Here is a 72089-nt window from a genome sequence, read left to right on the forward strand (position 1 = left end):
TAGCCATGTTATTTCTTAACTTAAAATATAATTCTCTAAATATGTATCATGTATAAATCATGTTGCAGATTCAAATTATGTTGCTTCACTGTTGAAATTCAGACATATACATTGGAAATATAACTACAGAAGATGTTGAATATTAAAAATATTTTGTGTTGGGATTGATTTTAAATACACATACCAGCTTGAAAATCTAGAAAATCTCACTAAAAACATATGCATACAAACTCTACACAATTATACAAACTACATATACATGCGCGTGCCTGTGTGTGTGTGTGTGTGTGCATTTTCCCATGATATTTGGTTGTTGATTAGAAAATATTTGACTAAGTGGCAGGAGGTCCAAATTTAAATCCTCTTTACTTCACTTTCTAAACCCAGATAAATCACTTTATCCTTCTGCTGTCAGAATTTTAGTTATAAAATGAGAGGATTCCAAAAAATAATTTCTAATATCCTTTCTAGCTCTGTCATATTTCTGATTCTATTCTATAATTTCTTAGGCTAGAGACTCAAATAATTATCTAAGGGAATTTTAAATAAGTTGAACTGGTATAGTTCTCAGGTTGGATGTAAAATTCAAATGAAATGGAAAGTCCTCCTTTCACTTATTTTTAAGAACCCAAATGTGTCTTATTAATAAAGATGACATGACAATGAAGTATGAGCCACTAAATTTATTCATATCATACATTTAAAGGCAAAGAGGTGGCTTTTGTCTAAAATGATCTACTATTAAAAACAGGGCTAAAATATGGCAGGTAATGAGTCCCATTTATTGGTATCTGTGGTGTGCTAGATACTGCATGGCCCACCTTATAAATATCTCAATCAATCATCCAATCGGCTTTAAGAGATAGGTGTTATTTTTCCCATCATCAAAATTATTTTATACAAGAGAAACTTAGGTTCAAATTGTATATAACTTAAATTCATAAAGCTAGTAATAAGTCATGGAATTAGGAGTCTAGCTCTTTCTAACTCCAATTTCCAAATTTTTATCCATTTTATAAAGTTGATTTCAACAATACCAATTCTGTCCCAGTGTCACTTTGTTGGAAGTTCTTCCCTCATGTCCAAGACCTCATCCTCATGGATAGACCTTGAATTTGTGCCCCAACCCTACTCTCCATGTATACCAACTGGGGCCCTGCCTTATGAACAAGAGGGCTGCTAGCTTATTTTCAGCTAGCACCTTTGAGAGCAAAGCAAACTGGAACTTCTCTCCAAACTCCACCATTCATAAACTGACTCTTCCAAGAGAAGATGCTACTTTTTAGATCTCTAGCTTTGTCTGTTATTATGATGTTTTCGACAGACTCTAGTAACTTTTATTCTTCTATTCATCCCGTCCTTCCCAGGTCGATTCCAGATAATATTCAGAACTATGCTGAAAGTGAAAGAAATTGATGAGTGGAGAATGCTGAATTTGTGTGTAGCGAGTAAGATAATGATTTAGTTCAAAATATCCAAGTTATTTTTCTTTATCTTGCTTAGGAAGATTCCCAATATTAGAAACATCTGCTTCAGTTACTTACAGTATCAATAAAAAAGGAGAACATTTTCAAATTTAATTGCATCTCACATGATATTAATATATTTATATATGTTCTACTTTGATTTGTTTTGTTCCAGAAATTCTGTCTCTGTCTGAAAATTTAAATTAGTCAGGGGATTTAACATACATAGGTGTGGGTATCTGAATATCTTTCCCTTTGTTCTCATTTCTTAGATGGTTGTTTCCAATTGTAATGTACAAATCTTTAAGGACCTTTTTCCCTTAATAATAAGTCATAGTTCTGTTGAATCTAACTGGTGATAACAAGCTTTTGTTATGTCTATATTTTACCATTAATTTAAGTTGCATAAGTCACTTGGTAGAAGATAATTAAATTATACAATACAACTGCTCCTTTCTACTCCAAAAATAGAATTATGTCTGTAATTTTAAATCCCTTTAATGATTGTGAACTCGCAGTTTTATTGAGAGAATATTACCCTGCTTGTACTTCAGAAATGTATTTGCAGCTTTCTTTTGCACTTTGAAATGTTAAGTGTAAGTCGTTGAACTCTGGAGGTTCTAACATGACCATATATGAAAATTAGACATTCCAAAAGAAAGATAGTAAGTTTCATTGCTGGAAGTCAAGGCGATGGGGATGTATCTACCAAGGTAGGCTTTTCCATGTATGTTATAGATAGAGTAACATTATACAGTGCTTCATTTTCTCCATCTCAAGTTCAAGACGTTTAACAACATGAGATTAAAAATCAATGAGTAAATGGCGACATAAAAATGTAGAGCAAATCAGAACTTACATAAGCTATTAGTATAATGCTCAATGCACTTTTTGTTCAAAGAAACGGCTTGAGTTTTTAACCTGTAAATGTTTGGACATGATCCTTGGGTGGCTCACTTTTGAAAAAGTAATATTTCACTATTTATGCACATGTACAAGTTTTTAAAGTTATTATTTTCTATTCTTTTAGTATACTGTTTTCTTTCACATGATTGAGAATTAAATTGATTAATAATTCATCTCATTTTTTTCAAGTACAGCTATGCCAACCAGCTATATCCAAGTAAACTTTATTAGTTTCTAAACACAAATATACAAAACCCTATTGGTTATTTAACAGATGAGAGATTGTTATTCAGTGATTCATGCAACTGCTTTATTGGAAATGGAGGAAACAGCATCTCTTATGAATCTGACTACATTCAATAAATAATTGCAACCTTAAAGTAATCTGTTAAATTGAATCGTCTAAAAATACCTTAAAATGTTTATTACATTTTGAATCTGCACAGTAGTGCTTTGCATTCACCTAAATAATTCATCACATCAAACTCTGGAAAGTAGTGAGAAGGGGGATATTTCTATAAAAGTTATTTTGTTTAGGTTCTGAAATAGTCTTTGATTTAGGCTGAAAAATCTGGAGATTTAGGGATTTTATGCAGTAGAATGTCACTTGAAGAATTAATGCTATTTATTTTCACACAAAGTAAAAGCGAAAAGTCTTTGGGCTGAGGATTAATTGTTCTGTTAGAAGTAGATACAATCAATAGTTCTTTCTACCAATATCCTTGATTTGAATCAATTGGAAACATCCATTCTATGAACCCAGGCACATGTTTATCAACTTCGCAGGTTTCATTGATTACTATAATTTTGTAGAAACTATGAAAGGTAAAATAATGAAGTCGAAAATGAACCTCCATGCATAGGAACGCAAGACTTAATTGGGGACCTCAATTACATTTCTTGTCAGTGAAGACAAAGGTACAATGTGAACAATCCTGTAAGATATGATACACAGAAAGATATATGACGGAAAGACAACCAGGTGACTTTTTTTTTGAGGTCTTATTACTTTGACTTTGAGAACATGAATAGATATTCTGTATCATTTTCTTCAAAAACAAGTGAAGGCCGTAGACAGTATAAGATTATATTCTATAGTTTTACAAACATTCCTTATTAAAAAAAAAGTCTTGGGCATATTTCAGAATTTATATTTGTATCCCACACAGTTGCATTTGCATTAAAATTTATTATTGCCTTCCTGATTCAATATTTATTTTGGTAAGTTAACTGGATTTTTAGAGTGCCAATTTCATTAGACTCAAGATTAGTTTTAAAAATTCAATTCTTACATATATCTGCCTGTGACACTTTCAAATAAGATTAGATATGTATGTATATAAACAGATTTTCTCTGACATTGATCAACAGTTATGTGATACATTTCAACAGAATATGGGATTTAGACATTCGCTTTCATCATATGTTGAAAAGGAACTCACAGACTTACAAAATAAGGTGGATTGTTATCTTGGTAATATATAGTCAAGAAAAAATATATATTTGTTTTAAGAAAAGATGCATTACCAAGGCTCTTGATGACATAGAGGATAATATTGTTTGAAGGTATATGTCCTTGACAAGTCTGAGAAGAAAATTAACGGTTCTATAATTAATTTTTGATGACTCAGTGTTGATAAAGTACTTCTAATTATTTTTATCTCAGTTTGCCTTTGCCTACCTGTTTTTCCCACATTTTTGATCAATAATATCTTCAAAATCACATGAGGAAAAGCTAGAACGTTATATGTAGTGAAGATCTAACGTATTAAAAAAAAAAAGTTGCGCAAAAGCTTTTGTGAAAGTTTGTTGAGAAGAAAACAAGATAAAGTAACTTGTGAAGAAAAACTGGACATTATATAGATATAATTATTTATAGATTTAAATTCCAAATTCTATGTTTTTATGACTAAAATAAAAATTTAAAAATGCATTTAAGCCAACATTAATTATATAATTTACCCTGCACTAATTTGCCTTAAACTACTTATAATCTAACATCATGAAAGCAAAACTTGTTATGAGTTATTAGGTCTTTTAACCACGCATTATAGCATTGTATGCCAAATCCTATTTGATTATTTTATACAGTAATGTTTTGGTCTAGATCATTAAATTACTATCCATATAAAAATTTACTTTTTTGATTAATCCCCCAAATAAACACTGATTCCCTAATCAGTTAATTAAGGGATGAATTATGTTATGAATTATTAATCAGCTATGTATTAATTAGGTAAGGTTATTATTAATAATTGTGTAAAGTTAGATAATTTTCTAATTTCTCCACCTCATTTTTCTCATCTCTAAAATGAGAAACATGATTGGACCTACTTCTGTCATCTTTTGTAAGAGTTCAATATATTAATCCAGTTAGCATGTGTGTTGTAGGTTCTGATCCACAGTAACCATCTCATTTTTTTCCTGCAGGGATAAAGGTATATAAACACACATACTTTTCTTTAGATATAAAATACACAGTATTTTTTCCTGAAGCTCAGCTTGGTATTAATTTATATTGAGCTATAATTTTACAACCATACTTTGACTATAATTAATAATGACTTACATGGTTTTGGTAGCCATTGAGGGCTTATTCTTTAAAATAAGTTTGTAGAACATATTATACCCTCACTTTGCATAGATTGTAACCCAAACAGGAAATTTCTCTCAGCTAATAATTTAGAACAAACAGGGAAAAGCAAATAGATATCGTGATGTTAATATTATAATATTCTCTGTCCCTATTCAATTATTTTCCTGTGACAGAAACCTTTTCTAAGTACATAGACAGAACTTTAACCAAGTTCTAAATTCCTTTAATTCAACCAAAATGGGAGTTAGTAACACCTCTTCAGAAGGTGATCTTTAAAGAAATAAATTATAAAATACACATATGTCATTCATCTTGATTTTTGAATTTATAAATAGATACGTTAAACTGGTATGTTGATATAGCGCTATTTAGTGTGTCATGAGGTTTAGTGGAAAATGCCCAGCAAAATCGAAGAGAGTTGAAGCCAGAAAGATGATGATTTGTCCAAGATGTTAAATAAGTAGTTGAATTAGGAAATAAAACCCGGGGAGCTGTTTTCAGTCAACAGTCAGCTGCCCCAAACGTCAATTAATTTTTGCCCTAAGAAACCACTTTCCTTTTATTCATCTGTCATTCATTTATTCACTCATTTATCAAACATTTACAGGAAACACAACGGTGAACAAAACATTTGCAACATCTTCCTCTGGAGTTTAAATAGTAGCAGAGAACAAAGAAAATGAATAAGGATGAAGGTCCTATGAGAACCAGACGATGACATGGGGACACATAACAGGGAGACCTGATGGAATCTGTGGGGCCAGGAAAAAGGCCCCCACTTTTTCTGAACCTCGGTTTGCTAATCTGAATCTGAGACAGGTGATTCTTTGAGATAATTATTTATAAAATCATTAGTAACCTTGGTAACTATTAAAATATGAAAAAAATCATGAAATATTTTAGTTCTGAGATTTAGAAACATGTAGGAATTTGGATGTTCCTAATATGGTTTCAGATTCTAATCTCTTTTTTCTATTATCATAATTTATTCAAAGGATTCTTATTCCATGTCAGGGTTTATTGAATTAAAGTGTATTAGAGTTTATTTATTAAAGTTTAGATACTGGACTCCCCCCTACCTCAGTACTTCTGGCGTTTCTCTTCAATCCATTTTTTTTTTAGAAAAGTGTTTCTCAACTAGGGTGATTTTGCCCCCCACCCAGGGGATATTGCAGTGTCTGGAGATATTTTTGATTGTCACAACTTGGAGAGGGATGTTATTAACATCTAGAGGGTACAGAGCAGTGATGCTGTTAAACATCCTATAATGCAAAGTATAAGATCCCAAAGCGAAAAAATTATCTGCCCTCAAATGTCAAAAGTGCTGAGGTTGAGAAAACCTGCTTTGGAAAAAATAATAATCTTTTCCCCCTTACTTCACTTCCTACATTTTCACACTCTTGAATGAAATACATAGTGTACAGATTTATTTTTAATATATTAATTATTGAATTTATTAATCTATTTCCCTACACAGGTTACACAATTGTGTAACACTGACAAATTTATTTGTTTATCTACACATTTTTTATAAATTCAACAAACATTCTTCGAAGGTTTACTATATGTTAGGCATTCTGCTCTTAATACAAGGATGAAAGAAATCTCAGCCTTCTGTTATAATAGAGAAAATTTATTTAAATGCTTAGCAATAGGTTATATTTAAACTGTTTCTGAATTGAATATTTCAAAGCCTAGAGTGATGGCATTGAGTAAATTTTAGTATATATACGTCAACATAAGTAACTAGGAAATAAGTTATCTCAACTTTACACCTAATTTTATTTATTATCTTAAAAACTTATTTTAAATTCCTTTTCCATTTTTTATTATCATTGTATATTATGCAACCTACCATACTACAAGTAACTTAAAAGGGTCAATTAAGCTTTAGAAAGTATGCCAGAAGCGCAATTGCTAATCCCTGTGGAACTTTCCTCCTAATTGATTTTAAACTACCAATTTTCTTTAGTTCTTCTTAGCCCAGAAAACTTACTTAATGTGCCAAGACTAATATAATACCATAGCTATCATCAAATTAAATAGAATTTAATTTCTATTAAAATATAGCAAAGGAACTATGTCCAAAATTATTCATTAAAATATGTGTAGCTATATTGATAGTACAAGTATAAAGCAGATGTGGAACAATCTGCTTTTAAAATAATTTCATGCATTTTTACATACGCATGTGACATTTTTATACTCATTTTGATTCTCCTATTCTCCAGGTACATGATTAATTTCATTGATTTTTGTTACCTCAATTTCCATGAAAGGTCTACAGAGACCTGAAATTTACTATCTCATAGCTATTGTTTTCTGAATGCGTGGATGAATGGAGTCATGTGCCAAGTCTAGAGAAGAGTGGATAAAATATACTTCCAGGTCTATCATCTATGGAATAATCTTTTTTCTCTTAAAATATGGCCATTTCCTGGCTAATTCACAATGATATCCAGGTCCAAATTATTACTGTCATCTCTACCAGGAATCACTGCCAGTGTGGATAATATATTATCTTAATTTTGTATTCCTGATATATGTTACATACAGTCCTACTATAGCAGGAATGCATGTACACAGGGAAAGATGAAGAATGGAATTAAAAAACTGCAACAAAGTAAAAACTATAAAAGCTTTTATTATTTTTTGCTTTCCCCTCAATTCTTTATCCAAATGTGTAAATTGTGTAAACTCATTCAGCATAGAGCATGAAAATATGAAATGATACGGGATCATATACCAGATAACAAATGGTCAAGAACATTTTTTGAAATTGTTTTTAAAACATCAAGTTTAAACATTAAGACAAATGCTACCATAAATATTTTCTAGCAAATCCTGTTGAAATGGAAATTATAAAGACATAATCCCTTCATAAAAAAATGCAAAGAGAAATATTTTACCCTTTGTTGGAATACCATGTGACCTCATTAATATAACTTATTATTGGACCCTGGACATCTCCAACAGGACCTGCTGAGAAAAGACTGGAAAACAAAGTTAGTGGAGTAGGTTGTCAGAGGCAAGAAAGTGATGCAGACACTTAGGTGCCAAGTCATTGGCATTCTGGAAAATTTTCTTCAGGTGAAAAGAGAAAATGGGGAGCCCACAGAGAAGAAAATTTAAGGAGTAAGTAGAATTCTGGTGAACATTTTAGTGATTTGAGGCAGAGAGCAGAACATCGGATATCATGGAAAAGAAAGAGAGCAGACATGACTGTATTTGTTTGAAAGCACAGGGGCTAGGTAGTTGAGTTAAGATGAGAGATAGTTGAGAGAGAGATCTGAAATTTAGAGATTCTTATTCAGTCACTGACACAGCAAAACAGTGTTTAGACTGAAGTTATGCTTTCTGAGACCCATGAAGATGTGAGCAAGTGTCTCTTATTTTGTTGTGGTTCACAAGCAGCAATTCTCCAATGGCTAGCAGTATTTTCTTTCTTTGGGTATCCTTCAAATCCAAAGAGTAGTCAGGTAATTTTATACACATGCTACACTTGCTTCTAATGGCTAAAATTGCCCAACTAGAATTTATCTTTTTGCAGATGCACAATGCCCTGGTAAAATGCTAGTAGCCTAGAGAGAAGTCACATATTGACCCATTTTCCGAAAATAATATCTGCTATGAACTAATAAAAAAAATAATTTCAAGTGTGACATTCTTGAGAGAAAATTTCCTAGAAACTGTTGGTGGAGTGTGAAGATGGGAGGAGAGAAGGGAGGATGGGTGAAAAGGTGAGAAAAGAAATAGAGGGAATTTGGAAAGAACTAAGTCCTTGTATTACGATATTGGGTAAATAACAGGATATTGGGTAAGTAACGGGTAATATTAAGGCACTTCTGATGATTTGTTGTGGAGAGAAAAGAAAAACAGCAATAGAAAGAAAGATAGAAGTTCATTTAAGATAATCATGGTCTAGGTCAAAATTTTAATTAAGGCTCAGCTTATGTTCAAATTATTCAATATCTGTTACGCACTAAGCTAAAATTTAGTGACCAACTTTATACGAACTTAAGACTTACTAGATTTATCATGATAATTACCTCTATTCTGTACTTCATTATTATATTTCCTTTCTAAATGCAGATAGTAAATATCCTAGACAATTTTATGAAAAGAAATTTCAATAACCACTTTGTGCATGTGAAAAAACATTATTTTATGATCAGTTCTAAAATGAGATGTCCTTTTAGCTGGATGCAGTCACAGAATTGACCGATGTTGTCAGTCCCATTATATGAAATTAATTAAGTGGTTATTAATGTGGATGATACCACCTCAAAGAATATTTGAAAATGTATGAAGGCATTTTTGTGGTCACAGTGTCAGAAAGGATCTACCAGAATAGAATGGGTGTGAAGCAATGGATGGGAAGTTTTGTATAACCAAGATTTTCCTATTTGGGGAAATTTTTCTCCTATTGAGTTATGCTTGGTTTGTGACAGATAACCATTAAGGTGATATAAATAATTAGAAAGTGGCAGACATCATTAACTCACTGATCTAATCTTTTCCCACAATTTCCTTTTCCCTAAGCACATTCCACGTAGGGCAGGAATGTGTGACATAGCTCCTACTAAGGAAACAAGATTGGAAATCTGTTGTGTGAGGCTTCTGGAAGTGTTTCAATTTCTTTATAAAAACGAGACACATAGGTAAGGCATAGGTTGTTGACTCTTATCCTTCCACCATCTTCACATCTTGAATGTGGATGCGTGGCATTCATCTTAGAAAAATTAAATCAAGAGCATAAGGAAAAAAACATGCTATGAATGGCAAAAGACGAAGATAGAACAAGATGAGATGCCTAATAGCATCGCGAAACTCCTTCCTGGCCCTGGATCTCTCAATTTCAAACTTCTATTTTAAGAAGAGTAAAAGAAATATCTATATATTTAAACCACTATCTCCATGCTTTCTATACTTCAGTAGTCTCTCCATGTGTGTGCGTATGCAGTTTAGATTAATTTGTGGTTATAATTTGTTAAAAATTACCGACAATTTTCTGGTAGTACTAAGATATTTTTCGTAAACAATCTTATACTGTTACCCTTTGAGAAAGATTCATATGAATTATTATATGAGCAGTCATATTCCTGTTAGTTACTGAAATCCACTTATAGAATATTGAAACTAGAAACACAACAGCAAAAAAGGTATAAAATTCCTAAAATATATGAATTGTCTTAATAAAACTCACTGATAATTTTACTGACAAATAAAGAAAAGACACGATAGCAAATATAAAGTCAATGTTTTACTAGTAATTTAAATCAACAATTATTGTTGACTTGAATACAGCATTTATGTTACTTCAGTTTACCATACCAACTCTTTAGAAAGACCAAGTTAAGAAATATCTTTCTGGTACAGGTAAAGGTTTTGTAGGAAAAATTTCAAAATAATCTAAGAATTAATTGTCACATTTTTGTGTGCATTATATTCCTGCATTAAAATTTCAGAGGTTTCCTGAAAACTCTTACCACCTAGCTATTTTATACATTAATCATTCTGTATGCAAAATACTTGAAGGGCCTCTTCTCATGGACTCATTTCCTTGTGTTTGGCAACTCAAAATTCTAAACACAGTTTAGGCCTCTGTCCCTTATAGAGATTCTGTCTTTTCTATAGAAATTTCAGATGCGCTTTCGAAATGTCCAGGAAACTTGGCTTGAGAAACATGAAAGTATCAGACTCACTGAAAAATTATGGAGTCTTTCAGAGGTGTCTTAGGGTCTCTAATGGACATATCCAGCTACTCATCGTTGTCAACATGGAACCTGGGAGAACGATGAGTTTTCTAGGGGATAGTAATCAAAAGGATGAGCTGAAGACTAAATAAAATTATAGAAATCAAATATTCAAAATCATTTTTCCTACCTCTTAAAAGTTGGATATTTGAATTTGGAAGCCTTAAAATAGAAGCTTAGAAAATTGTGGAAGATAATTCTACATGTCAGTCATTTGTAATTATTTAAAAATCCTTCTGCTTAAAAAGTTACCTTGAATAGGATTTTTAGAAATCAATCAACATAAATATAAAACTGATTCTGTTATAGGAATGTTTATGAAATAAATATTACAGGGGCTGACCCCGTGGCATAGTGGTGAAGTGCACGCTCTCCGCTGCTGGTAGCCCAGGTTCAGATCCTGGGCGTGCACTGCCACACTGCTTGTCAGGCCATGCTGTGGTGGCGTCCCACATAAAGTGGAGGAAGACGGGCACAGATGTTAGCCCAGGGCCAGTCTTCCTCAGCAAAAAGAGGAGGATTGGTGTGGATGTTAGCTTAGGGCTGACGTTCCTCACAAGAAAAAATAAAAAAAAGAAATATTACATAACTTCTGTTTAAAGCATGTTTCATTTTTAATAGATTTTACAGTAAACAATATGCCGTGGCACTTTGATAGCTCAAAGAAAAGTGGCAAATTCTGTTAAACCACTTCTACATAACTCTGCAATATGTTGGCTTCCTTCAACCCTCACCAAACCAAAAGGCCCTCATGCCTTTCTCTGGCTTTTCAAAGTTGCTCTCTAACTATCTGTAAAGCCCGTTGCTGTGGCAGCTTTTTCTAGCCAGTACTTTTTCTAGCCAGTAGCTTAAACTCCAAGAATACTATTCTTTCTTCCTCAATTCCAGCCAAGATTCTTACCTTCTCAATGTAACTGTTCTCTCTTTAATGTTAAGGATAAAGCCATGCGCTTAGCTTATTCAAGTCATTCATTCTGAGGTATGATTTACTAATAATCCTAGCTGAATAACGGCAATTTGCGCATACTACTGTATCTAATGTGTTGTTAAGTTGTATTGCAATTTATTTTCTTGTTTATTATCTGTCTTCCCCACTGGAATAGAAACTCCACGGGAACAGGTATCTCTGTTATCGTGATTCCTCTGTAGTGTCTAGTTCAGACTCAGCTGTATTCATTCATGTTTCTTAAAGAGTAGTAAACTTTGAAAGTTCAAAAGGGAGGCTCCTAGACATTGCTGCCTCACCGTCTGTATACAGAGATCCTACACACACAGTTAGATGTCTGACGTGGGAGCAGTGCACAAGATTCTATGAGTGCTTATTTCATCTGGGGGCTAAGGCAGGAAATGGGAAATGGGGTAGAGCTTGGGAACGTGGACTGAATTTGGAACAGGCAGGTCACTCGTGAGGGTAGTACAGTGATGTCCTGGCTGAGAGCAGGTGAAGATGGGGAGTTTATGCTGGGAAGCCCAAAGAAATCAGTTGGATAAATCCTTCTTCCCCACATGTGGTCAATGTCAGTGTCAAATTTACTAATATACAACAGGAATGGATATTAATAGCTTATATAATAACAATTATACACCTACACTTATTAAATCTTTTTTTGTTTGTTTTTCATAACATAGTCTATTAAAGGAAATGTTACCTCCTTTGAAGTGTATTTCAACATTCTCAAGGAAGCTCAGTTTGCTGGACAATATTTCAAAGGAGGGATGTTACAAGTTTAGGGTTACAATAGTTATTATTCTTCTGTAGTCACTATTTTAATAGATTAATTTATTGGTCCCATTTTATCATACTTAGTGGCTATCTAATTTATTAGATAAAAGCAATAGTCATGCCACATTAAAGTAATAGAATACTGGGCATGTTGCATAGACAATTTTCCATTATCACACAGAATGAAATCTCAACACTACAATCCAATTAATCAGAATATGCATGAGTAGGAGACCATGTTTATTGAACCAATTTCTTGAGAGAAATTTTCTCTAAGTATTTCAATGCACTTTTTTTTCCTTAGTCCAGAGTAAAATTATTTCTTATACCCTGAGATGTCGGTCATCCAAAACCACTTCAAGATAGATAAAAGTCACTTATCAAAAGCCTTGAATATCCACTTATATTTTAAAATTCTTTTTTAAAACATTGCCAGAGAACAGAAAGTATAAAACACGAAATTTTAAAACAAATCTTGCATTAGCACAACATGACATGATGATTTACAGAATGGTTACATTTGGAAGATTTTATTTTACTCTATTCTTTGTCCTTTTCCATTTATATCTGCAACCCTAATTTCTTGGTTTGAATTGGGTTCCAGGTTGCTCAAAACAAACATTTGCTAAAATATACATAAGATATATAACTTAAACTCAAAGAATTTTTGTTAAGAAAAGCAATATCAAACCAGGGTAATTCTGAAAAAATAGTTTCACCATAAAAATTTTCAGAAAATGCCTTGTAAAAGAAGACAGTGAACAGATTCTTCTCACAATATCCATAACCACAAAGCAGAAAGTAAAATACTTTCTTTCATCTTTATGCTTCCAAGAAATGAGGCATGAGAATAAAACACCTTTCCTTATTTACTCTCTGTTTACTCTAACTGGATTTTCCCTTTAGAATTTAATGGAGACGTGACCTTGACTACAGTACACTGGCCTCTAATTAGATGTATGTCAGACACATCAAAGAAGTGATGGACCTGCACCCAAACTAGGTTATTTACATGATAATCCCAAATTAAATAAAATTATTTTTAATATTACATACAGGTTAACTGACTTGGATTTAGCATGTACTAAGCACGATTTGTCAAAAGAAAAGATATAGCTAAGGGAAGTACAGGGAATTGAAGGTCAATAGAAAAATCTTCACAACAATCATGTCAATCCCCTGAAATATTTTAGGGCTGTGCACTACGAAAGAAGTATAATGTGAGATTTAAACGTGGGTCACATATGTCATTTAAAATTTTCTAATAAAAATTAAAGATAAAATTAATTTTAATGTTAAATATATCCAAAATATAATTTCCATAAGTAATCAATATAAAAATATTAATGAGATACCTTGTAGTCTTTTTTTTTTTAATTTTTTGTTTATTGCAGTAACATTGGTTTACAACATTGTAAAAATTTAAGGTGTACATCACTACACCTCCACTTCTGCACAGATTACATCATGTTCACCACCAAAACACCAACTACAACCCATCACCACACACATGTACCGAACCATCGCCTTCACCCCCCTCCCTCCCCCCTCCCCCCCATCTATGGACAGCTAATCTTTGACAAAGGAGCCAAGAACATACAATGGAGAAAAGAAAGTCTCTTCAACAAATGGTGTTGGGAAAACTGGATAGCCACATGCAAAAAGATGAAAGTAGACCCTTACCTTACACCATACACAAAAATTAACTCCAAATGGATTAAAGACTTGAATGTAAGACCTGAAACTGTGAAACTTCTAGAAGAAAACATAGGCAGTACGCTCTTCGACATCGGTCTTAGCAACATCTTTTCAAACACCGTGTCTGACCGGGCAAGAGAAACAATAGAAAAAATAAACAAATGGGACTACATCAAACTAAAAAGCTTCTGCACAGCAAAGGAAACCATCAACAACACGAAAAGACAACCTAACAATTGGGAGAAGATATTTGTAGTCTTTTTTTGATGCTAAGTCTTTGAAATCTGGGGTGTATTTTGCACTTACTGCACCTCTTAATTTGGACTAACCACATTTCAAATGCTTGTTAGCCACATGTGGCTAATGGAGACCATTTTGGACAGTGGAGTCCTAGTGTATTTCAATATACCAATCCAGCTTTCAAAATTTTTCATCTTCACAAATTACTCTTACAACCATCTCGATTCTGCTATTTCCTATGTCCTTTCTACTTTGTCTAAGCAAAACAATATGAAACTTTTATAGTGGTAATGCCCCTGGTCTTTGTTGAACCAGCTATAGGAAACAATTTGGTTTTCATTAAACAATCAATTTCAAAAAATCAATTCATATTAGACTATTAGAAGTAGAAGCTAATCAGCCTACATATATGCATATATAATATATTATGTATTATATATATATATTTATAAATATTTTATAAACAGTGGTCCTGTAAATATGATTTAGGCTGGTCTGTAATTTGAATTATATATTAAATGTATAATATTATATTTATAACATATTATATTATGTTATATATATTATATGTAATCATATTACAGACCAAGTTTAATCATATGTACGTGGGGAACGTTTGCATGAGCAACTAATAAGAGTGCAATATATTCAATATATTCAACATCCTAAAATAATTATTTTATTCTAAAAAGTACATAAATAATTCTAAAGAAATTCTAAGATAATCTATTTCTGATAACAAAGTATTTTACAAAATAGATTCATGGGGTACAATATTCCATTCTACACTATATAGGTTTGTTTAATGAATTCATTTTTATTTTTGCCTTTGTTGTATTTGTTTTCCAGTATTCACATCTGTGACATTTACCTAGCTTGTATTGTTACAATTATTTAATTTCCACAAAATAAAAATCTGCTGAATAGACTTTAAAGTTGTTTTCTTTAGGGTGCAGAATACAAAAGAGCTAAAATATTCAACATTATGTAAATGTTAATCACAAAAATATAAAGTCTAAAATCCAGATGCCATTCTGATAACATCCAGACCTTACTTAATTCAGTACAGATGCTTAAAATCAGCAGAAAGGGTAAGTTTCCAGTTGGCAAAATTCCTTCTTAGGTTTCTCAGTTTTATTCTCTCTTTGTAAGACATCTGAACTTTATTTTTAAGAGTACAACTCCTTGTCAAAGCCTCAGCTTATAACACACAGTGTGAGAGCTGAGGGAGCCTACCGAGGAAAAGATTGATGGGCAGAGAAAGCTGACTAATTAGAAGCTGCAGGATTTATGGGAAAACCAAGGCTTAAATCCAGGGATTTCTGGCAGGCTAACGACCTGGGAGGTTTTTGAGAAAGACCAGACCAAGTTGCTGACCTGGAATCAACGAACATGTAACATTGCAACACAATCACAGATATCACAGATATCAGCATGTGATTTAAAAGTTGTGCAGACAGTCCATACAGTGACTATGCTGCACCAGGATGGTTGAGAGTGTGTAACGTATGCTCCACGTTGTGCCGTTTATGCTTATATGCAGAGACAGCTTGTGTTGCTGCAAATGACTGAGATTAAACACTGTTAACGGCAAGGACCCATTTTTCCTTATTTAAATTATGTCAATATGTAAAGAAAAGGAGAATTAGTAGCAGTTATATCCATTGTTATTTCTTGATAAAATTCAAGCTGAAAGAAATACAATTTAAAGCATATACATTTGAAATATTGCAGATGTTAGGGTAAATGAAATTATTCCCAAGACAAAGGTAGAGGAATCAGTTTAAGTACTGTCCTAATATTTTCAGTTAAATATAACTACATATCTCCAGTCACAGACAGAACTATTAGAGGCATATCTACAGAATAACGTGCAACAGTGTAATTATATAAATATATATTTAAAACTTGAGAAAAATAAAGGTAAAAAAAGAAAAAATAATACATATGTTACCTGAATAATCTGTATATTTCAGGTCAAAGCATTTCTTTTCTTCCTATCAAGTTAGAGCTTATCTAAGATTTCAAAGACTGGCTCTAAGAAGCTTTAGATGCCCTACCTTTCTTTCAAGGGGAAAGCTATTTCCTTTGTTACATTCTGATCCATTAGAAGAGAATGGAATTTTTGCCAAGTTTCTTTGTATTTTTTTGTCCTCACATTCAAGGCTTTCCCATAAAAAGTTTCACATCAAGGCAGTTTGTGGAGGAAAGAGCAAAAATCATATAGAGTTTACTAAGATAGTTTCTATAACTTGGGCTAAAATACTCAGTATTAACATAGAAGAGAAGTATTATAGATGACATTCAAAAATATTAGGGAAGAGGCATAAAAAGCTAACTTTATCATAGGAATTTCACAAAGTTTCTATAAAAATAGAAGTCAGTCTGTTTTTTGAGTTCTGAATATAGAGATTTTAGTGTAATAACTCCTATTATGACACGTTCATATTTTGTGAAAATATAGGTTCAGCAAAATAGAATAGCTCTTTAAATAGGGACAAAATTAAACAGAAAGAATACAAAATGCAGGAGAAGAAAAGCCATGAATCCGTGACTTGATTTCCCTCTCTGAATAAAACAACATGTACGTTCTGAGTATATATGTATATTAGAACATTTAGTTTACTGGCATATTACTAAAATCAGTCTTTTAGATTGACCCCCGAGGGAGATTGAAAGTAAGCTACCCCTTGAAAGGTGAAAAGCTGATACTTTAAAGCAGATGAAATTTCATCAAATTATGAAAGTAGTTAATAGATCAGTAGTACCACACACAGAAATTTTTCTTTGACTTGGCAGGAGTGATAATTCCTGTAAAGAGTCTGATTTCCCTCATAATTAATATTTCTGCATGATTCAAATATAACTAGGTTTCATATAGGATCCTTTAGTTTCTGGCTTTAAATTCAAAAAGTTCAGTTTAATGAGCAGATTAAAACCAGTTAAAGTGGTTTTTAAACTGACAAATAAATACATGAAAAAATAAACATTTTGTATACTGTTGGTAAATGTGGAAAAAATAGTGTTACAAAGAAAAATTTTATATCAGAAATTGTAGCTTCCCTTTAAGGGAATCTGACTTAATTAAAAGGAAACTGTGAGAAATATCTTTTTTTTTTTTATTCACACAAGGTATTGTAAATCTCTTCCCTTTTGCAGATAAGAGAAATTAGGGGATACAGAATATTTATGACCCTAGGAGTAAAAGAAAATACATATTTGCTGACAAATTAGGCTTAGCAAAGGCCTGAAGCGTGATTCAATTAGCCATTCTCTCTCTTTGATCTTAAACAACATTTCCCACCATTCAGTGTAAGTAGATACAGGGATTCCCTTGATGTAGAACTGCTGTATTATTCACCTAAAATGGAACTGTTCATGTTTGTTAAGAAATATGAAGTGTACCAAATAGCTATGCAGAATCATAAAGCCTGTTTAAGATAGAAAAACTAATCATTCAAAATTACACTTGCTGTTAATCTCAGCAGATAAATCTGAAAAGTCAGTGAAGTCGCTGAAGTTTCTTACCTAAAGCAAAGCTTAGTCTTGCTCTCCAAAAAGGAAAAAACACAACAATAATTGAGACATCTCGGGTTTTCTGAGAGAATTCTTTGACTCCTTTGTGGAGTATACAACAAGCTAGAATAATAATAAAAGTGATTATTTCTAAATCTCTTCATAAAGCAGAAATGTCATAATTGGCTTACTTTATGCATATGTAAGGATGACTTCACGGTTAATTCAGTTATTAATGCAACTAATGTGTCTCTAAATTATCTTAAGAGGTTAATATAAAATAATCTTTTATTTTCAATTACAATTTCAATTCAATTACACTTTTTCTTTTTCATAATTTAAATTTTCATTTTTATAAAAATTATATTATTTTCCAAATTTATATTTATCGCTTAAGAAAATGATCTCACACTTTAAACTTTAGTAATGGAAGACCCTAATCATAAAGAAACTGAATAAATAATCTGTATGATTATATAAATTGATAAACAATAAATATTTCAATGACTAAGTATTGATGACTATACCCCTTTGTGTCTGTGGCTCTCCTACTCAGAACTCTGTGTTGATGAGACTATTTTTAGAGCATGTTCATCACTTTAGTCTTCAGTTAGTTTTTCTATCTATTAGTACTTTAAATGCTCTTTTTACTGTTAACGTAAATAAATGTTTGACAAGTATTTTAAATAATTCAGGATTTTATGCAAAAGGGCATATCATTATTCCTTAAAACATGTCTCTTTCCCTTGAAGTATACCTAGTATTTGAAATCCGTGCTTAAAATACAAGGGAGAGGTCATTCTTGCTCAAAACAAAAATATTTACCTAATAAACAATGAACATCATATTGCATTTCAAATATAAAATCGTATAGGATTTTATATAAACTATAATTCACTTTTTCATAAATGCATCTACTATTATGTAAAGCATGACACAAGTATAACTACCAAGTAAAGTTATTTTATATCCCAAACCGTTGGTTCTAAGCAGACACTCATGAAACCTATTGTTGATTAAAATAATTAGTACTTTATTTCTCACTCAGATAATTGTCAATTTTCCAGAATTTCAGAGGAGGATATATTTATAAATACTTTTTTGATTAAAAGCCCTTATGTATTTGAGCTTTGGAAATCAAGTGATTCCATTCTATCTCAGAAACTCCAAACATCAATTAAGCTATTTAACCTCCAAATGACTTCTGTTCATCACATTAAATGTAGTTACTGATTATGCCCCTGTTTTTAATTTGAATGTGTTCTTTCATTTCTGCCCTTTAATTGTATGAATGTCAGTTATGTGCCTAATCTGGTCACAAGTTTCCTTTGAGCAGGAAGCACGCATCATACTAATCATTTCCTGCTCTCCAGAAATTAGTTCATATCTGAATGCAAGTTTACTTCCACTAAAAAATTGAAGAATTGCTATTTTAAAAATATACTAACTGGCAAACCATCTATGAAAACTTGATGTGTAGTGGAAACCTAGCAAACATTCATGCTGTCTTTTATCACTTATTTGTTCTATAGTTTTCCTGTGAATATGGAAAGCATGTTTATTACTCTAAATACAACTTTTTTTTTAAGTTCTAGGGAAAAACCTCCATTGTTCAAGTCATGTACCAGGCATTTTATTTAATCCTTAGACTAATCCTGAGATATGACCTTTTCCATTTTGTAGACCAGGATATTGAGGTTTGGTAACATCAAAAAAAACCCCACTTTGGGCCAGATCTTGCATTTGGACATGCTTCTCTCTGACAACATCTTCTAATCAATCATGACACCACTTCTGTCTATAAAACCAAAGTTCAAAAGATCTGGTGTAAAAAAAGGAATATGCAAAATCAGATGAACTGAGCATAGTTTTCTTTTCCAATGGCTATTAAAAATAAGAAAATATTACATGATATTAATTGTATACTAAAGAACATTATTTATATAATAAAATAATCTATATCTACTTTTTAAATGTAATTATAAGCTATGAAGGGACACAGTGCCTCTATTTTACTTAACATCATGAATCTAGATGCATAGTAGACATCACAACATAAATGCATGCTCATGTTCTAAAAAATGATTTTAGATTCCAAATATTTTAAGATGAATGACATTGAAGGATTCTCTTATATATATGCTCATCAAAGTCAAAATGAGTGATCAGAGCTTCAAAGCAACTTCAGATCAGACTGCCTAATTGATAAGCTTTTAGATTCTTATGTTTCCCATTCTAGAAGTGGGGCCCTTACCAGGCATATTTGACTATATTCTGTTCTAGCCAAACTAATTTGTCACTTAAAATTAACAACAAAAAAATGAAATCAGTTTATTTCATGTACTCCATTTAAGATTTCCAACCACATTTCCAAATAATGAGGAATAAACAGGTCCTGTCCTTCCACACATGTACTCTACTGTACAATAGCTCAACTACACAGGGTACCTGGAGATACCATTAATGTTTATGTTGGATTCTGGTTCAATGCACTGAAGGGGATGCATACTATCCCTAGTTTCAGGAGGGGTGATGCTAATATCCTTGGAATCTTAGAGTGTGCGTGAAAGTTCCCTTAGAGAAATCATTCTTTCTTATAGCTAACTAAAAATATCTTCAGCTTTTTTTTTTTTGAAAAGGCTTTTTATTAGCAATTTATGCCATTTCCTTTAAATGTTTACGTTGAATTTATGTAAATCCTTTCCAAGGTATTCATTCCCCAAATATTGTGGCAAGCAAAAGATAGCTACCCATGATTTTAAAAAATATAGCCTTTGTGGAAAGAATACATCATGCATCTTAATTTACTACTCTGAACATTTTTAAATTTTCTTGGTAGAAATCACTTTGGGAATACATTGTTTTAATAACTAAAACCAGATGGCCAAAAATGCACTTTAAAAGCATCTAGGTTCATTACAAAATTTTCTTAAAAGAATCTAAGATTTCCATCTGAGAACTTCCACCAGAATCCATCTTGAAATGAAAAATCTTCAGAATCTTGAGTTTTACAGTCCTTAACAATAAACTCAGGTATTAATGACTAACAAAGACTATAGACTGGAAACAAGAAATATGAAATAGACACCATCTATGCCTCTTGAATTGGGACTTTCTGACTGTGCTTAATTCTAGGCAGCAGAAGATAAGAAAAAAAAAAAAAAAAAGACTTAAAAGGCCAGTAGATTTACATTTAAAAATATATTGAATGATGCAGTATTTATTCTTAAGTTAGGATTTTGAGGAAGCCCTCATGTAATCCAATTTGTGAGAAATTATAAGAGTTAAAAATTATAATCCTTTTCTTATGAGATTCATTTGAGTTTAGTAAAGCTTAATAAAATGCCATAGAGAATAAATTACTGTTGCTAACTGCTCTCCCCACAGCTATTTATAATAATTTCCTCCAGTATCTGGAGAAAGAAAATGCATGTTAAGCCCACAAAAATGCAGAAAGGTGCTAACACCTGCTTAATGACAAAAGCAAGTTTCCACAATCTGTTCATTAGCAAATTCCAAAGCCTGTTTCTGTAATCCCTTTTCTAACGATTAAAAGCTTTGAGTGTTGTTTGTCTCTCGCGAAAACCACAGAGCAGGGTTTTTTTCTCCATAAAGCACTGGAATCTGTTAATATGCTTTATAGTCAATTGAGTAGGCCATCACATATAGTGAGTCAAGACCCATTTGTATTACACAAATTTTTAAGGTGTCTGGAATAATTTTCTAACAGAATCATAAAACTTTTGAATTATTTTAGATTGCCAATTTTTGAGACGGGGATCTATTCCGTGAGAAATTTTTGCACTTTCAGAATACAATGTATGTTCCATTAAATACTAGCATTGATGTAAAACCAATAAGGTTAACGTTCATTAGTTCAATTTATAGATAAATTGAGGAAATCTTGAAGAAAAATGTTTTATAGCCTCTTCACCAAAAAAAAAAAAAAAAGAAAGAAAGTTCCAGTACGTTTTGGAATAAGAAATATGTAATCTCTGTGAGGGAATTTGTTTCTCTCTGTATCCCCAGCACCTAGAATAGTGTTGGAGCACAGTAAATATTTAATAAATAATTATAGAGTGAAAATTTTAATGTTATTCCATTATTTGTTTATTGTTTATTTTTACATTCAGTCTTTTTTATGTTAATAGCTGTGTCTTTTATTAGTATTATTTTTTTATTTTATTGAGGTCACATTGGTTTATAACATTATGTAAATTTCAGGTGTACACCATTGTGTTTTGGCTTAGAAGTCAAAATATAGACTGCATCATGTTCACCATCAAAAGTCTAGTTTCCATCCATTACCATACATATGTGTCTCTTTACTCCTTTCACCTTCTCCCTTCCCCCCTTCCCCAGTGGTAACCACCAATCTAATCTCTATATCTATATGTTTGTTTGCTGTCATCGTTTTTTATCTTCCACATATGAGTGAAATCATGTGGTATTTGGCTTTCTCCATCTGACTTATTTCGCTTAGCATAATACCCTCAAGGTCTATCCATGTTGTTGCAAATGGCAAGATTTCACATTTTTATGGCTGAGTAGTATTCCATTGTATATATATATATATATATATATATATATATATATATACACACACAACATCTTCTTTATCCATTCATCCGTTGATGGGCACTCAGGTGGTTTCCAAGTCTTGGCTATTGCGAATAATGCTACAATGAACATAGAGGTGCATATATCTTTTCAATTTAGTGATTTAGTATTTTCATTTTATTTGGATAAATACCTAGAAGTGGAATAGCTGGATCATAAGGAATTTCTATTTTTAATTTTTATGTAATCTCCATACTGTTTTCCGTAGTGGCTGCACCAGTTTACAATCCTACCAGCAGTGTATGAGAGTTTCCTTTTCTCCACATCCTCTCTCACACTTGTTATTTCTTGTCTTTTTAATACGAGCCATTCTGACAGGCGTGAGGTGATATTTTACTGTAGTTTTGATTTGCATTTCCCTAATAATTAATGATGCTGAATATCTTTTCATTAATGATGTTGAATGCCTGTTGGCCATTTGTATATCTTCTTTGTAAAAATGTCTGTTCATATCCTCTGCCCATCTTTTGATTGGGGTGTTCATTTCTTTGTTCTTGGGTTGTATGAGTTCTTTATATAGTTTGGAAATTAACCCTTTATCAGATATATGATTTGCAAATATTTTCGCCCAGTTGGTGGGTTGTCTTTTCATTTTGTTGATAGTTTCCTTTGCAATGTAGAAGCTTTTTAGTTTGGTGTAGTCTCATTTGTTTATTTTTTCTTTTGTTTCCCTTGCCTGAGGAAACATGATATTCAAAAAGATACTGATAAGACTGATGGCAAAGAGCATAGTGTCTATGTTTTCTTCTAGATGTCTTATGGTTTCAGGTCTTACAATCAAATCTTTAATCCACTTTAATTTGTTTGTAAGATGTAACACAATGATCTACTTTCATTCTTTTGCTTGTGGCTGTCTAGTTTTCCCAACACCATTTATTGAAGAAACTCTCGTGTCTCCATTGTATGTTCTTGGCTCCTTTGTCGAAAATTAGCTGTCCATAGATGCATGGGTTTATTTCTGAGCTCTCAATTGTTTGTTTTAAACAAAGCAAAACTAGTATTTCTTAGAGTATAGCTGTGTGTGAGCATAAATGTTATATATTAGGAAAAGAGAGAAGTTCTATAATCTCACAGTTGCTCTGACAGGGATTCTAGTCATGAAAGTCATAACTTTTCCTCAACACAACCCTTAAAATTTCAACAAATGATGCTTAATTCTTGTCCTACTTCTGTGTGGAAGAATGGAAGCTATGCTCTAAAAGAAATGGAAACCAAACACTAAAAATTAATTTTATTAGCACCCAGTATTTCCTACCTTCAAAAATAAATTAAAGAAAGTATAAAAGAGGATAAAACCAAACAAGAAAAAGGAAAAAAATACTTTGAAATACTTCACATACGACACTTTTGTATAAAAAGGATCAATACACCGAGGACGTATTTTCCAGCTAACTGAGCCTGAAACAAAAGGAAACAATTTTAAATTTCAGAAAGTGGATTGTATGTTTCAAGTGGTAAAGAGAAGTTTGGTAACTTCTTTTTCCTTGTCATGAGGACTTCTTTAAGTAACCACAATATTTGAAAATAACCCTAAATTAAATCCATGTTGCTTTAGTATTACTTATGAGACATCCTCTGGCTTCTCATCATATTTAGGATAAATCATATTTATTTCATCATATTTAGGCAAAATTCTTCCTGTGGTCTACAATGGTCCCATATTTGTGATACAGACTTGAGCTATTTCTCCAGTCTTACCTCCTTCCTCCCTACCTCTGCATGCACTCCTCCTTCCAGGCTAGCTGCTTGCTCACATCTGCCTAGAACATAGTCCTGTGTGATTCACTCTACTTCATTCAAGTTTCTGTTCAAATGTCACCTTTGCAAAGCGTCCTTCTTTTATCACCCTTTCTAAGGTGGTGTCCCACTCACATAGGATTCTTCTACTTTAGTTTTTAATTGCAATCACATCCTAACACACACACGTGTGCAAAAGCCTCTCCCATTAAAATGTAAACTGCAGGAGTTCCAGAGTTTACTGTTCACCGATGAGTCCTCAGCATCTAAAATAGTTTCTGGCACAAAGTATTCTAAAAATGTTTGTTGAATTAAATAAATGGTATGGGTGTTTGAATAGAGATTGTGAAGTAGTAGGTAATGTGTATTAGTTTGCATATATATGTGCACAATACATGTCCATAGTTCACCTCTGCATTTCAAAGAGGATAAGTAACTCACCCAAGATAGTGCAGTCATTAAGAGATGGAGTCACTATGTTGTACTGTCTCCTAAGATCATGGCAAAGGAACATTCAATAAACCTGTTTATTAGTTGACTGAAAAGAATAAATATAGAGGAAATTATCTTCACAATTAAGTGAGAATCATTGATCAAGGCTTAGAGAAAGGGAAGCTGCTGTCTTCATTTTACTTAAAGGATATTTGTGGATTAGGAAAAAATGCTACAAAGGAACACTTAAGAAACTTGATAACTTTAATAAATTTTTAATAAAATTCAATATAATTAATTGCTGAAGAGCACTAATTCTTAGCAAACTTTGTTGAATTTATTTTTAGTGTCTCAAAAAAATAGAATAAGTCTTAGGTGGTTTAATTGAGTAACACATACAGATGTAATGATAACTAAAAAATGTCTGAAAACGACTAACTCTATAATTTGATATGATTATAAGAAAACATAGTAACAAAGTATTTCATTCATTCATATTAAGTGATCCAGAAATTTCAGTGATCCACCTAGTTTGGTACACTGTTTCTGAGACTTGCAGCCTCACAAGAGCAAGATGATTCATGATGTCTTACGCTACAGTGAGCTAATACAACTCCCCAAAACCACAATAATGCTGGGAAAGTAGAAGGCAGCAGGAAAAGAGAAAGGCCAAATATGAGATGGCTTGACACCATAAAGGAAGCCATAGGCATGAGTCTACAGAAGCTGAGTAGGGCTGTTGAGGAAAGGACACTGTGGACATCAATCATTCATAGGGATAGCTAGGAGTTGGAGCCAACTTGATGACACATAACAACAAATGATTGCAGAAGGTTGGAGCATTGACACTTATACGGCATAACCAACTAAATTCTTACAAAGGAGTTTGAATTTAGATTGTGCTTTGAAAGTGGCATACGACAGAAAGAAGGGGCATCCTTTGAGGGGGCATAAATTAAACTAAGTATAGTATTTAGAAGAATAGAATGGACGTTTAACATAGTGAGTGAACTAATTTGTCTGTAAAGACTTCTTATGTAGACAAATATTTAGAGATAAGGCTACAAAAAGAAAGATTAATGTATTTGCACTTGGTCTTATGGACTGTTTTCAAACTTTTTATTATATACTCTTAGTAATAAAAGTTGCACAATATCATGTTAAATATTAGTGAATTTTAATTTCTTTTAATAAATATAAATTTAAAATATTATTGGAATTATTATTTTTTTTGCAGTTTTTTTTTTTTAATTTTTTTTGTGAAGAAGATCAGCCCTAAGCTAACACCCGTGCCAATCCTCCTCTTTTTGCTGAGGAAGATCGGCTCTGAGCTAACATCTATTGCCAATCCTCCTCCTTTTTTTTTTTCCCCCAAAGCTCTAGTAGACAGTTGCATGTCATAGTTGCACATCCTTCTAGTTGCTGTATGTGGGACGTGGCCTCAGCATGGCTGGAGAGCGGTGCGTTGGTGCGCGCCCGAGATCCGAACCCAGGCTGCCAGTAGCAGAGCACGCACACTCAACCGCTAAGCCACGGGCCGGCCCTATTGGAATTACTTTTATGCCTTCAATGGGTGAGCTTTCACACATCCTGAAGGATGCCCCTCCTATTTTAAGAGCTTATTGCGCTATGCAATGATGCACATGGCACAGGGACTGATGGTTTTTAAACATGACAACGACAAGATCAAAGCAGAATTTTAGAAGGTTAAGCATCTAGGGAATGCAGAAACAGATGGAACGAGTGAGATGGGGACAGTGAGACACATGAAAAGGCTATCTCCATGGTCCGTACATAAAATGATAAGAAAGAGATCTAGGGAGGAGAGACAGTCTATGAAACGATTTCTGATCAAGACAGCACACAGTGATTGCTATATACCCTAGCTCATTAGTATTAAAAAAAGACATCGACCCTCCCACATCGAGTAGTCTAAGCTTTTAAGTAAATGGAGTAATATCTTTTATGCCAACTTTGCCTTTGAGAATGTCTCTGGTCTAATAGAGAAAATAAATTATGTTCATAATAATGATTTTAATATCCTAGAACAAGTTAAATTATGTTTCACATGGAATGTAGTGAAATATGTTGAACATGATTTCAAATTATTTTGACAAATAAACCTATAAATGTTTCTTCTGAAATTTGTCCTACAGAAATTCCTCACAGCAATTAAATATCTTCTGTAGGCTGTGATATAGTATACACCGTATTTATATTAAAATCTAAAATGTCCAGGCATGAGTAGTTTTGGGCACTGAGATGGTCTCTATCATTTTTAAAAATTTACTGACTTTTTTGTATCCATCTTTGAAACTGGAAACTATAAATATTTTAATCCTTCTGTGAATTGAATTTCTGTAGAACTCTCATGAAATATTCTTCTTTATTTTTTATATTTTATAAACAAATCAACTACATAAATTAATGTAATATATGCACTGCATTTATTTGTCTGGCATAAAATAATATGCATGAATATGATTCTCAATAATTTTAAATATTAAAAAATATGTTGCATACAATCTACTTTGTTTTATAGCCAGAAATTCCATATTGAGAGTAGACAGAATTCTACATGATTTTGCCTCTTGGTTTTGGAGAATGTGGAGAAGTTTCCAGCAGACAAGTAATTTCTATTCAAAACTGACATATTACTCAGTTTCTCTTAGCCTACCTCGGTGTACAATTTGATCTGCAGAGGTTAAGTTCGTTAGGATTTCAGTTAGAGATAACATTCTAATTTAACTATAGTTCTTTATATGAGAAAAAGGAAAACGACGCAAGAAATTTATGGTTTGAAATCTTTCATGCAATGACCTTTCATTAGACGTAAATCACAGCACATATTTTTCAATCTAATACTTAAATATTTTTAACATTTAATATTAATAATTTAAGTAATATTTAAATATTTTTCTCAAAACATTTCCATGAGTATTTTCCAAGTTATATATTCACTTATCCAAGATAGTCTTCCTTATACAAAAAAATGCTATATATCATCAATGAGCACAGCCAGTACCAAAATAGATGAACTTTCTTCCAATTTCTAAAAATTAATATATTTTAGGGGGTCAGCCCCGTGGCGTAGTGGTTAAGTGCATGCTCTCCGCTGCTGGTGGCCCGAGTTAGGATCCCAGGTGTGCACCGAGGCACCGCTTGTCAAGCCATGCTGTGGCAGTGTCCCATATAAAGTGGAGGAAGACAGGCACAGATGTTAGCCCAGGGCCAGTCTTCCTCAACAAAAAAAGGGGAGGACTGGCATGGATGTTAGCTCAGGGCTGATCTTCCTCACAAAAAAAAAAAATAATATATTTTAGAGAACTTTTGGAAACACCTATTTCGTAGGATAACAAAGAAAACTATTTATACACTGTCTAAACTTAGGAACAGCCATTTGCAAAGGCACAGAGGCCAGAGTTAGTAAGGTAACTCTAGAAACTGGCATGAATGTAGGCTTGGCCAGGAGGATCCAGAATATCACCTTAAAGAAAATTGTAGTAACTCATTGAAAGTATGTGTAAGATAGAAGATATTATCAAAACTAACCTACATACATGTTCCAACAATCAAATTTTTGTTGTGATACAAATACACATTCACAATCACACTCAAATGTTTGTGTGTTTACATACACAAAAATGTTTACATTCTTTGTAATTCAAAAATTGGGTGGATTCAGTTTAGGTAAAAATTCTGTGATTGTATAATATGAATTACACGGAATTTAAAATAAAAAAAAAACCTTACCACAGTTTTTCTTCACCTTCTTCTCTAAGGTCTCTTTTAATCTACTGTATTACCAGATTTCATCCATCCAAATCAAGTAGTAGCTGTTAGATCTGTGACAGGCGTCTGATTAAATTACTTTATTATAATCAAACCATAGGAAGCATCTGTTCATATGAGGAATGCGTGATATTTTAAAGTGTTCCTGGTAGATTCCTACATAGCTAACCTGAATCACCTCCAACCTTCCAAAAAAAGAAATGGCTTGTTTCATTTAATAACCCCCAAAACTCAAAGGTGTTAAACAACAACAAATTTATTACATGTTAAGCTTCTCTGAATCAGGAATTCAGGCAGGGCTTGATAAGGGGACCCCTTCAGTTCCACATGGCACCACTAGAGGTCACTCTTTAGATTCACTTGGCGGATGGGCTGGTCTGGATGATCCAAGACAGGTTTATTCTCAGGTTTGCACTGTGGTTGAATGCTGGCCCGCTGGACTCAGTTGACACTCTCATGGTAATTGGGATTCATAGAAAGTGTTTTAAGAGAGCCAGGCCCAAGCTGCAATGTCCTTTCTGGCTCAGCCTTGCAATTCCCCAAAGGTCGGTTCCACTACATTCTTTTGGTAAAACAATTCGCTAAAGTCTGCCCAGATTCAAGGGGAGGAGAACTTGATTCGACCTCTCACCTGGAGGAGTAGCAAAGCATTTACAGACACCTCTACTCCACCACACAGCTGACACCAGAAGACTTTTTAAAAAACACTTCTTTGACTTGAATGTATTTTGCTTCATATTATGTAGGATGCAAAAACGTGTTTAAAGTTCTCTCAAATCCTATCCTTAAGATTACCCTACTAGGTGTAAAAAGTAAATAGTTACCAGACGTAGAATCAATTATAGCAGAGTAGCCTTCTTTTATTCATGTTTCAACACCTTAAATTTTAACAGGGTAAGGGCACAATCAGAGTAATAAGACAAGTTGTTAAATCACAGGTAAAATATGGTTCCCTCTAGAAATAAGATATTATTCTAATTTCTATTATAAAAAGGGCTTTGTTTTTAATTTTCTTTGTATGTTAAAAAAATCACATAATTCATTCTGTACGTGCAGACTCTCATTTAATTATTTTTATCTTAACTAAAGGTGGATTGGTAGTAAAACAAACATATAGTAATTCAATGAATTGAACCTCAATATCGAAGTGTTATGGATTTATTACAATATCGTTTATATCCCTGGAACTTGAGAAGATATCTGGCATTGTCACCTATTTCTTTCATCTCTCAGGAAAAATTGCATTTTTGGCTCTTACCTCTGGACAGAAATGAATACAGGTGCAGTGAACTCAGTGGGGAAAAATGTACATAAGACAATTTGATGTCTTGTATCATGAATTGTTACCATGTAACTATTAAATTTAATTTATCTCATATAATAATGAAGTATAATTAATAGGTAATATACAATGACTATCTTGTTACAAATGACATTCTAAATGTAATTAAATGTGCTATGTAATCGGTGCTTATTTTGTTAAATTGAATATGGCATGCCTATGATTGCCTTTCTTTTATTAATCGAAATTAAGAAGCATAATATCTTTGAAATGTTGAAAATAAGTGGACAGGTTTCTGCTTAAACTGAAACGTAAAAGTGTTTCTGAACATTAAAAAGAGGGACGTGATCTTCCAAATTTCTTAGGCTTGATGATATTATATTAGAAAGCTTGGTTTCAAATTATGAATGGTTGGGTTCTTTTCTACGCTTTCATAGTAATGTTAAAGAGTATGTGTTGGGTTCAAAGGCAAAAAGTTTGCTCTTACAGATTTTTGTAAGATTATAGGTGATTTTATTTCTTTTTCTTGATTTCTATTCTGCTTTATTGATAAACTTTTAAGTCAGTTGTAAAGCAAACAAATAAACGAAAACACAAAATATAGTTTCAGGATAAAAGTAACCTAAGTATTTGTAATGTTGAATATTTTATTTTCCACAATAGCTAGCTTTCCATGGCCTGCTTATATGGAGTTACCAATAGTTTTATTATTAAGATAAATGTGTCACTAATTAAAGTACCCATCAGATCACCTAATGGCCCAGGTTTAAACTAGCAAGGAATAAGCATATTAGATAAGTTCAGTTTTTATCAGTGTCATTATGTGCAATTATAACTAGAATTTCCTCTAATCTTCATACTAAAAGCAGATAAGAAATTTCCATGTCTCAACTGTTAAGATATAATGACACTAATTTGTAAGAACAATAACTGAATCAGAAGAGAAGGCTAAAGTTTAAATAAGAATATTTTAAAATTATGATCATGGTTCCATATTCTGAATGCATATTCAGTCTGGTACCCCAAAATAATTTCAAGCATTAAGCATTACAATATTAAATTTAAAGTACGCAAAGATTTTTAATTCTTTCCCAGAAAAAAAAAATCCATATACTTTTACATCCAATGAAATTATGGATAATAATTATGGTCTTTTCTATTCATATGTAAACTCATTTTTTACTAGCATTTTGCCATAACTCATAGGAGGATTTTTTTTTTAATTTTGATATTAATCCACTTAAAATTATTTAAATTATAATGACATTATTTACTTCAAAGTGAAAAAAATCACAAGTAAAAGAGAGAAAAGGGATTAAGATGAATATTTGATCAAATAAAAACCAAACTTAGGAAAAAAGTATTTTTAAAAGAATATTTTTGTTCTTAAATGAATAATTAGGAAAAGTGGGTTAAGTTCTCAATTACTTAGTGTTGACTTGGAATCATGAATAGATTTAGAGGTGAAAATTGGATCAGGCTTCTGACTAAGGTATATTAAGAAATGCTAAAGGAATCTGGATTAGTCAAAAATGAATTTACTAGACTTAACACTAGCATATAAGCGATATTTAAATGAAATTCATCACTTTAGAGAGAAAAAGAAGGTTTTATTTAAATAAAACATTCATGCATAGTTTAGAGACAAAGAAGAAATTTCTAGAGGTGGAGATTTTAAAAAGAAAAACCTTGAAATCTATCAAATGGATACATGAGGATTTTTGAGAACTGGTTTTTAAATCATAAGAAAAAGAAAGAAGTTTATTTTGACTCAATAATGATTTTCTTAAAATTCTATTCATGTTAGAATAAAGCTTTTTATTTCTGCCCTTTGTAATTTGAAAATAATAAAATTTCTGAACACTTAACTCCCAGCCTCAGATAAGACTTAAATGCCTCTCACCATAAACACCTTTCTTTACAGAAATAGTTCTGATTCTTGGCCAAAAATCTGACACTTGTCAGGAAGACTCATTCTGTAGTGCTTAAAACAAATAATTTATACACAAAAATCTCAACACACTAACTCCTAATAACACAGTTAAAACAAAGTGACTATCAAAGGATCGAGAGACTGAAGGTGAAAAATGATGCTTAACTTCCCTTTAGAGCTTCCTGCTTTAAGTAGTTGCCTAAATGGGAAACTTGTTTCAGTACTAAGATTTATTTTATAGAAAGACATACTAGAAATAAAATTGGAAAAAAAAAAACCCTCCAAAAGTAAGAAATAAAAGAAAAATCCTGTTGATGGCTGAAAATGAAACCAAATATCAAACTGGAACTATTATTTATTTATTTTTTTTTTGTAAGGGAAATTGGCCATGAGCTAACATCTGTTGCCAATCTTCCTCTTTTTGGTGAGGAAGATTAGCCCTGAGCTAACAGCTGTGCCCATCTTCTCCTATTTTGTATGTGGGACACCTGCCACGGCATGGCTTGATGAGTGGTGCATAGGTCCGCGCCTGGGATCCGAACCTGCGAACCCCAGGCCACCAAAGTGGAGCACACGAACTTAACCACTACACCACCGGCCCAGCCCCAAACTTGAACTATTCTTCATCACTTTGTCACAGGAGCTGCTTTAATCTTTGCCATTGCATTTAATAAATTATGGGAATTTTTTTTGATTATACCCATAGTAATGGAAATGTTATATGAGTCACCAAGCTCAGTTTCAACAATATTAGGAAACACAATGATAATTCTGTTAGAGAAAATAGAAAAGCTTAAATAGAAAGTAGAAAAACAAAATAGTTGTTGTTTTATTTGTTAAGTCAATGAATTCATAGCAGAAACCACTGATTTAATTATTTTCCACATATATTTGCACACTTAGCCTCTGGTAAGTTTAGAAAAGTAAAAAGTTCTGGGATTTTTATACAAGTTTCTCAAAATTATTTTGTAAAACAAGATCTTTTAACCTGTCTACAGGGGAAATCCTACATAATTTGTGGGTGTGCTTTGGTTAGATATTTATACCAGAAAAATCAAACAAGCTAAATGAACCAATGTTTAAAACTCTAAAGCAAAAAACTAGTGTATCTGTGATTAAAACCAATTTCTTTTTAAGAAAGTGAAAAATGATTATTCTAGCTAAATTTTATGGAAACACATTTTAAATATCTCTTTCAGTTTGTCCAATTATTTCATTTCCCACATGGCTAAGGTCAATTGTAAATAAAACTCGCATATAATTACATACCGGGGTGGTGGTTAATTTTATGTGTCATCTTGACTGGGCCATGGAGTGTCCAGATGTTTGGTCAAATATTACTCTGGGTGTTTCCATGAGGGTGTTTTTGGATGACTTTAACTTTTAAATCAATAGACTGAGTCAAGCAGATCACCCTCCCTAACGTGGGAGGGCCTCATCCAGCCAGTTGAAGGACTGACTAGAACAAAAAGATTGATCTTCCCCTAAATGCAAGAGAATTCCTCCTGCCTGACTACCTTCAAGCTGGGGTAATTGTTTTTTTTCCCTGGTTTCCGACTCACACTAAAACATTGGCTTTTCCTGGGTCTTGAGCCTGCTGGCCTTCCGACTAGAAGGACCCCATGGCTGTCCTGGTTCTCGGGCGTTCAAACTCAGACTGGAAGTACATCATCAGCACGTCTGGGTCTCCAACTTGCTGACTGCCGATCTTGGGACTTGTCAGCTTCCATAATTGTGTGAGGCAATTCCTTAAATAAATTGCTCTCTCTTTCTCCATAGAGACATGCATGTCCCCTATTGGTTCTGTTTCTTGGAGAATTCTAATACACCAGCATTATATATTGCCTTGATATTTTTTGTCTATTACTTTTCACTTTTGTATTAAATGAAGGTGAGGGTGGACTTAGTATCTCTGTCGACTATATGGACACATAAAGCAGGGGCTGTCTGTTAAACATCTTTGCATCTCTAATCACTCAGCGCAAAACCCAATTTCTAAGTCAATGAAGACAGACATAGTTCTGACCTAGCATGACTTTCTTAATTCTTTCAAATATGGTTTTAAAATAGTAACATCTACAAAGTATAGACTTTAGTGTATTTAATGTGAAAACATTTATATGCAGGAATGAATAAAAATTATTCCAATGTTCTGGTGCATCATCTATGGGTTGGACATGCCTAAGTTTTGAAACACAAACTACATTAGAATGCTTGGATGTGAAGAGGCTCCAAAATCCTGCGGCTGCGACCCACTAATTTTATGTATAAGGAAACTGAGATCCCAGGGAAGAAAATGACTTATCTTAAGGTGGCATGACTAACTAAATTAATGCCATAGGAAGGAATAGAATCAAGTGGCTTACCATGTAGGAGGTTGGGCCACCTTGACAGGAAAGAGTAATTTACCACAGACCTTGTTTAAAATTGATAGTGCAAAGTGAAGATAAAAAGAAAAATAATTTCTCATCAGTTTTGTTATTTTTTAGCTTCTCTGCACACAAGTGCCTTCTCACTGCACGGATCCAGGACAACTGCTTCCAAGACCACCCCTCCCTGGATCCATCCATCAGATCCTATTCTCATTCTGTTCTGGTAAAATCAAGAACGTTCCTCATTTCTCATGACCTTCTTCTTTCTAAGTATTTACACTAAAGATTGGCATTATATATCAAATAACTTGAAAAATATTTCCAAAACACAAGAGGAAAAATATAGCATAAGTAGTAAATTTTGTAAAATGCAGGAATTTCACAAGAAAAGGTAGTTGAAAGAACCCACAAGACTTCAGGGGAATACTCAGGTATAACTTTATTAAAGATAAAGGACATGCCACAGCAGGACAAAGAAAGCACATGCAAATATCAGAGATTCAAGACTTCCAGCTAAAGCTTCCAGGGTCTGTTCTCAGTTGCAGAGGATGTGTTTCATCTTAGGGTTGTGAACCACCAAGATATGCTCTAGATCCGTTGGTCTCAAGGGAGCCAAGTCACAGCTTACTGAGGGGGTTTTTTACTCCCATATATACACACACATATATATATATATATATTTTTTTTTATTATACCTGAAACTAGGCTGTGTAACCCTATTAATCAGGTATGACCCATTTGTCTACACATATTTAACGACATATGTGGCAAACATGTATGCTTCCAGAGGACTTTTGGATATTAATCAGTGTATTTTAAATCACCAACAAGAAAATTTCATCCCTCTTTGTCCGTAGTCAATATCATAGTTCCAGGCATCCCTGGTGATAAGCCTAAAACCACCACCAAAAAGCTGGAGGGTAACTCTGTTCTTAGTCAGCCTGCTGTCTTTGATTGAGCTTTCTTAATGACACCTGCCTCAACATCATCATTCTTCATTTTGTGTCTCTTAATACACGTGTAAAATAGAAAAAGCAGAAATATAAGCACCAGAACACTAGTCATTTGCATCATCCAATGAGATCTAGGTATCGCTTTTTAAAGAGGCATTTTAGTTTACGAAATATATCAGTACAAATGTGTGTGTCATGAACAAGCTTAATAACTTTTCAGTAATGAAATTTGAAATTTATGAAAAGTTTCAAGAGATGGATTTAATGTAACAATTAATTATTAGAGAAATCTATGTTTCCTCTGGCCAATCATTTTCCACTGGAAGAGAATTCGTCAAGTTATCAAATCAATCTCCCAATATATTTGGTCATCAATACCAGTGTTTTCATAGATGTTGTTAAATCATTCAAAGGGCCAACTCTCAGTTAATTCTAGATTCCAAGTTTCATATTTCCCATTTCATATTGCAAGTTCACACTAATGTGAGTTCTCAATAAGACTTTTCTTTAAACAATCCCCATCTTATCCCTCTGATAAAAGTTCTAGATAAGTTTAAAAGGTGTCAGTGCTGGGCCGGCCCAGTGGCTTAGCGGTTAAGTGCACACGCCCTGCTACTGGCGGCCCGGGTTTGGATCCCAGGCGCGCACCGACACACTGCTTCTCTGGCCATGCTAAGGCCGCATCCCACATACAGCAACTAGAAGCATGTGCAACTATGACATACAACTATCTACTGGGGTTTTGGGGAAAAAAATGAGGAGGATTGGCAATAGATGTTAGCTCAGAGCCGGTCTTCCTCAGCAAAAAGAGGGGGATTAGCACAGATGTTAGCTCAGATCTTCCTCACAAAAAAATAAAATAAAAAAAGACATTTAAAAGGTGTCAGTGCTGATTAATTGCACTATTGGATAAGTTTGCTTTTTTTCTTCATTTATGGTACCTTGGCAGTTAAGGAACACTTATACAAAATACAGTCTCCATTAATGTATTCCCATAGGCTAGTGGGATCGAAAGTTCCCTACAATTTCATTCGTTTGCTTTCTTCTGCCAAGGTCTCAGACTATTTCCTTGAGCTATTGCCATTTCCATCTAGAGGAGCATATATAAATAGTCCTTCTTGGGTCAGTTTGTATGCTATTTCCCCACTCCATCCCCTAGAATGCTGTTTAACAACCTGTTGAGTTTTTTCAATCCATTTTTCTGAAAGAATATCCTCTATACAGGCCACTTGTCATCCTTTACCTTTTTCCTAAAGTAACGCCCATTCTAAATGGTAACATAGGCCCATAAGTCTCTTTCCTCAGGATATCTATCCTTACTAGAGACAAATTTGGTTTATCCTATGACTCCTAGCTTGAGACAATTTCACCCAAGCCTCTCTTAGAAAGTTTCAGGCAATTTTTTCTTATCCACCAAACATGTTGTTGCCAATAAGTTTATTGACTGAGTACAGTTTAAGAATATATCTTGGACCCAGAAATGTTGACCTCCTCAGCAGAATATTATATGGCTAGTTGTCATTCCCAAATATAGTTTACTTGGAGTAATCCAAAGAATTTCCCATAAGTATACTCACAGAGCACTGGGACTAATTGTGAGCTCACCAAGTCATCCTTCAACTAACACTGATTTTCCTTTGCCAGGCATTCTTTGTCTTGATTGCAGTCTCCACCCTCAAAAAACTTGGGACAGAGAATACGACAATCAGTTGGGCACAGAAGATATTTTAAGTGCATTGTATTTAGGCACTTTTCTCAAGATATTATCGTTTAGGTAAATAATTACATAATGATCCATGCCTCTACTGCTGAACAAAATCCTTTGTAGGTGTTTGAGAGGTAAGTTTCCATATGTTATCTCCAAAAAGCTGTCTGATGTGATTAGCATAACCTGTAAAATGGAAAAGAAAAATCAACTTTAAAGCTATTCCAAATGTTCATCCACACAGTGTTATTAAAATCATTGAGATGCATCATCACATAGATAATTCGAGAATGAATGCCTACTAAATTCACCAGGACCCATTCTGGATCTTCACTTTCAACAAAGGAAGAGTTTCTGACGGGAAATAGTTTCATCCTAATGGGCGTCTGTGAATAGAGAAAACACAGAGTATGATTCTCTTGCTCTCAAATCACCAAAGTAATATTAACTTTTCCTTTTTGCATTACCAATTTATTGCTCCTGTTTAATCAGCAATTGTTTCCACTTCTTTCCATTTATTATTAATTTTTACCCAGAGCCTCCCCCTGGGGTAGAACTGGCAGGTTCTAACTCATAGAGCTGGCAGCAATATGAGACTGGCCAATGACTTCCGCTTCATCCATTTCCAGTTTATATGGTGTATGGTTGGAAAAGTACAAGCTTATGAAACTGCTCATCCACTAGGCAGTAAAGCGACAGAACCATTAATCTCAGTTTAGACAGACGACGGAAAGGAACAACCGTTCCATCATTCTTTAAGAACTCAAACACTTAATATTTAGAATTGTCATCATGTTGTATTTAGAAGCTGATTTTCCTCCTGAACTCATAAGTGCAATGTAAGTCCCAGAACTGCTGGACTGGATAGAGAAAAAAGAAAAAAAGAATCGGGGAATAAACTTATGTTTAGTCCATTCTTACATCAGACTCCACCTCTTATTCTCTATCTTCTCCTCGGTATCTCACCAATCCATCAATGGTAAATTCCCTTCACCTTCACACATATTAAGTTTAGACTCACAAATTATTCTATCTTGCAAGCCACGCCTTCAGTCTCTATGACCACTGAATTTAGTAAGCAGATCTTTCAATAGCCGGCTCCAATTTTCAAACAGTCCATTACTTTGTGAGTTGTCAAGTTTATGAAAAGTCCATTAGTATGTGATGCTTCTTAGCTCATTGCTGCACTCCACCTGCTGTAAATGGGTTTCTTGTTCAGATGATATAAATGATTGCATGTTAAAAAATGTTCATGTTTTGTTGCGGGCATCTAACATTGTTGGAAGTGTTTGCTTCAGTTACTGAGTATACAATTCCTAATTCGGAATGGATATTTATCCCAGTTCAAGATCCACACTTAAGGCTATGGGTGACTTGCCAATATCACATATTTGTCAGCTACCTGTCAGCCCAGATCCCCTCAGGGTGCTTGCAGGTCATTTTAGTTTCTGAGAGTCCTGTTGAACAAAGAGCATTGTTAGTCACATTTTTGAGTTTCTGAGGCCAAAGGGGTATCTTTTTTCTGCCATTTTTCCCATGTCTCAACAGCTCCATGACCACTCACCTCATGTACTCAAGTGATCACTTCCAAAGAAAAAAAAGAACATCCACTTCTGGGGTCCAGTTCCATTCTGAAGTGTGTGTGTATCACACACACATATATACACACTTCATTATATACAACTTTAATTTTTCCTCTTCAAAACCATAATTTTTTTCATACCATAGTGCCCCATTCTGGGACTTCTTTTATCTTCTAATTATTTAAGGCTTATTTTCTGAACCATATTGTCAACTCATTGGCTACTGCCTAAGAAATGGTACAAAACTCTCTTGTTTTATCATTTTTATCTAGTTCCTATGATGCCACAAGGAACAGTGGTCCTAATTCTGCTTACTTAATGGATTTATTTTTTACCTCTTGCAGATTTCAGCCATTGACCAGATACAGTCCAGCTGCATTTCAGATTAGAGGATCCTGTGAAGTACCATAGGTAAACATTGCTGCATGTTCAGCATTCTCTATTAACTGATTTTAGGGACACACCCATTCAGCTGGAGGGTTAGGTAACTCCTCAAGAGGATCTAATATGTACCCAAAGGTATGACAACCACCTGTTCATGTATGAGATGGGTACTGCTGTAACATATTTTTCAATCTATCATTTCAACTCCTTTGTGTGTTTCTCTCTCTACTGGAATGTTGTTTTGACATATTCTGTGACATGAGAGGTATTTTCTGCCTCAAAATAATTATATGTCCCTCTGTAACAGAAACAGTTCCATTTGAAGCCCAATAACAGAGCAAAAATTTTCTTTCAAAGGGACTTTCTACGGCAACAGCTTCTGGCAACTTTCCACTCCAAAATCCCAGCAGTTATTATTGGGTGGCAGACATGAGCTTTTGCAAAAGGCTCTGGACAACATAGTGCAAGGAGCTGAAACTTCTCATATCATTTGAGCATTGGGGCTGTGCCACCGCAAGGAATAGACTGGGTAAGCTGTTACACTGAGCTCTTTGAAACGCCAAGAGTATCTTCTCTTGTACATAACATCATTAAAATCCATCTTTTTTGTAGTACTTTTGTGAAAAGGAACTAGTAAAATTCTGTGATTTCTCCAGAAACCAACAACCCAATCTATCTTTGTCTTCTTATTTCCATTTTGAAGCTGGCAGAGAAAATGACTTATTTTTAATTGTTTGAGGTACATCTCTAGTGTCTCCAGCCCACATAATTTTTAAGAATCTTATCATTTGTGATTGACTCTGTAGTTTAGCTGAGTTAATCTACTACTCTCTGGTGGTCATATGATTAACCAGTATTTAGTTCAGTCCACTCGATCTTCAGATTGAGTTGACAGTATGATATCATCAATATGATGAATAACAGTAATTTTTCATTTAATCAAATCTAGGTCACTTCATAGCAGATTTTGTTAACAATCAGCAGAATCTATATATCTGTGTGGGAATAAAGTATTTTGGGGGTTCCATTCTACATGAATACAAATTAGCTTGACTTCCTTTTGAAATAGGAATCGGGAAAAAAATTCACCAAACTGATCACAGAATACTGATTTCCTTTAGCATGTTGCACAGTTCGAATTGTTAACACCATGTTGGATACAGCACACTACTGAGGCAACACTTCATTTAATCCTTTATAGTCTACACTTAAGAGCCAGGATTCATCAGCTTTCCTCACAGATAATAATAGAATCTTAAAGAAGGACTTTTGGGGAGTACTAATACAGGTAAAACTGAAATATCTTTAAATAAAGACAAAATTTCTTGATCATTCCAAAATATTTCATGCTGTTTTAAATTAATCACTTGAGAGGGTTTAAGAAATTCTAAAAGACTTCCATCTAGCATACCACATTAAAAAAAGTGAAGAGCAGACTGGCATGACTTTCTTTCTCTTAGTGGTTTAGATATGGACAAAAATCCTCCATTCAGACATCACATCTATTCCCATAACCTTTTCTGGTAGGGTAATACATTAGTACACAATACTTCCATTCATAAATTTTTACTTTGAGTTATATTTTTACATGTAAGCCTCACAGAGTTGTGTCACCATATTCCCTGACATAAGCACATCGTCCTTTAACTTTTCATTAGCCATTTCATTAGCTAGTTTGGCACTAGTATCTGACAGTGTCCTCATCACCCTTAGCTATTTAACTCATATCAGTGCGAATGTTTTCAGACCTCTCCTGGTCCTGTGTCAAGAGACCTTGACCAATCCTTTCTCAGAATCATAGTTCTCTCTTTTACTTCACACCATTTTAATCAGAACTTGTTCTGAAGAGACCATAGTTTTCACATTTGTGTCATTATCACATTTTAAAAATTCATTTAGACTAGGAAAAATTGAATGAATCTGATCTGTCCTTTCATAGTCTAAGGAGTTCATGGACCAGCCAGACCACCTGATATTTACAGTGATCTATTAAAATTTTTATAGCTACTCCATCTATCTTCTATTTTATTTTATTTTAAATGAATTATATGAAACTTTCCACTGGTTTATCCTAAGGTTATTCAATGTTTTAGTCTTGTTTTCTCTTTTTGAAATAATTATAAATATTTTCCTGCAATTCAGGCCCATTTGGGCGATATGAACTAACAGCCTCCCTCTAATTACCCTGTCCTCCCAACAGGGGTGTCAGAAGGAGTCCAAGCAGTTCGAGTCTCTTTTATCAGAGTAGTAATAACACTTGGTTAAAGATATAAACCTAGGGGATACTTTGGTATCATTATAAAATGAATCAAATATGCTAGCATTCTTAACATTTTTGCAGCCTCAGAAGAAGAATTCCACTTAGGATCAAAGGGTGCGTGTCTTCCTGACTCCTTTTTTGAAGTCAAGTCTCTGCCTTTCAAAGAGAATCTCTGGACACCTCAGATGTTTTTTTCATTTTTTTAAATTTTCAGTAAAATAGCCCAAGGAAGACAAAATACAAAATTCTTAATCAATTTTCTCTCTTTAAAATTTGCCTAAAATTAATTTAGTTATTTCTTCAACTTTAGATCTACTAGTTCCATTGATATGCTCTGTTCTCATCAGCTTACGCGACCTCAAACCAGGGGTGGGCAGGAACCAAATTTGCATCAAAGGATAATTTCGTTTATCCTTCCCACAGTGCCAAATGCAGCGATCACACAGGACTGGATATTGAAAGGACTCCTAGGGACTGCATAAAGGCAAAGCAGAGTATGCAAGAGTACCATCAAAATATGTGTAAGTTACTTTGGGCTCAAAGGAGCCTAGGCACAACTTTGCAGCTAAAACTGGGCTATATAAACTGAAAAAAAAAAAAAAACCCATAACATCAATGTATATATTTTTAATAACAATGTAGACAAGCTAGTACAGGGTGCCTCTTGGGGACATTTGGAGGAACTCTAAATAGCAGGTTACAAATATTACTTTCTAGTACACTTAATCTTTCTCTTGGTCAAGTTTAGTATCATGGTTCCAGACTTCCCTGGAGAAAAAATTAAACAGCCAAAGATAAGACCAAAACTAACTCTATATTTAAGCATAAGATCATATGTCACGTATCATTATTTGAATACCATGGGTGGAATCCAGAAAGATTGTAAAGACTTTCTTTCCAGCTTTTTCATAACAGTTTTGCTGCCAGAACACAGGTGTCGTGAAAACCACAGCTAAATCTAAGCCAAAATGGGAAAGAAAAAGATTCACGTCAATATCATTGTCATTGGACACATAAATTCTGGCAAGTCTACCACTACCGGCCTATAATCATCTGCAAATGTGGTGTCATCAACAAAAGAACCATCAAAAATTTTGAGAAGAAGGCTGCTGAGATGGGAAAGCCTCCTTCAAAGATGCCTGGGTCTTGGATAAACTGCAGGCTGAACATGAATGTGGTATCACCATTGATATCTCCCTGTGGAAATTCGAGACCAGCAAGTGTTACATGACCACCATTGATGCCCCAGGACACAGAGACTTGATCAAAAACATGATAATAGGCACATCTGTCCTGATTGTTGGTGCTAATGTGGGTGAATTTTAAGCAGGTATCTCCAAGAACGGGCAGACTCATGAGCATGGCCTTCTGGCTTACACACTTGGTGTGAAATCATTAATTGTTGGTGTTAACAAAATGGATTCCACTGAGCTACCCTACAGCCACAAGAGATACAAGGAAATGGTTAAGAAAGTCAGGACCTATATTAAGAAAATTGGATACAACTGTAACACAGAAGCATTTGTGCCAATTTCTAGTCGGAATGGTGACAACATGCTAGAGCCAAGCTTGCCTTGGTTCAAGGTATGGAAAGTCATCTGTAAAGATCGCAATGCCAGTGGAACCATGCTGCTTGAAGCTCTAGATTGCATACTGCCACCACCTTATTTAACTTATAAACCCTTTTGTCTACCCCTCCAGGATGTCTACAAAATTGGTGGTATTAGTACTTTCCCTGTGGGCTGAGTAGAGACTGGTGTTCGCAAACGTGGTGGGGTGGTGACCTTTGCTCCAGCCAATGTTACGTAAAGTCTGTTGAAGTGCACAGTGAAGTTTTGAGTGAAGCTCTTCCTGGGGATAAAGTGGGCTTCAATGTCAAGAATGTGTCTGTCAAAGATGTTCATTGTGACAATGTGGCTGGTGACAGCAAAAATGACCCACCTGTGGAAGCAACTGGCTTGATGGGTCAGGTGACTATCCTAAACCATCCAGGTCAAATTAATACTGGCTATGCACCTTTGCAGGATTGTCACACAGCTCACATTGCTTGTAAGTTTGCTGAGCTAAAGAAGATTGATCACTGTTCTAGGAAGAAACTGGAAGATGACCCCAAAATCTTGAAATCTGGTGATGCAGCCGTCATTGAAATGTTCCTGGCAAGCCCGTGTGTGTTGAGAGCTTCTCTGATGATTCTTGTCTGGGTCATTTTGCTGTTCGTGACATGAGATGGACAGTTGCTGTAGATGTCATCAAAACAGCAGACAAGAAGGTTCCTGGAGCTGGCAATGCCACTGAGTCTGCCCAGAAAACTCAGAAGGCTAAACGAATGTTATCCCTAATACCTGCCACCCCCATCTTAATCAGTGGTGGACAAATGGTCTTAGAACCGTTTGTCTCAGTTGGCCATTTAAGTTTAATGGTAACTTCATAACAATGCACTGTAAAACTTTCAGAAGGAAAGGAGAATGTTTTGTGGATCATTTGTTTGTTTGTAAGCATGTGTAGCAGGGGGCAGTTTTAGTTATTAGTTTTTTTTTTTTTTTTTTTTAATGTTTATTTATTTATTTTTTCCCCCAAAGCCCCAGTAGATAGTTGTATGTCATAGCTGCAGATCCTTCTAGTTGCTGTATGTGGGACGCGGCCTCGGCATGGCCAGACAAGCGGTGCGTCCGTGCACGCCCGGGATCCGAACCCGGGCCGCCAGCAGCAGAGCGTGCGCACTTAACCACTAAGCCACGGGGCCGGCCCATTAGTTATTAGTTTTTAAAATCAGTACTTTTTAATGAAAACAACCTGAGCAAAAATCTGTTACACAATTTTGAGACTCATTGAAACAAAGTTTAATGAGAAACCAGTATCTTCTTTTGGTTAACACTGTAACTTCTCATAGTACTACTTTGGTGAAAGATTTGAGTAAGAGTTTCCCTAATCTATTTCTGGTGTTCCATATTCAGAATTCAATAATTATGAGTTAACATTTTTTTTCTGGGTGGGAATTTCAGGTTTGTTCACCTTTTCTAAGGGGAGGCATCATCTGTGTTTTAAGTGTATAGTGGAAAGTTATAGGAGGGGGTCTCTGGGTTGCACCAGTTCATAGGTTAGGACAGACAAGCGAAGAGTAGCTTTGTTTATATATAAACTACATTTAAGAAGGCCAAAGTCTGTAATGTCAATGGCAATGTGTTGCGTATCAAATTTTGTGTAGTTACATCAATATTGAGTAAATTTATTGGTATAATCTCAAGGGAAAAAATATTTTCTTTCCAAATATTTGTGTGGTTTTAGTATAAATAATTCCTTGAAATCCTTAAAGTTTATTTTATTTAGATACAAGACACAGAAATTAATAAATATCATAAAATGATAAAATAGATTTTGGATTTAAAATATCACATCTAAAAATATAAAGTGTGAACAACTTATTGATAAAACATAGAAATTTAGAAAGTTTGCTTATAATATATAAAGGTATCACTGACATGATTAAGAAATACTCATATGTTTTGTTTTATTAATTGCGCAATTGAGAAGGTGACAAACTGTCCATCCTGGAAGTCACCCAACTATCCTACAAAAGTTTAGCAAATCATATTGATGATATGTGCAAGACTGAAGAGTCCCTTCATTATTAAATATCCTATTTGAATTCCATTTTTGGAATTTTTAAACAGAGATTATAAATGTTTAAAGTTATGGACTGAAATGTCTGTTCTTAACAAAATATTTCCCTTCTGAAGGCATTTTTAAATAAGTAAATGTATCTTATTTCACATTTACAGTAATATTCTTATCAATGCAACAGAGTCAGGAATTCTTTAATAGAAAAGTTTTGTCGTTATAGTATCTTTTTCTTCCCAACTGTGAGAGTTTTGGAAAAAACATCAAAATATTGTCTTCAGGTAAGTCATGAAGTTTTATTCCCTATTATCAAAATTATCTAGACCAGTGCCAATTCACAAACTATTTCTTATTGCTCAGTAAAAAATATATATATATTCACGATGAATTTCAAAGTCTAGGTCTTGGAACTGGAAACTTTATATTAAACCCTCTGATTCGTTTTCAGTTTACTAGATGCATGGAAAATAATGAAAAGAAAAAGAAAAAGAATAATCTTAGAAGCTTATCTTTGCACATGATCAATACAAATAAAATCATTTGGTCCTTGGATTACACACACACAAAATTCCCATATAATTGTTACTTTTTTCAGGTACCATTTAAATAATAAATTAAGCTACTTACAATTAGCATGTTATTTAAGACGGCACTTTTAAGTCCTTCTTCTGTTCTCTTCCCTTCCTCTCCTTCCCTGTTTTGTTTGTTTATAGAATCTTAAAGAGGATTTCAATTTCACTTAACTGTTTCAGTGATTCTATAAAAAATTTTTGTTACTTTAGAAAAGAGAGGTTATGCCTTTTGAATTGCTATATATCCTATCGTATTTACCCCAGATTTAAATGAGTGTTTTAAATTAGTTTAGAATACATGTATCACTGTGTCCAGTCACCAAATACTATTTTTAACTAAATGACATTTCTTAAGTCACAGGAGATTTTGTGCAGAAATCACCAACCTCCTATTTATTTTCCAAGGACACATACAAACTCCCCTGAGTACTTATTATTGTTGAACAGGAGGTGCTGGAGAAATTGCTAATTTATGTTGCCTGAATTTTGTGAACTCCGGATATTTTCTCTCAGTAGAGGTCTGAAAAACTGAAGCATCATTTCTCATAACTCTGAGCTGCTTTTTTCCAGGCAGGCATTTTGATGAATAACATCGGCAGCTAAACATCTCCAGTATTCTCTCGGGTTCAAGTCTGGTTATACGAGTGAGCAGAGATAAGGACATAAATGACGTGTTGGCAATGTGTACTGTGAGCTGTGAACAGCGTGAGGGGAAAACAAACCCAATGTTTTTATTTATGGATCTATTGCATATAGGAGCGGTTACAGAGAGCAGCCAAATAATTTGATCTCAGAGACCAGCTCATCTCCAAGAGAGATATAATAGAAGACTCCATTATTCCTCCACCTTTTGAAACATTGAAAATTTCCAGGAAGCTTGATTATTTTGGGGAGTGACAAGTTGCAAGCTGTGAATATAAGAATTTAGACCACAGTTAAAATAGCATCTGGAGAGCAATTTAGCCCCTTTTTAAGAATCTGAAGGCATTTTTCACATTACTATGTTACAACGGCATTGACCTCTCATCTGACTACAAAAGTTTGTATGGAAGGGATAAATCACTGATGAAGGTTTCATACATGAGTTTATAAATGTATTTTCCTGATTCCCATAGCCTGAGCAAGATTTGACCACCTAAACACTTTAAATTGTCAATGGTCAGCCTATCAAACTTCATTAACAGAAATTATTATGTCTAATGAGGAGACTGCATTTCAGGACATAGTGACTCTTCCCTCATATAATTGATTTTATACAGTTTTCAAATGGTACCTTTGAAAATATGTACTAAATGATTAGTAGAAGTTAAATGCTCTGATATCTCCTCGATTAGAGATAAGCTATGGGTAGAGAAATATAGAAGTTAAGTCTCTAAAGTTAGTTTTGAAGACAGACCCCAGAGAGTTCTCAGTTCAACAACAGGGAGTTTAGATATTATTTGTTTGGCTATAGGAAACCCTTAGGTATTCTTAAGAAGGAAAGTCACATTAAAGACTTTATCAAAGAAATTTGAAGAAACACAGGCATAAAAGATGCAATGATTGCAGAAATACTGGAGACAGAGAGGTTAATGAAGAGTCCACCTCAGTTTTCAAAGCTTTGCCAAAAGTTTTGTTTTCAGAACTCTATTCTCAGATTTGAGAAAAGGTTGAAACTGAGGGGAATAATATTAAAACAAATAAACCAACAAAATCTAAACATTAGAGGGAATTATAATCTATTCAGAACTGGAAGAAGACACGGTATACTACATCCCCAATTAGACAAGAGAATATCCAGAAAGATCTGGTGAAATGAGAACAAATCTATTTATGTGACGATAAGAGTCTTCTTTGGGAGACTGGGGTATGGAAAAAGTTCTGTTTGGGAATTAAGAGCAGTTTCAACATTTATCATAAAAATGACCTTACCCAGACTCTTGGTGGAGCCATAAAAACCACTGGTAGTGAACTCTGGTGCCCTCTTAGACATAGCCTCCAGCTTCTGCGCTGGTTCTGATCACAGTTCTTCTTCACAGCACATCTTCTCACCAAGTTGGCCTTGATAAGCTAGAGAGAGAGAGAGAGAAAGAGAGACTTGACTATTTGATGATGTTACATTGCTGGCTCTGAAGATGGAGAAAGAGTCCATGAGCCCAGCAATGTAGGCAGCCTCTAGAAACTGAAAAAGTCAAGCAAATGAATTCTCCCTCCCCTAGAGCCTCTGGAAGAAATGTCGCACATATTGATTTTAGAACTTCTGACCTCTAAAAGTATAAGATAATAAATGTGTGTTGTTTTAAGACACAAAGTTACGGGTAATTTGTTACAACAGCAATAACAAACTAACACAACCAAGAAGAGAATTCTGTGAGCTACTCTGTCTCCAGTCTCTCAAATTATTTTCTTGGATGTTCACTGGCAGGGTCTCTTTCTCTTATACCTGACGCAGTGCAGCAGTAGTGCAGGGGGAGATCCATGAGTATGGCCCAAATTGGGGACAGTGTAAAAGGAAAAGAAGGTTTATTTATGAGGGATACCGTAGAGATTGAACTGACAGAATTTGGAAATACGCAAAAAGAAGTAGTAAGGAAAAGCAAAAAGAAAAAGATGAGTCTAGGTGATCGGCTTTAAACTCTTTTGCATTACAGAGCTAGCAACCTCAAACTGAGAAAAATCTATAATGAAATTTAGGCTACAATTGCTCAGTTCACAGATGCTTTGGCCAGAGGTCAAATTTGTAGAGGAAATTTATGCATCCTGAGGGATGGCTTGGATGACCTATAAGATTTCTTCCAATTCCACAATTCTGCAATAATTATAAAACCTAAGGATTAAGATACTAATGGAGCCAACGATGGATACAAGGAAAGCAGGAAGAGAAGATGCTAATTTTGCAATAGGTGAAGGGGGTAGATACATGGGAAACAAATTTTCTTTTAAACATGATTAATATGTGATGATGTTAGAGCACTTATATCGAGATACTGACCAGATCATTAAAAACAACACAAGTGGCATTTGAACAAGTGTTTAGGGCTCTAGATGATATCTGTGGGTATTAATCAACAACAACTTGGGAGCAGTTGAGATCTCTGTGGGAAAAGTTACAAAAGGAGAAGTGTAGACGCAGGGATCAGAATTGCTGAGAATACACATTCCATCTGTATAGGTCCAAGGGAAGGAGGCTGAGGAGGGCTGGAGAATGAAAAGAGAAGTCAGTAGCATCACAGGAACCAAACGAAAAGGAGAATTCATGAAAGGTTCTGAAAATAGCTCCTGCGGAATAATTTTACCTTTAGCCTATTAGTGTTAGAGAGTCTATGAAGATGGAACTCTGGAAAGCTAAATAATCAAATCTAATTTTTATGAAGGTAATTTGACATTGTTAGAGGGTAGACTGAATTTGAAGAGAAATTGAAGTCAAGGAGGTCAGAAAGTCAGGGAAAAATGGAAAAATATTTAACATCTAAAAAGGCTAGCAGAAAAGCTAACTTAAAAACCAAACTTTTTATTTACTTTCAGTGATGAATGATGTATTTTTGAAAAAATATGTTTTTTTTTGTTTTTGGTAACAATGCGTATGTAATCTGTTTATAGAATTCAGGAAAATGGGTTGCAATGAAAATCAATGTCACACACAGATGATAAAAGATGCTTTATGTGGAAAGAATGGAGAGATGTGGAAAACTTAAGGAAACAAAATTTATAGAATTTCTAAGAAACAAAGGTTTTCTTTTTGTTTAATTGTTCCTGGTAAGAAAACTAGGAAGAACATTATTCTCCATCCTTGAAAACATGACAGTAAGAACAGCTTCTAAAAAGGGTTTTCCTTCAGGCTCTGTAACTTATGACCATGTCAGTTACTTTTAAGTGTTTGCTAACTTTGCATACAACTTTGTAGAATATCCTTTACAACAGAAATGTTGATACTTAAAATGATTTATTTGGAGCTCCATTTAGAGGGAGGCATAGATGAAAATTTATGAAAGTACCATATCAGGATATCCAAAAAGATGAATTGAAAGGTCTGAGAGTATTCAAATTATCTTTATTGTTTTAAGAGGGAAGGAAAAAATGATAAAGAAATTGCTAGATATGGACCATTAGAAGTTAATAACAAAATGAAGCCAGTGATTTATCAAAATATTTGGAAAATGCACCCCCCTGGGCATGAGAGGAGTCTATTATGCTGATTGGCACTTTATAAATGTTAAAAAAAGAGACACTTATGTATATAAAGTAATTTATGTGGGGAACCCGAGGCTCAATTGTTTAAAGAAATTATCCCAGATGCTAAATCTAGTCAATGGTAGAATTAGGAAATTGGAGTTGAACCAGTGTCTCTGATAGGGCCAGAGTAGGAGTGGCAGGACAAGTGACAGTTCTAATAGCAGAGGTGGTGGTGGCGGCAGCTAGCCGAGAACATCTAGTAGGCGTTCCTTGTAGTCCAGATGTTCTTCTGAGTGCTTTGCCTGTTTGAACTCATTTGTTTATGATGACAACCATACAAAATAGGTCTCCTTCTTATTTTATTTTACAAATGAGACTCCAGATATAAAGAAACTAGCCCAAGAACACACACCCAGGCTGCATCATACTGAAACCCCAAAGTTGGCTAGCAAAAGCAAAGTGAATCAGTCATCTTAGGCTAGGTTAGTCTTTGGTGGCAAACGATTCAACAAATGTCAATGGCTTAAAAAACAAAGGTTTATTTCCACCTCACTCTGTGTCTATGGAAGGGCAGCTGTGTGTGTTTTTGCTGTTTGTTTGTTCTTTCCATCTTCTTTTTTTTTTTTATTTTATTCTTGGACAGTCCTTATCTGAGCCCCTATCATTGTTAGTCTTGTGGAAAAGAAAAATATGTAATTTAAAGAAAAATGTTGAAACTGTGTGTTAGCTTTTAAAACATTTCTTCAAAAGTATTTCATGTCACCTTTTCTCATATTTCGTCAGCCAAAGTAAGCCATACAGCCAAGCCTGGTGTTGATGGATGGGAAGTGTAATATTTCCATATAGAGGGGCTTTGGAATAAAAGATATACACTGGTGGGTAAGGAATAGTTTGAACCATATTATACTCTACCACATAGGGCTACCAAAGATGTATACTTCATCGTATTAATTTTAGATTCTCATAGAAAGTGATCAGTGGATAGTTTGACTTAGTTTCACACTAAAGTGTTAATGTTATCATCCCAAAGGCTGATTCTTGGTTTGTCAATGTTAAACAGGTAATCATTCAAGTGAATAAACACTAGTAAATTCAGAGAGCTTCCAGTTTGTAGGAATAGTATAAATATAATGTATCTATAGACTTGAGAGACAGAATTCTGAAATGAGCCAAAAACCATGCTGAGCACCAGAGGGGGATGAATTTAAACAATGTTCCAAATCGTCTAGGACAGAAGTCTAAGATATGGTGCCAGGGGGTGTGCCACTGGGACCTTTCTTCAACAGAACTTATGCTGGAGCTTCCATGAATGCAGTTATCTGACACTGACAGCACCTTAGGGATCTACCTCAGTTTTCAAGCCAAGATCACACTTCACCTGGGCAGCCTAAGTCAAGACTAGGTGTGGTGGAAAAACTATGGTTTGGCCATTTTTATTCAATACAGGACTCCTCCGATGGGTAACCTTTGTTCTGGACTTCTTAACTGGATTGTCTTGTCTTTTGTCAGGTCTGCTTCACAGTCTGAGCTTCTCTCTGCTCAATCCTCTTCATTCCCCTTCCCTTTCACAGGTTTCTGATCTCCATTGTGGTCTGGTATCTTTATCTGGCCAGTTCTGCTTCCTATTTCTTTTAGCTTTCACAAGTGTTACTTCTAACTTCTTTTCAACATTTGCTTCCTAGAGGAGCCTAGTGACACATCAGGTGTGAGAGCGTCTAGGGAAGGGTAGGTAAAGCAGTAAGATAAGAAAACATGGAAGTTGGAGATAGCTGAAGTAAACATTAGGATAGTTTAACTTATCAGTGTATGAAGACCACTTTATAATATGGGCACCTCGTCCTGACCTGAGTGATCTGAAAGTGACCCCATGGTGAGTTGACTGGGGAATGCTCTGAAAACTGATGGGTACATTAGATATAATTCAGGAATAGTTGGAGGAGAGGACGAGAAAGGCCTTATATATAACATAAAGAGTCTGGACTATGTGTTTTAGAAGACTAGATCCTGGAAAATCGTTGGCAGGATAAATTGAAGAGTAAAGGGGGTGTTTATAGGAGACCAGGTAACAAAATCCAGATGGCCTGATTTAATCCAGAGTCAGGAAGAATGGAGAGAATAAGTAGTTTTTATGAGATATTTGAAAGCCAGAATTGACAAATCTCAGAGATTTAATGGAGTGGGGGAGGCAGTAGAGCAAAGGAAAGAGGACAGGATGATTTCTTGATGACATCCTTCACCCACTAAATGGAAATATTTTATTGAATTCTATAAAAAGAATCAATGTAAATATCCTTATGAAAAATATAAATGTTAAATGTTAGTTTGACAACCATTCTGTTGCTTTGGGAAGTTAAGTCATTTCTTCAAACCTGGCTGAGTGATATGTATTTGTGTAGCTTCTGCAATCAATGCTACTGACATGAATAATGGAGTAAATGTCATAAAAACTAAAGATGGTTCTGGATAAAGTTAATTGCTGTAAAGTAAACTGTAATGAATTCTGGCACTATGAGGAACATTGCATCTTTGCTGGAAGATGCTTACATAAACTCTCAATGGGAGGCAAGCAGCCTCCAAAGTCTGAAGATTGGGCCGGCTCCAAGTTTTCTGGCTGAATAAGGCAGCTACATAATAAAGGCTGAAGGCATTTGATGGAGGCGAATGTGAAAAAATTCTTGGGCAGAGCTGATTGCCTTGTGGGAGGGATAAGAAAGGAAAGATCACTCCTTGGAAGGATTTCAATAGAGATTTTTGGCAAAAGACAGGAAAGTCAACTGAGGTTTCATTAGATTGTGTAATTGGAGTATTTGTTATAAAATACCCTTTCATCTCTCCTAATAATTTTCATAATATCTAAAAGCGCACACACACACACTCAAAAGGTTGAAAGTGATGGAAATTGTTCTCCTTAACGGTGACAGGGTTGAGATTTGCTTCCCTTTTGGCACAGGATAGAGAACACGAGGAGAAGGGAACCTCCAATACCTGAATTATGGAGGAGATTATAAACAGTGCTTGGCTAACATCTGTCCTTAAGTCAAAGCAACTTGTCTCAACATTAGGCAATGCATTGTCTGTCTTTACTATCGTTTAAAGGATAATTTCAAAAAAGAGGGAATAATCATGAATCTCACAAATATGAAATGAACATGTCAATGATTTTATTTAATTCACGAATGAATAAGGAAACCAGTAAGATGCTACAACTAGTTCAAACAAAATGAAAAGATTCATACATTTGTATGCAGTGAGGGGATGCTGAAATGAATTTACAAATATGTGCAAAAACTGGTCTATCCACAAGGCCATAATCAGTTGCATTTCACTGGACACAAATGCTTAGCATTTCTGTGGACAAAACTCATTTGTATTGTTATCAGTTTTCTACAATTTACAGAGCTGTAAAACAGCTCTAAGACATGAAAAGCACAAATAACCTGGATGAGTGATACAGACAGAACTCCAATGAATCTTTGTGTGTGTGTGTGAGGAAGATCAGCCCTGAGCTAACATCCATGCCAATCCTTATCTTTTTGCTGAGGAAGACTGGCCCTGAGCTAACATCCATGCCCGTCTTCCTCTGCTTTATATGGGACGCCGCCACAGCATGGCTTGAGAAGCGGTGTGTTGGTGCGCGCCCGGGATCCGAACCTGCGAACCCCGGGCCACCGCAGTGGAGCACGCACACTTAACCACTGCGCCTCTGGGCTGGCCCCAATACCATAAAAATAAGTAGATAACATTTTTTCCTTGTGTATTCCTTCTCTATCTACATCAGTAACAAACTAAGTTTACTGACTTTAAATGCTACATCCTGTCCCTCTTTGCCTCTTCTGTGAAAGCAATATAAAATTAATTTACAGCCAATAACAAGTTAATAAATAAATCACAATAAAAATCTAATAGAGAAAGCTGGGAGGAGTGGACATTTGGAAATGATTAATACCTTAAAGGAATAGGAAATAATAATGGATGGGAAATAATCTGGGCACTTACAGTATTATAGACTTAAAATGGATAATTTAGTTTAGGTTGTGAATGTGCTGGTACAATATTACATCATGAAATATGAAGAAACCATTCACTTCAGAGAATTTGAGCAGGAAAATCAAATAGTTGAATGAAAGTGAATGCAAGATAAAGGGAAGTGAAGATTACAGGGCTAGAGGGATAGGTTGAGAGATAAATACATAAATGAAAAATTTTAAAAAAGAATCCCAGTGGAGTTTATACTGAAGATGGATGATGAAAGAAAAGAGAGAGAGAGAGAAGGTGGTGAAACAGTGTCTGAGCTGCTCAATTCTCCAGCTATCCGTGGAGTTTCATACAGACCCCTGTACTTTCTACTTTTCACAAAACAGTCACCAATAATTTGATGGCAATAGGCTGGAAAATTCATTTCTATATGACTAAATTCAATAAGTGCCAAATTTAAAAATGAAGAAACTTGGAAAAAACTTCTTTTCTTCAACATAGCTACATATCTTCTAGCACTTTCTAAATTTCAAATATAGATTATGGAATATGGGACTGGATGATTTATTTCTATGAATAATGACCATTTATATCAATTTCAGAAATTAAAAAAATAATTTTAAGTAAGTTTTCTTCAATGGTTAAGAGTTATAACGTTGTTAAATTAACATTTGTTGAGTAGTTCCCAGGGGTGTCCTATGGTGAGCCACCTTTGACCGAGGACTGCAAGGGAAAGTGAAATAGTGAAGTTTGTTACTCACAGAATTGGGAGGAGGTACACGGCACGCCTCAAGGGGCCACACAGGGAGGTCAAAACAGGTGCAGGCAGAGAGCGCTGCAGGACCTGGGCATCGGCCTTGGGGTCTGCAGGTGGAGTGCTTTGGGGTTCCTGGGCCAAGGGCAGATTGATCAATTCCAACAAAAACAGAGGGTTTTGGTAAGCTTAGCATGGAGGGAAGTCTTATCTAAGGGATGTACAGGGGGAAGGTCCTAGAGGCAGGGGATGTGAGGCTTATCACAGGGTGACTGGGGAGACATATCAGGAACTTACATTTACTTGTGACTCTGCAGGGCTGTCATCCACGCCATGTGCTCGGGGGAGGGCTAGTGTCCTGGTGGCCTAGGCTAGGCACCTGCTGACCTCCTGGCCACACAAAATGAATGCTGAGGCAGCAATACTATGCAGTAGTTTAGCAAAACTCGCAACAACAGGAAATAGTCAGACGGAGAATAATTTTCCCAAAACACTTTTTCACCTATGATTAGCCCATTTTAATTCCAATTGAATTTTAAATAATATAATAATATTTATTATTTAAAATTGTTTTGGCTGCCAAGAATAATGTATTCGTTTGTTAAGGCTACTGTAACAAAGTGCCACAAACAACATGGCCTAAAAGACAGAAATTCATTCTCTCACAATTCTGCAGGCTTGAAGAAGTCCAAAGTCACTGTGTTGCAGGGCTGGTTCCTTCTGAGGGATGTGAGGAAGGATCTGCTTCAGGCCTCTGTCCTTGGCTTGTAGATGACAATCTTCTACTTTTGTCTCTTCACAGTGTCTTCTCTCTATATGCATCTACCTCTGTGTCCAAATTTCCTGTTCTTATAAGAACACCAGTCATATTGAATGAGGAGTCATTCAAACATGATTACCTCTGTAAAGAGGTAAATAAGGTCACATTCTGAGATACTGGGGGTTAGGACTCCAACATATCTTTTTTGGGAGGACGCAATAACAAATAATGTCTGCATGCAGCTAAGTGCCTGGTATTGTTTATATTTAAATCAACGAGTTAATATAGTGTGGTGCTGGTACAAATTTTTACATAAGAATTTTCTAATAGGTAAAATTAGATACGTGTTAAAATGGAAAATGGCATATTTATATCAATTTTTAAATTAACTTTATAGTTTTTCATCAGTTAATCAAATGGCTCTAAATCTAACCCAAATATTACTTGGGATAAAAGCTATAATACTATCGCTAAATACATGTATTATTTTACTTTCTGATATATTGTAGTCAAATTAATAAATGTTCCCAGCATGAAAAATAAGAACATTGTACATTTAAATATAAAACCCTAGCAAATCAGGATTTGTCTGATGGATTATATTATAGAGAGGATTATACAGTTTAGGTTTCACTGTCCACTAGATAAGGGTTGTGGTATATTTACCTTGAAAAAAATTGGCATTTGGAACTAACTCTGGTGAAAATTATTTTTTCTGGGAAAAAGTCAAGATTGCTTTAAATTATATTTTATTTTGGCATATTTTTCTGCCATATATGTAAAGATTATTTATATTAATTACTTACTGGGCACAAAGTATACTTTGTTAAAGAAAAAAATCACACCAGATCCAATAAGCAAATAGAAATTGATTTCATTCCAACATTATTGCTGGCAACTGGAGAGAGAGGAGAGACCAGGTCCTGACACTCAGCTCTGCGGAAACAAAGGGCAGGAGAGTTTTCAAGAGCAGGAGTGGGGGCAGGGATGGATATTAGGGTATCTTTGCTAATTGGCTTTACCCAAAGGAAAAGTAAACTTTCTCCTATTTTCGGGTAATTTTTACAACTTTGGGTGACATTAAGCTTCTACCCTCCTACAGACTGGGAGATGGGGGCCCTCTCTTCCTTGATGGTTATGTTTCAAAGAGCTGGCTCTCTGGTCCTTGAGAAAGATAGTCCTGGGTTATAAAACTAGCCAAGAGGCTTTGTAAGAAATTCATACCTTAAAGGAGCAGAAAAAGAATTGACACATTTTCTAAAGTAAATGCTCTAAGAAAAGGTGATCAGGGGCCTAGAGCAAGAAGAAGTCTGTCTAAAGTTAGTCAAGCTGAGGGGAATATTAAAGCCATCTTGATCAACTCTAAATCAATATTTCCTGAATGAATGAATGAATGAATGAACAAATGGATGAACATTGTGGAAAGCAGGCTATTAAGAACAATGAGAGACATAAAGAGAAAAATCAAACACATAGAGGCATGATGTTTAGCGAAACTGAATTTTAAATATTGCTTATATTTTTTATTGCAACAATACTGGTTGGATTCTTTAAGTTTTGTGAGAAAAATATCATCTTGACCACAATACACCCATTTTTTTGTAGCATATGGATCTACTTTTAATCAACTATACAATAAAGGTACAGTTACTTATTTCTATTTCAATCACCAGAAAAGGCAACTTAGACAATTGTTTTTGAAGGCTTCGATTCCTCATTGTAGGCATATTTATTGACCACTGAAAATGAGCCAGCCACTGTTGTAGACTAACCAGAAAGATAAAGTCCTGGCCCACAGAGAGCTTACATCCTAAATACAGGGCAAATAGATATAAACAAACATGCAAGTAAATACGCAGCCTGTCTTGGAGGATTATGAGGAAAAGCAAATAAAATAGGGTAAGCGAGATAGAGAGTGCCTGGATTATATGATGCTGTGGTCATCAATTTAAACTCGATCACCACAAAGATTATATTTGAGTAAAGATCTAAAAAAAGTGCATCCATGCAAATATTTAGGGAAAGAAAATTTAGGGAAGGGTAAAGGAAGTTCAAAGGCACTGAGGCAGGAACGTACTGATATGTTTGAAGAACAGTGAGGCAGCTAGTGAGGCTGAAACAGAGCAATCTAGGGTCGAGGGATTTAAGTCATCAGATAAGTAATAGAAGAGTGTGTGTGTGGGGAAGAGTGTTGTGGAGATGATCAGATCATAACGGGCTTCATGGGCTTTTGTAATGACTTTGGGACTTCCAAATGGAAGCCATTAAAGGTGTTGAATACAGTAGTAACCCAATATGACTTTCTATTTAAAATAATTGCTCTGAATACTGTGCTGAGAATAAATTCCAGAGAAGTAAGAGTGGAGATTAGGAGACCAGTTGGAAGGCTATTGAAGTGATAGGCGGTTGAGTCAGAAAGATTGTAGTGGAAGAGTTGAGAAGTCAAGATTCTGGATATATTTTGATCTTAGAACTAATAAGATTTGCTGATAGGTTGATGTACTTTGTGCAAAAAAGAGAAAGGCAATATACGTGCAGAGGATTTTGGCCAAATAGGATAATGGAGTTCCCATTAATTGTGTGGGAAGATTGTCAGAAGAGTAGGTTTGGAAAGGAAGATCAAGATTTTAGTTTTAATTATTAATTATTTTATGTTTGAGCTAATGTTTTAAGATAGAATGAGGGGAAATAAATGGAAACAAAAAGGATAGATGTTCTAAAGGAATTTTTCTAGCAAAGGTCAAGGAGAAAGTATGTGATAGCTAGAGGGAGAGGTGCAGTATTGAGAGGCTTTTCAAACTGATTCAGTAGAGAAAGACTGGTGATGCAGAGGGAGAGGGGCTAATGGTTGGAGTAGGGTCTAAAAAGAGAGAGAGAGAGAGGGAAATTGTTTATTTGCAAATAATTTGAAACTTAAAGAAAAATTGCAAGAATAAGAATAGAATATTACCCAGATTCATCTATTGTTGTCATTTAGCCCCATTCGTTTATAATTATCTATTTCTCTCTCTTTTTCTTGAAAAGTATAGGTATTGGCATAAAAGTAGATACAGGTATAAGTATAGTTATAAATTATAGATATAGGTATAAATATAGATAATTTTTCTGAACTATTTGAGAGTAAATTGCATTTATTTATTTGTTTGTTTATATTAGTCATTATGTTTGGTTTAAGTAATTGACCTTATAGGAGCCAAAATTTTCAAAATACTCCTTCAAAAATTCCCTAAAAAAACACATTAAATTAAGTATATGGATAACACAGAAAACCCACAAGATGGCAGGAGTGCCACATATATGTACGTTTCTTGATTACCATCCTTATTTTCACCTCCTGCATTTTGCCATCAGATGTAACTTTATATTTAATGTTTTGTTTTTTTGAAATGTATATGACTCAAGACACTTAAAGGGAAATGATAATATAAATTGTAAAAAGACTTAAGAAAAAGAAAATAGCAAAGAATCACAGCCAGAAAATCATAATAGTAAACTATTCAAAATTAATCCCATTAAATATATTTTGTGTTTAGATTGAGTAAAAATGTGTTTACTTTGTAAGACTATATATCAGGAGGTCAGGAAACTGTAAAAATACTTTTTTTTTTTTGGTGAGGAAAATTGACCTTGAGCTCACATCTGTTGCCAATCTTCCTCTTTTTGCTCGAGGAATAGTGGCCCCAAGCAAACATCTGTGCCAATCTTCCTCTATTTTGTATATGGGACGCCACCATGGCATGGCTTGATGAGTGGTGTAGGTCCGCGCCCAGGATCTGAACCAGCGAACCTGAGCCACCAAAACAGAGCATGTTAACCACTACACCACCAGGCAGGCCCAAGAATAATACTTTTTAGTGTACATAACAAGCGTGGTTTCTAAGAGTTACAGTTGTAAGTCATAGGTTTCGAAGATATAATGTTAACATATTATATGTGAATATATACATAATATATGATGTAGAGTATATAATATATTATAATATATAGTATATGTGTATAGTATATAATATATGCACATATGTACATATATAATATATTAATATTATGTCTACAAAACCCATGCCTTATGATTATAACTTTAAGAAACCTTGCTTATTTATATAAAATCCCTAAGGAACACTTGCATCTTTGCTTTTAAAAAGATGGAAACTATAATGGTAATTTTATTTGTGGAAATTCTACTAGTAGTGGGCTGCAGTTTAATGACACAAGAGCTGTTAACTATTAGATTTAACAGACTTTCTTTGAATCCAAGTTCCATCTCTTACTCTATGAGCCACTTTCTAGTTCTGACTTTCAGCTGGAATGGGATTTTAAATGGGAATAATTATATCATTCCGGTAGGGTTGTTATAAATGACATCACAAGTAAAGCACCTCACGTTTAATAGTGGGAACAAATCCTTCCCTACGTTCACAGGTTTTTAATTCTGTTGCCAGTTGTGCTTCCCTGCCGGACAGAGAGCTTCGTTTACTGTTTCAAAATATATCTCCCCTTCTGTTATAAAAATAATGATCTTTGTAAAGGCTCATTTTATGGCCTTATGTGTTTAATTATGCATTTATTACATTAGGCATATGATGATTTATGCCCTATGGTGTTATCCAATATATCGTAGGAAAAAAGAGAATAAAGAATGTGTTTTACCAGCAAGCAAGATGTCCTTTCTATCTTGTATGTAATTCAGTAAAGAGCAGAGTCCCAGCACGGGTGCCCCCACCACCTTACTCTGCAGACAGTGAAGAGACTGACACTGAAACTGTGCTTCCTAACCTGGGTCCAAGTGTGAAATTTGATGAGGTTACGTACAGATTACTTACTAGTGTACCAGGAAGCAATGAAGTTGCCTATATCACAAGGGGCTCAATGGATGTGTGCTCTGGAAGGCTGGAGGCAAAGATGACACAGATGCTGGATAAACAAAGATGTGAACACTATAGCAGCTTCAGATTCATCTCACATTTGATTTCAGGAAAGAAATGCATTGAAACATATCAAAGAAATGTGAAAATAAATGATGAGAGTGGGATGGGAATAGAAAATAATTAAAAAAATGAATATTATAATAAAAACATGAATATCATTGGTACATGAGATTTGTGGAAAAAAATGTTAAAAGAGATGGTGTATATCATGCTCAGAAAATAAATATATTTTATGAAGGTAAAGGAGGATAGAGTGGAAAAAGGAAAATAGAGAATATGGAAAGAAAGAGCTGTCTCTTGTGTTAAATGACAGGGATGCTAATATAAATGATTTAATTATAAGTACCTTTTATAAGGAACATCTTTGATCTCACAGGTAAGGAACCATAAGAGGATTTCAAGCATAGTTTAATAGGTTATTTGTTCAATTGTATTTAGTAACCCAATAGACTTGAGAATTTTATGGTTCTTTAATCCCAATTGATGAATTCAATTTTCCTTCTACATAGAGAAATTTATGTAGGATGATAAAGGTATAGACATTCTTAAGAAATATTAGCTTGCTATTAAAGTTGATTTAGTACTTATGAAGAACAGCATTTTTCATCTTCAAAGCCCTTTGAATATCAATAACAGCTTGAAAAAAGTCACTTTTGCCTTTCCATTGCTTATTCCAACTTAGTACAGTTGTGTTTGGGTAGATGGCCTGTATTATTCAAATGTGATGGGTTAGGGTGTATTACCCTACAGCACCATCTGCATGGAACATGTAAAGGAAAGCGGACTAAGGCTTAAGGTGTGAGGCTAACGGGAGAGTTAACGAGGAGGTGGAAAAGAGGATACAGAGCTGGGGACCCATTCAGTGGGTCAGCAGTTAGAGGCCAGGATTTAGCAGATCCAGTCAAGATGTTAAAAATCAATGGTCAGCTACTCTGGAAAATGGTTCAGGCATGGGGCTTCAGATGTGTAGATCAGGGAACGTGTAAGTTTCAGGTGGAGTCTCAGGTAATTTTAGGTTATTCTAGGAATTTCATACAAGCAAGGGCAAACAAAAATGAAAATTCACAAAAATGAAGAAAGTGATTCAAAGAGTTGAGATGAACAACCAAGTCCAATACCCAGGCAATAGGCTGGGGGAGGAGAAAACTGTTCTTCTGCAAAATAGGAGCCAGGATTATGAAAGAGGTTATTTGGATCCCAGACATCCAAGAAACCCAGACAGGGATTAAACCGGACAAACTGGAAATTCCTAAGGTGGGGCAGATTCCCAAAAGCAGCCCAGATATAAATGATTCATCTATGCTTCAGCACAAAGAAAACCTATTTTTTCCCATACGTATTTGATGAACTCTGCAATTTCTTAAATTCTAAGAGGGTATCATTTCCTTGGCTTCAGGAGAGATGTTGGGCAGCCCAGAGATAACTCAGACCGTTGTCTGAACAGATGCATGGGTGAGTTGGAGGAAGCACTAATGAGGTTTCTGTAACCCTCTTGGTGTTATGGTCCATGAGGTTCCTGCCCATAGTTTATGATGCCTTTAAGAAAACACATCCCAGATAATAATACATATCTTTACTTGCTTTTTCTAAAATTCCCAAAACATGTTTAAGTACTTAGTTCATGGCAAATCTTATTAAAATCTGTCTTTTCCATTCTCTATGCTTATAACTCCTGGGAAGAAATTTCCAGCTTCCTTACCCATTCACTTCTGTCTCTGCCTTCACCTCACCTCGTCTCCGAACCACTCTCTCATGCTCACCCATGACATGTAGTCCTTGTGGCTCCCACCATTTCAAATAGTCTTAGGAAGATGATTTACCTTTTCTGACTGCTTTTCTCAAAGATAAAACCTGCCTGGCTTTTGTGTTTTGCTATTCCTTTATTCTCCCAATTTGATACTACCAAATCCTACTGGTCTAAAAATAGCAGAGCTCTCCTCAGTGGGATAGAAGGGACACATTGAGCAAAGCCAAAACCAGTTTTCTTGAGCAGAGGGAGAGAAACGCCTATAAAGCCCCATTTATTTATTTTCGTCTTATGTCACCTATTATCTCATTCCTAACACATCCCTTCATATCTCCACCTTAAAGTTCCTTCTTCTAGTCATACTTTTTTTTATTTTGAATAGAAAATATTTGCATTTGGACCATGGAACTACGCAAATCATAGTTTCCAAACTACATCAAATCACTTTTTAAAGAAAATCAACATTAATAAGTTAAAATGTTTTCTCAGGATAGGCAAGTCTTCAGAATCCACTTTTCTAAAGTAACTGCCATCTCCCTATTCCAAACTCCATTCCCTTCACCTCACAAAGGTTTTATTTTTTCATAACATTTATTATCTGTAATTAACCTTCTTCCTTTGACTGACTTGCTTGAAGTTTAATGGTTCTTTCAAATTGAATATGATCTCCATTAATGGCAGGTATATTATCCATTATTCTCTATTGTGCTCCAAACTCCTAATATAGTTCCTGGAACATAAAAGCTTATAAATAAATACTTATGGAGCAAATAAGTCAATGTCAGATTAGAGATCTCCATTCTTTCTTTGGAATACTAGGGTTTTATAGTAATAATAATAATAGCTATTATTTGTTGAGTACTTACTACATGTTAACCATATTGTATGCATTGACTCATGAGACACCATAAAAATTCTAAAAAGTAGGCACTATTATTATAATTCTAATTTTATATATATATATAATTTGAGACTTAGAGAATCAAAGTATTTGTCCAGAATCATGCAGCTAATAGGTAATATGGCTAGTATTTAAGTCCAAATATTTCAAATTCCAAGTCTCAAGTCTGTCTCAATCATTTGGATATAATTCCTCAATTGATTCTTTTAAGTACCAAGGTAGAAAGACTATAACTTTCTGTATTAGTTTCTTAGGACTACCGTAACAAAGTACTACAAACTGAGTAGCGTAAAACAGCAGACATTTATTATGTCATGATTCTAGAGGCTAAAAATCCAAAATCAAGTTGTCCACAGTGTGGATTCCTTCTGAGGTCTCTGAGGGAGTATCTTTTCCATGCCTCTCTCTCAGCTTCTGGTGATGGTCAGAAATCCTTGATGTTCCTTGGCTTTTAGATGCATTCCTCTAGTCTCTGCTCTACCTTTACATGACATTCTCCCCTTATGTCCTCACATAGCTATCTTCTTATAAAGACACAGGTATATTGAATTAGGGGCCCACCTGACTCCAGGATGACTTCATCTTAACTGCATTATATCTGCGAAGAACCTATTTCCAAATAAGGTCACATTCACAGGTACTGAGAGGTAGGACCTCAATTTAATTTTTTTGAGGGGGAGGGCAAAATTCAACCCATAATGCTTTGCAAATTGTATCCATAATACCTCCATCCCTATCACTTCAAAAGACAGCAAAGGCCAACCGTGTCACAGTGACATCTCTAGAACACTGGTTAAGATTGAAAATCGTGCTGCTCTAAATATTGGCTCATTAGAATGAAGGGACATTAAGCGTTGTGCAGGAGTGGAATTCAACCCTGTAGGAACATTAACTTCCCAGAATTGTTTATGTACAGGCTAGATAACTACCCATAGGGGATGTTGTGGAAGAGATTCACATGCTGGGTAGTTGACTATCCTTGGATGATCTTGACTTTCTTACATTAGGGGTCTTTGATTCTTTGTTCCTTCAAGGCAGTGGTTTCTAATTGTATTTCTCAGAGCCTTAGGTTCACATCAAGTAACTGCCAGGGTAGAGCTCGCCCGATTGCCAATTTAAGCTGAGTAGCTCAACCCTTACCTGTTTTATATATTAGATTTCTAGGTGAAATTTGGTTTATGGAAGTGTTCCAAAGACAAAAGACTTTAGAAAACCCTTGGTCTTCGAGAATGTCCTGATGAACAGTAAGTAACACATGTTTTTCTGTCCATATTGTAAGCAGGATTGGCTATATGGCATCAAAACTATTTTTCTGTGAAAATTTACCTTTTTCTAAAACAAGTAGTAGCTCAAAGCACAGCTATTGTGCTGAATGTGGGATTTTTACAGGAGCAGATCAATATAACCTCTGGCACTTGGTAATTGGTTTAGTGAATACATTCTTGCATACCCTTTCCTAGCAAGGAAAAACAAAAGTAGTTTGAATTTACATAGGAATACAGTAGTCCATTTTTCTGCCTTGCTCCAGGGCCATGTTAACCCTCCTGCTCTTTGTCAAAATATAGTCCAAAGGGAATTTTAACATCTTGAGATTCTGTAGAATATCATAGTGGTCAACTCTATTGATGACATCTTGCTAACTAGACAAGGTAAGACGCAATTGAGATGTAGTCTAGATGCCTAACAAGACACATACATGCCAGAGCATAGGAGATAAAAATCTGTGGAGTTTCAGAGTGAGGTTTAGAGGATTACAGTATTTCAGAGCATGCCAAGGCATTCCTTCTAAGAGAAAGAATAAGTTGTTCCTCTTTTACCCTCTAGGATTAATTAAAAGGCATAGCATCTGGGTTTTGATAGTACACATCACGATGCACTTGGTAATGATGTTCTTACCCCTTTATCATGACTTAGATGACTACTAGTTTTGAGTCTAGACTGTGGTACAAGTTGCTGTGCTGATTAGGCCATGTGACACGTAAGATCCAGTGGATAAGGATGCTGTGTGGAGTCTCTGACAAGTCCTAATGGGAGAACCAAAGCAGAGATCTTTAGGGTGCTGGAGCAAGGATATGTCTTTACTGGGTAAACTGTTCACATTTGAAAAGTGAGTCCTGGTGTGCAACTGGGTCTTAATGGAGACTGAATGTCTGGACATGGGACACCACGTAAGTGTGACACCTGAGATTCCCACTGAGTTATACTTTTTTGAGGGATAGGGTGCACCAGCAATCCTTTGTACTATGGATTCATAATTGCACAAGAGAAAATCCAAAAGGTACAAGTAAATTACGTATACAGTGGCCAAGACTACAATGGTATCTACTTATTTGCACTGATGCCTCTCCATCAGTTCACATCTAGGGCTTCCTGGAATGTTCCTATGACTAATTGATGGGCAAAGAAAAAACTAGGGCCTGGTTCACAGCTAGTTGTAAATCTAGTGCTGCTACACTACAGCCCACCCAGAGGTGGCCCTAAAAGACATGGTGAAGGGAATTCCTCTCAGAGGGCATAGTCGAACGGTAGAAACTGAGATACCGAATCCAAACACATATTTAGTTCCAGTTATTTTGGAATACCACCGTTAAACATTAGCTCAGAGACGGGACTGAGAACTAAGTATACAAATTTTGTTAAAGATTAGAGATTTGGTGTTATGGTATTTTAATGGTATTGATTTCAAGGCCAGAGAGTGCCTACAGCTGTTATCTGAGGTAACTGTGAACTCAAGAATTGACAGCCAAAAGGGAAGTAAAGTTTCACTTTATTAATAATGAATTTTCAAATTATTAATTTCCTTTAACCAAACTTTGATTAGGCAGTTTGTGACTGAAGACCCAACAAATGTTTCCTTCTCTTTACTTATTTATTTCCTTTAGGACTTTGCTCTTAGGAGACGTGTTGTAATCTTGAGATTTCACATTAGGTTCTGCTATGCAATTCGCCAACTGTGTGACTTTGGGCAATTTATATAACCTTTCTGAGCCTCAGCCTTCCACATCTCTAAAGTGAGCATTAAATTACTACCTCTGTCAGAGTGTCGTCATGAATATTAAATCACGTATGTGAAATTACTTATAAATAGAAACGCACCATCCACCTCTAAGTCACAGCGTTTCTTCTACTTCTGGGGAAAACTTGGGGATCTTCATTGAATGAAGTGCAGGTTACAGATTGGAAAAGTCATCTTTTATCCTCCAGTTCTTCTGTCTGCATTATTCCTCTTTGTCCCATTTGGAACACATGATGCCATCCAACTGCGCATGGTCCTATACCTCAATAACAACTCCGCAGAAAATGAACCTAATGTATGCTGCAACATGTGCTGGGAAATAAATGGAACGTGACAAGGAAAATGCTGGTTCTGCCTCGCTCCCAGTGAAATCAAGACAAGACAGTGAAGCCTGTAAATGAGGCCAAATGAAAGGTTAACGTGGAAGACAGCCCCAGTAATTGGGAACTTCCATAGGACTACTAGTAGTCTATACCCTAAAGATTCACAAAGATACTGAACAAGATGGGAAGGCTATTCAAAATTCAAGACACATAAAGGAATTAATTTTTCTCTATAGTTAAACATGGTTGGATCCAAAGGCTGTTTGGCTCTGCTGATGTTTAAATTGTATATTTAATGATTTACACCAAATGTCTATAGGATATCAAAGCAAAGCAGGATAAAATACAGACTAATCACAGTGGTGATTCAACTGGGTAAATACAAATGAAAAAAAGGAAAAAATTTGGTAATCAAAAATAATAAGGAAGAATGGTCCACCATTTTTGCCACTAACCTGAAAGCTAACATGCCAAATTAGTCAACCTTTCATTTATATTCTTAACAGGCATCTCTCCAACCCAAATGTTTTTTCATTCATTTATCAATCCATTAAAAAAATTGGGGTATTCTTCTATGTGCTACATATAGCACTAAAAGCTTGTGCATATGCTACCAATTTAATTCTCACATTGATTATTTTCAACTGGTGCAATATTTCTATTTGACCTCTAGGGAATCTGACATGTGGAGCAGTTAAAGATTTTATTTATTTATTTTTCCCCCAAAGCCCCAGTACATAGTTGTCTGTCATAGCTGCACATCCTTCTAGTTGCTGTATGTGGGACGCGGCCTCAGCATGGCTGGAGGAGTGGTGCCTCGGTGCGCACCCGGGATCCGAACCCGGGCCGCCGGCAGCGGAGCGCACGCACTTAACCGCTAAGCCACGGGGCCGGCCCTGGAGCAGTTAAATAGCGAGTAAGTTGTCATACATTTGAGACACAGCCATCTACAAGGCCTCTGGCCTTACAAGATAAGTCACCTAACCAATTGGCAAGCTACGAGAATCAGATAGAGGCCACCAAGATCCACATTCCCCAGCCTCTGGACTTTCCTGGACTTACGCATGCGCCCTAGCACCCAGGAGTCCACTGAAGGTGACCCTAGCCCCATTACCATAGTAAAAATCACACCCAGGGGTGGAGAGCTAGCATGCTAATGATATGCTAATGATACATAGCTACATGCTAATGATTGCATGTAGCAGTATGGTACGGGACAGCGCAGGTGCAAACACAACCCCACCTCTACGTGCCATGACAAGGCACTCCTCCCCAGCCTCTGCCTAATTAAAGCCCCACAATCCTGCTCCCTAATGAGCCATTCGCCTGCCCCTTTCCTTTCTGCATCGGCTCCCTTGTGATTCTCCTGTGCACAAGTTAATAAACTTTTACTTCCCTGCTCCCGTTTGTCATCTCTCTTGATTTCCATCCTGAGGGACAAGAAACCACATGCCAGTAACACATTCACTAAGGAACAGAGCTGGATTTGAACTCTTATTTTTTTCACTTTAAAACAAATTCCCATTCCTTGTCTGTCATGCACTTAATTTATTTGTTACAGTGAATTGAATTGAAAAATTTTAAAGAATTTTTAGCAATTTCTTAAGACCCTCTGAAAATTAGAGGCATCATAATGTGGTGATTACATGTATCTCCATTTTATAACCTGAATGAGGGAGGGTGGTAATGGTAAATTCTCTCTTCCCATTTGTACCATCAAGAAATATTTTATTAGATTATGTATTTGCTACAGTTTTTCCTACCAGATTGGAGACAGCCTCTGTAACTTCTTTTAGCTCATATATATCTCCTGAACCACGCTTTCTCATCAGAAATCTTTACTAGAATTACTTTAGAGTCTTGTTAAAGTAAAGGTTCCTGGTGACACTCCAGACCGAATCAGAATCACTGTTCTAGGTGATTCTCTAGACAAAGCTGACCCACAGTGGTTAGCAGTAGCACAGCTGGCCCTCTCAGAGTCTGCAGAACTCAGCTAAGTTCTGAACTTACTGCACTAGACCAGGCCCTTCCACCAACCACATCACATGAAGTTGCAACACATCAAAGCCCATCTATCTCTATCACATTCCTGATGACTCCTAGTTCACCCAACACTCTCCTCTTGTCCTGAGTCTAAGCCTCCATGGGGACTGGGAGCTCTGCCACACTTCTTATGGTAATCGCAATTAGGGCTGTGGTTTCTGCTTCCTTCCCTCAATACCCAGTCCTGTGAAACGACCCTGATGCCAGGCCTAGATTTTTCCCTGGTTTACTTCACTCCACTGCTCCACAAGAAACATCCCAGAATGAACAAAATTATATCTTTATCTTTATTCAGGGACTGAAATTACAGACACAAAATATATCTTTACTTGGTTAATGATGACTTAACGCCTTGCAGGAGTCAGAACTAATTATGCACTGATAGATGTGATTATCATAATGACTCTGCTAATATAAAGTGTGATCAGGTGAACTCAGTGATTGAGTTAAATTTTGTTTATTATAGGTTCCTGAATTTTATATTTGAATGGCATACTGCCATTCCATAGAAAAAAATGGTTGGGTGCTTCTCTGAAACACATAGGATGAGTCTAAAAAAATGATTTGCACTAGCTAAACAAAAGTTAATGAAACTTTCTCTTAAAACATTTATGATTTCATGAGATTTGAAACAACATTAAAAATTAACCTTTTGGAACCAAAGATTTTAGTACTGTATTCATAAAATACACAATATTAACTGAAATGTTTCTCTGCTTTTTGTATATTTCGAATGGTAAAGTATTGTGAGTAACAGGAAAATCAAGGCAAGGTGCAACCACCTAGGAGAGCTTCAGTGTGTCAGAAACTACTTTTACTGACCAGTAGCTCTCAGGGGAAGTTCAGCAGTTGTAAAAGGTCTTTTTTTTTTTTCCTCTTCTCTTTTTATTTTAATCTGTATTTTGCTCTCAACAGAAACAGCAAGACTAGTAAAATTGTCCTGGAGGATCAAAGGGGTCAGGCTGACTCCAGGCTTGCTTCTGAAGGATGGGAAAACATCGGTTATCCACCAATCACCAATTTCGGTATGCTTCCTTGATAAAAGTGGGAACAAGCACAAAGTTTATGGTTAAAGTTGGGTTTGAATCTTGACTCAAATGTTTACAAACTGTCATAATTTGGAAAAGGGATTAAACTCTGGATTCCGATCTCATTTTTACAAGGTGATTTCTCAGTTTGAATTGCTTTGGCCTTCTGTTTTTCACCCGCCTCGTTTCGTTGAAGACGATGTGGATTCTTATGCTTCAAGAATCAACTAAGCTGGACTCTGCTCCTGGATATCTTTCTTCTACGCATAGCGATATCAGGTTAGAGCTTCTCAAAATAGTGTGGTAAAGGACTAGTTATTTTCTTTGTTTAAATCTCAGCCTATCTTAGACCAAAACTTTTGTAACATAGAATAAGAATGAACAATCAGAGTTATCAGAATGCCTCGAAAAATGATTAGACTTTCAGATATCATTGCAATGTTAAATTGTTATAAAAGTTTCTTCCTGCTTAATCTCAATGTCTGTATTTAATTTATGGATGGATTCACAGTTTACAAGTGGCACCAGTCTAGGGAACACAAATTTATCAAGAAATGTACTGGAATAGGAGACTCTCCTTTTCTGCGTTTCACACTGCTCATTGCCTTCTTAGATGTCTCTCTTCCCTTTTTCTATAAACATCTTGAGAGCAAGTTACCTTTTTCATCCTTGCATCACAAGTGGCCTCTCAGTGAGTCATACAGTAAATGTTTACAAAAATATGTTTTTGGATGAATGGCTCTGTAAAATATAGAAAGAATATCTAATCAAAATATCTGGTTCTAAGGTCTGAAGGAGATACTATTTGTAAAGTTTCTGGCACCATCATAGGGGCTCAATAAATGCTAGCTTGTTTCTCTCCAGAAGCCCCCTGACTTCTCTCCCCGACTCTATTCCTATCCCCAGTTTTATGAGCCAATTCTACCTGCTGTGTCTCTGAGCTTCACACCACTTTTGGAAATGCTATCTGATGCAACAGTGCCAGCTGAGGATTTAGAGCCTGCTTAGGGGAATATCATTCCCAGGGATGCTGCATGTAATTTAGTCTCATTTAAAGAAGAAGCCTTATGAGACACAACATGGCTTTTGTCACTCTGAGACGGGTGAATATTTGAGCTGGAAGCATTTTAACCCCGTTTCAGAGCAAACCTAACCAACCTGTCACTCAGGATCTAAAAAAGAGAGTGTGCACCCTCTCTGGGGGTGTTCCTTCCTTCACCCTGGGTTATACCCTACAGTGCAAATCAATGGGACGTAATTAACCTATGCAATCTGATTATTTACCATGCAAGGTTGAGGAATGGATATGCAAGCTTGTATACCCAAGCTTGACAGAGGTCCTTGTCATACCCATCTCCATCAGTTAGAATAAAGGAGATTGGTATGTTTTATTATGTACAATGCATTTTATATAAAAGAAAATGATGGCTATAGACAGAAGCATTTATCAATATTATTTTAAAATTCATCCAGAGATTGCAAGTTAAGAAAGGTTTTTTTTTTATATAAGAAGTTATACATATGGAACATCTCTCTTGAAATCTATAAGATATTTAATAGAAAATAGAGATAGTATGGTTCAACTGCAGGCCATATTGCTATATCTAGGGTTGGGTTCATGATCAAGGCTGATTAGCATGGTGTTCCGGGAGATTTTTCTGGTCAGTAGAGGCTCCCATGTTCACGATCCCTGATCAATCAAAATGTAGACATCATAAGTTCAGAAGTGATTCTGGGAAACAGTCTTTATAACCTGGTTATTAGATAATTCCAGCATATGTTATAAAGAGCAATTAATTGTCAGAAGATAAAGAATGAAGTCAAATTGGGACGGTGAATAAGTTTTATTGAAAGGTCACTTTTCAGAATTCAGAAGATTTAGAAGGATTTTGTAGTACCATTGCTGTATTGCCTATGCTGACAGAGCTTGTTAAGACAATGTCAGAGAAGGAAGAAGGACATGACCCTACTTCAAGTCCGGTGGGCTCAAGGTCTATGGTTATCTAAGGGATGTATGATAGGCTTTAGGAAAAGTTAGTACAACATATCAATACAAGATGTGTTTTGTTTCCAACAATAAAGTAGGGAAAATGAGCCCTCGTTAATGGAATTGCCTAACACCCCCTTTGAGACAGAGTATCAGGAAGTGAAATGCCTGCCATGGTTCTTCCATATGGCCTGGCTCTGTGATGTCAGAAGTGGATCTGATTCTACTCACAATCTCTGTCTGAGAGAATCAACTCAGATTGGCAACCTTCTCTAAGGTGAAACAGAGGGGTCAGAGATAAAGCCTTGTCATGGCTCGTGGGAATGGCCCCACCAAGGTCATTGGTTTCATTCTGTACAGGCTATTTTTTCAGAGGTCTTCAGTTTATATCTAGCTAGTAGGAATTTTGTGGCAGCAAATACTGCCTGGCTCAAAAAAGGAAAAATTCACTTCTTTAAGAGCAGAAAAAGGATTTTAAAAAGCTATGATAAGAAAACACATCATCCTTCTTCGGACTATGTCAGATTAGTGCTTGTATCCTCAGGAGAAATATAAACCAAGAGAAGCATAAAAGAGACTTTTTCCATATTGTCATGCTATGCAAGACACTGGTTCTTTTTGTTTAGAAATCCTCACCTAAAAAATAGTTTCTGAAAATAAGTATAAGAAATAAAAATAAATAGCTAATTGACAAAAATGAAAGTATTAAAATCCAATTTGCATTTTCTGATAAGCATTGATTAAATCCTAATTTTATAGTTTTATATAATTAGCTTGTGATCTTTTAAGAAGTAAAATAAGTAATATGTTGCAGATAAATTTGAAATCCCTTATCCTTTATTTATTAATATTCACCTTTCCATATATATACACTCTATAGTCTTTCAAAAGGTTCTTATTGATACTGTAAGGTTTTATATGCATACATTGCTATATCCATGAAGGTTGATGTCGACGTTTGGAGTAATAATATATTTTATTTCTAGTAATAATAATTTCCTTAATATACTTCTATTAATTATACTTTTAGAGATGATGTAATCTTATATAAAACACAATATATAGTATTATACTCCATGATATCATTATACTGTGTCCTACAGATTCTAACTAATAAGGGAAGGAGACTCAGAATCACATGTTGATTGAATTACAGTATCAGCTTCGTTACGTTGGAATCCAGGCTGTCTTGTGTAAATACAAGAGAAAACAGTTTGTTCTGAAGCCAAAATGAGACTTTCCACTCCTTCTCCTCAACCCCCAGCCAAAATAATAACAGTTTGCTACCTTTCTTCAGTTTCTTCAATTTTGACTTTCTCTTAAAAGTTATTAGT

At 35.0% G+C, this 72089-nt stretch overlaps 1 pseudogene; it reads left to right on the top strand.

Annotated features, from left to right (window-relative positions):
• The first annotated feature begins 41880 nt into the window (after positions 1 to 41880).
• LOC101391325 (elongation factor 1-alpha 1 pseudogene) lies at positions 41881 to 43314 on the top strand (annotated as a pseudogene).
• The last annotated feature ends 28775 nt before the right edge of the window (positions 43315 to 72089 follow it).

Source organism: Ceratotherium simum, chromosome 27 (assembly GCF_057802395.1).
Source record: "Ceratotherium simum simum isolate JZ-2026a chromosome 27, ASM5780239v1, whole genome shotgun sequence".
NCBI lineage: Eukaryota > Metazoa > Chordata > Mammalia > Perissodactyla > Rhinocerotidae > Ceratotherium > Ceratotherium simum.